Genomic DNA, 58,749 nt, shown 5'->3' with positions numbered 1-58,749 from the left:
ACACACACACACACACCACACATCGATGCTATATCTAACTGGGTGTTTGAGGTCAGGCTGTGGGTTGGTTGTGGACTGATTTAAAGGAAAGTAGAGCAGCCATCAAATCGACCAATCAGCAATGACCTCAGAGCAGATAATCAGATACAGCAAACTCCCTCTCAGATACACTGATTCAACACACGGGTTCTAAAGCTTTCAGTTCTAAAGCCTTCGGTTCATTGACTCACATCGTCCTCATGCCCTTGTTCAGGATTCAAGGCACAAAGTCCCCAGCGGGTGTGTGTGTGGTGTCAGGCTGATACTATACCACCCAGGCATGACCAACGCGGCTGAACAGACGGCATCATCTGTTCTCTCTCGTCCTCTCTCTCTCTCTCTCTCTCTCTCTCTCTCTCTCTCTCTCTCTCTCTCTCTCTCTCTCTCTCTCTCTCTCTCTCTCTCTCTCTCTCTCTCTCTCTCTTCCTCTCTCTCTCTCTCTCTCTCTCTCTCTCTCTCTCTCTCTCTCTCTCTCTCTCTCTCTCTCTTCCTCTCTCTCTCTCTCTCTCTCTCTCTCTCTCTCTCTCTCTCTCTCTCTCTCTCTCTCTCTCTCTCTCTCTCTCTCTCTCTCTCAGAGCTGAATACCACATTATCATGTTCCTGATGCAGTGATCATCACATCCCCCCATTAGCAACGTATTTAGCACCGTGCTGTGAGTGACAGCCTGTGTGACTATGTGCTGACTCATTAACTGTGCCAAATATCTCACTGCATGAAAGTGGAGGAGAGGACATGTGTGTGTGTGTGTGTGTGTCTCTGTGTGTGGGGGGGAGGGGGGGAGGAGGGAGAGAGGGAGATGGCAATGAATACCCTCTATAGACATTTGATGTGTGGGAACAATAAAGACATCCAAGGTTATAGAGCAAGTCTTGAGCAACTACACTCAAAGAGAATACACAGAAGGCTGTGTGTGTGTCTGTGTGTGTGTGTGTGTGTGTACGCTCGGCCACTCAACTGGGTGGGTGAAGTTCGCACTTCAGGACCCCTGGTGACCTAGGCTTGGATTTGAATTCGGCTTTTAAAGGCAATGTTACCGTGTTCGTGGAGACTGCATTCATGGAAAACTCTGCATAGCTGACAAAGTGTGATCGGATTGAATCCCAGCCCTAAAATGAATGCACCAATTGAAGTGTTTCTCTAAGGCTGTAAGCCTGATTGGGTGAGTCAACTGAGAGCTGGGCGCTGATAGGCTGATGCTGATTGAGCTGGGAGCTGATGCTGAGTTGGCTTGTTTCTGTCCGTCAGGCCCTCCAGAGAGAATGCACAGCTGACCTAATGATTTCCACAGTGAGCTGAGACACAAACACACCGGTCGATCCTATCTGTAACTGGGTGTTTGAGTCAGGCTATGGGTCTCTCTCTCTCTCTCATCCTCCTCTATCACTTTATTTATATACCTCCTCCTCCGTACTCCATCCCTCCCCTCTCCTTTCATCCCTCTCTCTCTGCCGCCCATTTCTTCTCTATACAGAGTGTTGTGTAACTATGTATCTCAAGGACAACACATACGTTATTAATAAGCACTATTAGCAAATTACTAATAAGCACTTTCATCATCATTTGTGTCTGCCTACCTTATCCCAACTCAACCATTTCTAACAGAGAACATTCAGTAAAACCACACTCATGGGAGGAGTAACCTTGTCTGAGACCTGAAGACTTGTGTTAGCTCTCCAAGCTGAGGCCAAGGTTGTAGCTCAGCGCGGGTAGCACATTAATGTTGTGAATTAGGCAAGTCAGTTAAGAACAAATTCTTATTTACAATGACGGCCTACAGGGGAACCGTGGGTTAACTGCCTTGTTCAAGGGCAGAATAACAGATTTTTACCTTGTCATCTCGGGGATTCGATCCAGCAACCTTTTGGTTACTGGCCCAATGCTCTAACCACTAGGCTACCTGGTTGCTAAAATTCGAATAGTTTGCCTAATTTCAGTTTAAGTGGCAAAACAAGCAAGCACAGTGTCGAGAATCATTGTATCATCTCAACCACTGTAAAAAAATATATTTGCCATGACCAAAAACATAGTAATTTCAGCTGTTTGAAGCTGGTGTACAAAACCAAAAGTAAACGACACAAAACCTAAACTTAAGAACAGGAAGAATATAAATAGAGCACATAGAACAGATCTACCACTTCTTATACTTGCTTTCAATGAGAATGACAGATCTATTCTATGCAAATTTGGTCGGTTTATCCAGAAAGTTACATATTGCAGCTTTAATGATTATAAACATTCTCCACGTTGACATGCAATCCCCACGGAAACCCTCAGGTACTTGCTAAAGCATTCTTCCTCCTTCCCTCCTTCTCCTTCTGCCCCCCCACGCCCCCATCACTACTCTCCTTCTGACCCCACACGCCCCCATCACTACTCTCCTTCTGCCCCCAAACGCCCCCATCACTACTCTCCTTCTGCCCCCACACGCCCCCATCACTACTCTCCTTCTGCCCCCACAAGTCCCCATCACTACTCTCCTTCTGCCCCCACACGCCCCCATCACTACTCTCCTTCTGCCCCCACACGCCCCCATCACTACTCTCCTTCTGCCCCTACACGCCCCCATCACTACTCTCCTTCTGCCCCCACACGCCCCCATCACTACTCTCCTTCTGCCCCCACACGCCCCCATCACTACTCTCCTTCTGCCCCCACACGTCCCCCATCACTACTCTCCTTCTGCCCCCACACGTCCCCATCACTACTCTCATTCTGCCCCCACACGTCTCCATCACTACTCTCCTTCTGCCCCCACACGTCCCCCATCACTACTCTCCTTCTGCCCCCACACGTCCCCATCACTACTCTCCTTCTGCCCCCACACGTCCCCCATCAATACTCTCCTTCTGCCCCCACACGTCCCCCATCACTACTCTCCTTCTGCCCCCACACGTCCCCATCACTACTCTCCTTCTGCCCCCACACGTCTCCATCACTACTCTCCTTCTGCCCCCACACGTCTCCATCACAACTCTCCTTCTGCCCCCACACGTCCCCCATCACTACTCTCCTTCTGCCCCCACACACCCCCATCACTACTCTCCTTCTGCCCCCACACGCCCCCATCACTACTCTCCTTCTGCCCCCACACGTCCCCATCACTACTCTCCTTCTGCCCCCACACGTCCCCATCACTACTCTCCTTCTACCCCCACACGTCCCCATCACTACTCTCCTTCTACCCCCACACTTCCCCATCACTACTCTTCTTCTGCCCCCACACCTCCCCCATCACTACTCTCTTTCTGCCCCCACACGACCCCATCACTACTCTCCTTCTGCCCCCACACGTCCCCATCACTACTCTCCTTCTGCCCCCACACGCCCCCATCACTACTCTCCTTCTACCCCCCCACACGTCCCCATCACTACTCTCCTTCTGCCCCCACACGTCCCCATCACTACTCTCCTTCTGCCCCCATACGTCCCCATCACTACTCTCCTTCTGCCCCCACACGTCCCCCATCACTACTCTCCTTCTGCCCCCACACGTCCCCATCACTACTCTCCTTCTGCCCCCACACGACCCCATCACTACTCTCCTTCTGCCCCCACACGTCCCCATCACTACTCTCCTTCTGCCCCCACACGTCCCCATCACTACTCTCCTTCTGCCCCCACACGTCCCCATCACTACTCTCCTTCTGCCCCCACACGTCCCCCATCACTACTCTCCTTCTGCCCCCACACGTCCCCATCACTACTCTCCTTCTGCCCCCACACTCCCCCATCACTACTCTCCTTCTGCCCCCACACGTCCCCCATCACTACTCTCCTTCTGCCCCCACACGTCCCCCATCACAACTCTCCTTCTGCCCCCACACGTCCCCATCACTACTCTCCTTCTGCCCCCACACGCCCTCCATCACTACTCTCCTTCTGCCCCCACACGTCCCCATCACTACTCTCCTTCTGCCCCCACACGTCTCCATCACTACTCTCCTTCTGCCCCCAAACGTCTCCATCACTACTCTCCTTCTGCACCCACACGTCCCCATCACTACTCTCCTTCTGCCCCCACACGTCTCCATCACTACTCTCCTTCTGCCCCCACACGTCTCCATCACAACTCTCCTTCTGCCCCCACACGTCCCCATCACTACTCTCCTTCTGCCCCCACACGCCCCCATCACTACTCTACTTCTGCCCCCACACGTCCCCCATCACTACTCTCCTTCTGCCCCCACACGTCCCCCATCACTACTCTCCTTCTGCCCCCACACGTCCCCATCACTACTCTCCTTCTGCCCCCACACGTCCCCATCACTACTCTCCTTCTGCCCCCACACGCCCCCATCACTACTCTCCTTCTGCCCCCACACGTCTCCATCACTACTCTCCTTCTGCCCCCACACGTCCCCATCACTACTCTCCTTCTGCCCCCACACGTCTCCATCACTACTCTCCTTCTGCCCCCACACGTCTCCATCACTACTCTCCTTCTGCCCCCACACGTCCCCCATCACTACTCTCCTTCTGCCCCCACACGTCCCCCATCACTACTCTCCTTCTGCCCCCACACGTCCCCATCACTACTCTCCTTCTGCCCCCACACGTCCCCATCACTACTCTCCTTCTGCCCCCACACGTCCCCCATCACTACTCTCCTTCTGCCCCCACACGCCCCCATCACTACTCTCCTTCTGCCCCCACACGTCCCCATCACTACTCTCCTTCTGCCCCCACACGTCCCCCATCACTACTCTCCTTCTGCCCCCACACGTCCCCATCACTACTCTCCTTCTGACCCCACACGCCCCCATCACTACTCTCCTTCTGACCCCACACGTCCCCATCACTACTCTCCTTCTGACCCCACACGTCCCCATCACTACTCTCCTTCTGCCCCCACACGTCCCCATCACTACTCTCCTTCTGCCCCCACACGTCCCCATCAATACTCTCCTTCTGCCCCCACACGTCCCCATCAATACTCTCCTTCTGCCCCCACACGTCCCCATCAATACTCTCCTTCTGCCCCCACACGTCCCCATCACTACTCTCCTTCTGCCCCCACACGTCCCCCATCACTACTCTCCTTCTGCCCCCACACACCCCCATCACTACTCTCCTTCTGCCCCCACACGTCCCCCATCACTACTCTCCTTCTGCCCCCACACGTCCCCATCACTACTCTCCTTCTGCCCCCACACGTCCCCATCACTACTCTCCTTCTGCCCCCACACGTCCCCATCACTACTCTCCTTCTGCCCCCACACGTCCCCCATCACTACTCTCCTTCTGCCCCCACACGTCCCCCATCACTACTCTCCTTCTGCCCCCACACACCCCCATCACTACTCTCCTTCTGCCCCCACACGTCCCCCATCACTACTCTCCTTCTGCCCCCACACGTCCCCCATCACTACTCTCCTTCTGCCCCCACACGTCCCCATCACTACTCTCCTTCTGCCCCCACACGTCCCCATCACTACTCTCCTTCTGCCCCCACACGTCCCCATCACTACTCTCCTTTTGCCCCCACACGTCCCCATCACCACTCTCCTTCTGCCCCCACACGTCCCCATCACAACTCTCCTCCTGCCCCCACACGTCCCCCATCACCACTCTCCTTCTGCCCCCACACGTCCCCATCACCACTCTCCTTCTGCCCCCACACGTCCCCCATCACTACTCTCCTTCTGACCCCACACGTCCCCATCACCACTCTCCTTCTGCCCCCACACGTCCCCCATCACTACTCTCCTTCTGCCCCCACACGTCCCCCATCACTACTCTCCTTCTGCCCCCACACGTCCCCATCACTACTCTCCTTCTGCCCCCACACGTCCCCATCACTACTCTCCTTCTGCCCCCACACGTCCCCCATCACCACTCTCCTTCTGCCCCCACACGTCCACCATCACTACTCTCCTTCTGCCCCCACACGTCCCCATCACTACTCTCCTTCTGCCCCCACACGTCCCCCATCACCACTCTCCTTCTGCCCCCACACGTCCGCATCACTACTCTCCTTCTGCCCCCACACGTCCCCATCACTACTCTCCTTCTGCCCCCACACGTCCCCATCACTACTCTCCTTCTGCCCCCACACGTCCCCATCACTACTCTCCTTCTGCCTCCACACGTCCCCATCACTACTCTCCTTCTGCCCCCACACGTCCCCCATCACTACTTTCCTTCTGCCCCCACACGTATCCATCACAACTCTCCTTCTGCCCCCACACGTCCCCATCACTACTCTCCTTCTGCCCCCACACGTCCCCATCACTACTCTCCGTCCCCCATCACTACTCTCCTTCTGCCCCCACACGTCCCCCATCACTACTCTCCTTCTGCCCCCACACGTCCCCCATCACTACTTTCCTTCTGCCCCCACACGTATCCATCACAACTCTCCTTCTGCCCCCACACGTCCCCATCACTACTCTCCTTCTGCCCCCACACGTCCCCCATCACTACTCTCCTTCTGCCCCCACACGTCCCCATCACTACTCTCCTTCTGCCCCCACACGTCCCCATCACTACTCTCCTTCTGCCCCCACACGTCCCCCATCACTACTCTCCTTCTGCCCCCACACGCCCCCATCACAACTCTCCTTCTGCCCCCACACGCCCCCATCACTACTCTCCTTCTGCCCCCACACGTCCCCCATCACTACTCTCCTTCTACCCCCCACACGTCCCCATCACTACTCTCCTTCTGCCCCCCCACACGTCCCCATCACTACTCTCCTTCTGCCCCCACACGTCTCCATCACAACTCTCCTTCTGCCCGTACACGTCCCCATCACTACTCTCCTTCTGCCCCCACACGTCCCCATCACTACTCTCCTTCTGCCCCCACACTCCCCCATCACTACTCTCCTTCTGCCCCCACACGTCCCCATCACTACTCTCCTTCTGCCCCCACACGTCTCCATCACTACTCTCCTTCTGCCCCCACACGTCCCCATCACTACTCTCCGTCCCCCATCACTACTCTCCTTCTGTCCCCACACGCCCCCATCACTACTCTCCTTCTGCCCCCACACTCCCCCATCACTACTCTCCTTCTGCCCCCACACGTCCCCATCACTACTCTCCTTCTGCCCCCACACTCCCCCATCACTACTCTCCTTCTGCCCCCACACGTCCCCATCACTACTCTCCTTCTGCCCCCACACGTATCCATCACAACTCTCCTTCTGCCCCCACACGTCCCCATCACTACTCTCCTTCTGCCCCCACACGCCCCCATCACTACTCTCCTTCTGCCCCCACACTCCCCCATCACTACTCTCCTTCTGCCCCCACACGTCCCCATCACTACTCTCCTTCTGCCCCCACACGTCCCCCATCACTACTCTCCTTCTGCCCCCACACGTCCCCCATCACTACTTTCCTTCTGCCCCCACACGTATCCATCACAACTCTCCTTCTGCCCCCACACGTCCCCATCACTACTCTCCTTCTGCCCCCACACGTCCCCCATCACTACTCTCCTTCTGCCCCCACACGTCCCCATCACTACTCTCCTTCTGCCCCCACACGTCCCCATCACTACTCTCCTTCTGCCCCCACACGTCCCCATCACTACTCTCCTTCTGCCCCCACACGTCCCCCATCACTACTCTCCTTCTGCCCCCACACGCCCCCATCACAACTCTCCTTCTGCCCCCACACGCCCCCATCACTACTCTCCTTCTGCCCCCACACATCCCCATCACTACTCTCCTTCTGCCCCCACACGTCCCCCATCACTACTCTCCTTCTGCCCCCACACGTCCCCCATCACAACTCTCCTTCTGCCCCCACACGTCCCCATCACTACTCTCCTTCTGCCCCCACACGTCCCCATCACTACTCTCCTTCTGCCCCCACACGTCTCCATCACTACTCTCCTTCTGCCCCCACACGTCTCCATCACAACTCTCCTTCTGCCCCCACACGTCCCCATCACTACTCTCCTTCTGAAACAACACGCCCCCATCATTACTCTACTTTTGCCCCCACACGTCCCCCATCACTACTCTCCTTCTGCCCCCACACGTCCCCCATCACTACTCTCCTTCTGCCCCCACACGCCCCCATCACTACTCTCCTTCTGCCCCCACACGTCCCCATCACTACTCTCCTTCTGCAACCACACGTCCCCATCACTACTCTCCTTCTGCCCCCACACGTCCCCATCACTACTCTCCTTCTGCCCCCACACGTCCCCATCACTACTCTCCTTCTGCCCCCACACGTCCCCATCACTACTCTCCTTCTGCCCCCACACGCCCCCATCACTACTCTCCTTCTGCCCCCACACGTCTCCATCACTACTCTCCTTCTGCCCCCACACGTCCCCATCACTACTCTCCTTCTGCCCCCACACGTCTCCATCACTACTCTCCTTCTGCCCCCACACGTCCCCATCACTACTCTCCTTCTGCCCCCACACGTCCCCCATCACTACTCTCCTTCTGCCCCCACACGTCCCCATCACTACTCTCCTTCTGACCCCACACGCCCCCATCACTACTCTCCTTCTGACCCCACACGCCCCCATCACTACTCTCCTTCTGACCCCACACGCCCCCATCACTACTCTCCTTCTGACCCCACACGCCCCCATCACTACTCTCCTTCTGACCCCACACGCCCCCATCACTACTCTCCTTCTGACCCCACACGTCCCCATCACTACTCTCCTTCTGCCCCCACACGTCCCCATTAATACTCTCCTTCTGCCCCCACACGTCCCCATCAATACTCTCCTTCTGCCCCCACACGTCCCCATCACTACTCTCCTTCTGCCCCCACACGTCCCCCATCACTACTCTCCTTCTGCCCCCACACGTCCCCATCACTACTCTCCTTCTGCCCCCACACGTCCCCATCACTACTCTCCTTCTGCCCCCACACGTCTCCATCACTACTCTCCTTCTGCCCCCACACGTCTCCATCACAACTCTCCTTCTGCCCCCACACGTCCCCATCACTACTCTCCTTCTGAAACAACACGCCCCCATCATTACTCTACTTCTGCCCCCACACGTCCCCCATCACTACTCTCCTTCTGCCCCCACACGTCCCCCATCACTACTCTCCTTCTGCCCCCACACGCCCCCATCACTACTCTCCTTCTGCCCCCACACGTCCCCATCACTACTCTCCTTCTGCAACCACACGTCCCCATCACTACTCTCCTTCTGCCCCCACACGTCCCCATCACTACTCTCCTTCTGCCCCCACACGTCCCCATCACTACTCTCCTTCTGCCCCCACACGTCCCCATCACTACTCTCCTTCTGCCCCCACACGCCCCCATCACTACTCTCCTTCTGCCCCCACACGTCTCCATCACTACTCTCCTTCTGCCCCCACACGTCCCCATCACTTCTCTCCTTCTGCCCCCACACGTCTCCATCACTACTCTCCTTCTGCCCCCACACGTCCCCATCACTACTCTCCTTCTGCCCCCACACGTCCCCCATCACTACTCTCCTTCTGCCCCCACACGTCCCCATCACTACTCTCCTTCTGACCCCACACGCCCCCATCACTACTCTCCTTCTGACCCCACACGCCCCCATCACTACTCTCCTTCTGACCCCACACGCCCCCATCACTACTCTCCTTCTGACCCCACACGCCCACATCACTACTCTCCTTCTGACCCCACACGCCCCCATCACTACTCTCCTACTGACCCCACACGTCCCCATCACTACTCTCCTTCTGCCCCCACACGTCCCCATTAATACTCTCCTTCTGCCCCCACACGTCCCCATCAATACTCTCCTTCTGCCCCCACACGTCCCCATCACTACTCTCCTTCTGCCCCCACACGTCCCCCATCACTACTCTCCTTCTGCCCCCACACACCCCCATCACTACTCTCCTTCTGCCCCCACACGTCCCCCATCACTACTCTCCTTCTGCCCCCACACGTCCCCATCACTACTCTCCTTCTGCCCCCACACGTCCCCATCACTACTCTCCTTCTGCCCCCACACGTCCCCATCACTACTCTCCTTCTGCCCCCACACGTCCCCCATCACTACTCTCCTTCTGCCCCCACACGTCCCCCATCACTACTCTCCTTCTGCCCCAACACGTCCCCCATCACTACTCTCCTTCTGCCCCCACACACCCCCATCACTACTCTCCTTCTGCCCCCACACACCCCCATCACTACTCTCCTTCTGCCCCCACACGTCCCCCATCACTACTCTCCTTCTGCCCCCACACGTCCCCATCACTACTCTCTTTCTGCCCCCACACGTCCCCATCACTACTCTCCTTCTGCCCCCACACGTCCCCATCACTACTCTCCTTCTGCCCCCACACGTCCCCATCACCACTCTCCTTCTGCCCCCACACGTCCCCATCACCACTCTCCTTCTGCCCCCACACGTCCCCATCACCACTCTCCTCCTGCCCCCACACGTCCCCCATCACTACTCTCCTTCTGCCCCCACACGTCCCCCATCACCACTCTCCTTCTGCCCCCACACGTCCACCATCACTACTCTCCTTCTGCCCCCACACGTCCCCATCACTACTCTCCTTCTGCCCCCACACGCCCCCATCACTACTCTCCTTCTGCCCCCACACTCCCCCATCACTACTCTCCTTCTGCCCCCACACGTCCCCATCACTACTTTCCTTCTGCCCCCACACGTATCCATCACAACTCTCCTTCTGCCCCCACACGTCCCCATCACTACTCTCCTTCTGCCCCCACACGTCCCCCATCACTACTCTCCTTCTGCCCCCACACGTCCCCATCACTACTCTCCTTCTGCCCCCACACGTCTCCATCACTACTCTCCTTCTGCCCCCACACGTCCCCCATCACTACTCTCCTTCTGCCCCCACACGCCCCCATCACAACTCTCCTTCTGCCCCCACACGCCCCCATCACTACTCTCCTTCTGCCCCCACACGTCCCCCATCACTACTCTCCTTCTACCCCCCCACACGTCCCCATCACTACTCTCCTTCTGCCCCCCCACACGTCCCCATCACTACTCTCCTTCTGCCCCCACACGTCTCCATCACAACTCTCCTTCTGCCCGTACACGTCCCCATCACTACTCTCCTTCTGCCCCCACACGTCCCCATCACTACTCTCCTTCTGCCCCCACACGTCCCCATCACTACTCTCCTTCTGCCCCCACACGTCCCCCATCACTACTCTCCTTCTGCCCCCACACGTCCCCATCACTACTCTCCTTCTGCCCCCACACGTCCCCATCACTACTCTCCTTCTGCCCCCACACGTCCCCATCACTACTCTCCTTCTGCCCCCACACGTCCCCATCACTACTCTCCTTCTGCCCCCACACGTCCCCATCACTACTCTCCTTCTGCCCCCACACGTCCCCATCACTACTCTCCTTCTGCCCCCACACGTCCCCATCACTACTCTCCTTCTGCCCCCACACGCCCCCATCATTACTCTACTTCTGCCCCCACACGTCCCCCATCACTACTCTCCTTCTGCCCCCACACGTCCCCCATCACTACTCTCCTTCTGCCCCCACACGCCCCCATCACTACTCTCCTTCTGCCCCCACACGTCCCCATCACTACTCTCCTTCTGCAACCACACGTCCCCATCACTACTCTCCTTCTGCCCCCACACGTCCCCATCACTACTCTCCTTCTGCCCCCACACGTCCCCATCACTACTCTCCTTCTGCCCGCACACGTCCCCATCACTACTCTCCTTCTGCCCCCACACGCCCCCATCACTACTCTCCTTCTGCCCCCACACGTCTCCATCACTACTCTCCTTCTGCCCCCACACGTCCCCATCACTACTCTCCTTCTGCCCCCACACGTCTCCATCACTACTCTCCTTCTGCCCCCACACGTCCCCATCACTACTCTCCTTCTGCCCCCACACGTCCCCCATCACTACTCTCCTTCTGCCCCCACACGTCCCCATCACTACTCTCCTTCTGACCCCACACGCCCCCATCACTACTCTCCTTCTGACCCCACACGCCCCCATCACTACTCTCCTTCTGACCCCACACGCCCCCATCACTACTCTCCTTCTGCCCCCACACGTCCCCATCACTACTCTCCTTCTGACCCCACACGCCCCCATCACTACTCTCCTTCTGACCCCACACGCCCCCATCACTACTCTCCTTCTGACCCCACACGTCCCCATCACTACTCTCCTTCTGCCCCCACACGTCCCCATTAATACTCTCCTTCTGCCCCCACACGTCCCCATCAATACTCTCCTTCTGCCCCCACACGTCCCCATCACTACTCTCCTTCTGCCCCCACACGTCCCCCATCACTACTCTCCTTCTGCCCCCACACACCCCCATCACTACTCTCCTTCTGCCCCCACACGTCCCCCATCACTACTCTCCTTCTGCCCCCACACGTCCCCATCACTACTCTCCTTCTGCCCCCACACGTCCCCATCACTACTCTCCTTCTGCCCCCACACGTCCCCATCACTACTCTCCTTCTGCCCCCACACGTCCCCCATCACTACTCTCCTTCTGCCCCCACACGTCCCCCATCACTACTCTCCTTCTGCCCCAACACGTCCCCCATCACTACTCTCCTTCTGCCCCCACACACCCCCATCACTACTCTCCTTCTGCCCCCACACACCCCCATCACTACTCTCCTTCTGCCCCCACACGTCCCCCATCACTACTCTCCTTCTGCCCCCACACGTCCCCATCACTACTCTCCTTCTGCCCCCACACGTCCCCATCACTACTCTCCTTCTGCCCCCACACGTCCCCATCACTACTCTCCTTCTGCCCCCACACGTCCCCATCACCACTCTCCTTCTGCCCCCACACGTCCCCATCACCACTCTCCTTCTGCCCCCACACGTCCCCATCACCACTCTCCTCCTGCCCCCACACGTCCCCCATCACTACTCTCCTTCTGCCCCCACACGTCCCCCATCACCACTCTCCTTCTGCCCCCACACGTCCACCATCACTACTCTCCTTCTGCCCCCACACGTCCCCATCACTACTCTCCTTCTGCCCCCACACGTCCCCATCACTACTCTCCTTCTGCCCCCACACGTCCCCATCACTACTCTCCTTCTGCCCCCACACGTCCCCCATCACTACTCTCCTTCTGCCCCCACACGTCCCCCATCACTACTCTCCTTCTGCCCCAACACGTCCCCCATCACTACTCTCCTTCTGCCCCCACACACCCCCATCACTACTCTCCTTCTGCCCCCACACACCCCCATCACTACTCTCCTTCTGCCCCCACACGTCCCCCATCACTACTCTCCTTCTGCCCCCACACGTCCCCATCACTACTCTCCTTCTGCCCCCACACGTCCCCATCACTACTCTCCTTCTGCCCCCACACGTCCCCATCACTACTCTCCTTCTGCCCCCACACGTCCCCATCACCACTCTCCTTCTGCCCCCACACGTCCCCATCACCACTCTCCTTCTGCCCCCACACGTCCCCATCACCACTCTCCTCCTGCCCCCACACGTCCCCCATCACTACTCTCCTTCTGCCCCCACACGTCCCCCATCACCACTCTCCTTCTGCCCCCACACGTCCACCATCACTACTCTCCTTCTGCCCCCACACACCCCCATCACTACTCTCCTTCTGCCCCCACACGTCCCCCATCACTACTCTCCTTCTGCCCCCACACGTCCCCATCACTACTCTCCTTCTGCCCCCACACGTCCCCATCACTACTCTCCTTCTGCCCCCACACGTCCCCATCACTACTCTCCTTCTGCCCCCACACGTCCCCATCACCACTCTCCTTCTGCCCCCACACGTCCCCATCACCACTCTCCTTCTGCCCCCACACGTCCCCATCACCACTCTCCTCCTGCCCCCACACGTCCCCCATCACTACTCTCCTTCTGCCCCCACACGTCCCCCATCACCACTCTCCTTCTGCCCCCACACGTCCACCATCACTACTCTCCTTCTGCCCCCACACGTCCCCATCACTACTCTCCTTCTGCCCCCACACGTCCCCATCACTACTCTCCTTCTGCCCCCACACGTCCCCATCACTACTCTCCTTCTGCCCCCACACGTCCCCCATCACTACTCTCCTTCTGCCCCCACACGTCCCCCATCACTACTCTCCTTCTGCCCCAACACGTCCCCCATCACTACTCTCCTTCTGCCCCCACACACCCCCATCACTACTCTCCTTCTGCCCCCACACACCCCCATCACTACTCTCCTTCTGCCCCCACACGTCCCCCATCACTACTCTCCTTCTGCCCCCACACGTCCCCATCACTACTCTCCTTCTGCCCCCACACGTCCCCATCACTACTCTCCTTCTGCCCCCACACGTCCCCATCACTACTCTCCTTCTGCCCCCACACGTCCCCATCACCACTCTCCTTCTGCCCCCACACGTCCCCATCACCACTCTCCTTCTGCCCCCACACGTCCCCATCACCACTCTCCTTCTGCCCCCACACGTCCCCATCACCACTCTCCTCCTGCCCCCACACGTCCCCCATCACTACTCTCCTTCTGCCCCCACACGTCCCCCATCACCACTCTCCTTCTGCCCCCACACGTCCACCATCACTACTCTCCTTCTGCCCCCACACGTCCCCATCACTACTCTCCTTCTGCCCCCACACGTCCCCATCACTACTCTTCTTCTGCCCCCACACGTCCCCATCACTACTCTCCTTCTGCCCCCACACGTCCCCATCACCACTCTCCTTCTGCCCCCACACGTCCCCCATCACCACTCTCCTTCTGCCCCCACACGTCCCCCATCACTACTCTCCTTCTGCCCCCACACGTCCCCATCACTACTCTCCTTCTGCCCCCACACGTTCCCATCACTACTCTCCTTCTGCCCCCACACGTCCCCCATCACTACTCTCCTTCTGCCCCCACACGTCCCCCATCACCACTCTCCGTCTGCCCCCACACGTCCCCCATCACTACTCTCCTTCTGCCCCCACACGTCCCCCATCACAACTCTCCTTCTACCCCCACACGTCCCCATCACTACTCTCCTTCTGCCCCCACACGTCCCCATCACTACTCTCCTTCTGCCCCCACACGTCCCCATCACTACTCTCCTTCTGCCCCCACACGTCCCCATCACTACTCTCCTTCTGCCCCCACACGTCCCCCATCACTACTCTCCTTCTGCCCCCACACGTCCCCATCACTACTCTCCTTCTGCCCCCACACGTCCCCATCACCACTCTCCTTCTGCCCCCACACGTCCCCCATCACTACTCTCCTTCTGCCCCCACACGTCCCCATCACTACTCTCCTTCTGCCCCCACACGTCCCCCATCACTACTCTCCTTCTGCCCCCACACGCCCCCATCACTACTCTCCTTCTGCCCCCACACGTCCCCATCACTACTCTCCTTCTGCCCCCACACGCCCCCATCACTACTCTACTTCTGCCCCCACACGTCCCCCATCACTACTCTCCTTCTGCCCCCACACGTCCCCATCACTACTCTCCTTCTGCCCCCACACGTCCCCATCACTACTCTCCTTCTGCCCCCACACGTCCCCCATCACTACTCTCCTTCTGCCCCCACACGTCCCCATCACTACTCTCCTTCTGCCCCCACACGTCCCCCATCACTACTCTCCTTCTGCCCCCACACGTCTCCATCACTACTCTCCTTCTGCCCCCACACTTTCCCAATTCCTCTCGATCTCCTCCTTTAATTCCTTCTCTCCCTCAATCTCATACCTTTACTCTACTGGTAACTAGAGACGGGCAGGAATGCGAGTTGAGTTTCAATTACTTCTGGACACACACACACACACACACACACACACACACACACACACACACACACACACACACACACACACACACACACACACACACACACACACACACACACACACACACACACACACACACACACACACACACACACACACACACACACACACACACACACACACACACACACACACACACACACACACACACAGGGACCCTAACTAGACCAGTGCATAGTGGAGCCAAATAGCAGGCTTCAGTGAATCATAACGGTTTCTTTCAATATCATCATGGTTATTTATGGCTCATCATTCACTCCTCCGCTCTCTCACTTCTCTTCTCTCTCTTTCACTATATGGTTTGTATGGCAGTATGTGTCTGATGATGACCCTATCATTCACTCCTCTGCTTCCCTCTCCTCTACCACCACGACAGCCAAACATTTCTCACCACTTCCTTTCCTCTACCATCACTAGTCATACATTCCTCCTCACTTCCTCTCCTCTACCATCACTAGTCATACATTCCTCATCACTTCCTCTCCTCAACCATCACTACAGCCATACATTCCTCATCACTTCATCTCATCTACCATCACTACAGCCATACATTCCTCATCACTTTCTCTCCTCTACCATCACTACAGCCATACATTCCTCATCACTTCTTCTTTCTCCCCTCTACCATCACTACAGCCATACATTCCTCATCACTTTCTCTCCTCTACCATCACTACAGCCATACATTCCTCATCACTTTCTCTCCTCTACCATCACTCAGCCATACATTCCTCATCAATTTCTCCCCTCTACCATCACTACAGCCATACATTCCTCATCACTTTCTCTCCTCTACCATCACTACAGCCATACATTCCTCATCACTTCTTCTTTCTCCCCTCTACAATCACTACAGCCATACATTCCTCATTACTTTCTCTCCTCTACCATCACTCAGCAATACATTCCTCATCACTCTCTCTCCTCTACTATCACTACAGCCATACATTCCTCATCACTTTCTCCCCTCTACCATCACTACTGCCATACATTCCTCATCACTTTCTCTCCTCTACCATCACTACAGCCATACATTCCTCATCACTTTCTCTCCTCTACCATCACTACAGCCTTACATTCCTCATTGCTTCTTCTTTATCCCCTCTACCATCACTACTGCCATACAGTAAATACCTCATCACTTCCTCTCCTCTACCATCACTGCAGCCATACATTCCTCATCACGTCATCTTTCTCTCCTCTACCATCACTAGTCATACATTCCTCATCACTTCATCTCCTCTACCATCACTACAGCCATACCTTCCTCATCACTACATCTCCTCTACCATCACTACAGCCATACATTCCTCATCACTTCATCTCCTCTACCATCACTACAGCCATACATTCCTCATCACTACATCTCCTCTCCCATCACTACAGCCATACATTCCTCATCACTACATCTCCTCTACCATCACTACAGCCATACATTCCTCATCACTACATCTCCTCTACCATCACTACAGCCATACATTCCTCATCACTTCCTCTTTCTCTCCTCTACTTTCCCACTCCTGCCGCATTCCAACTACTTAACCATCACTCGTTCTGATACCAAGAATGATGACTGCATCCAAACCATCTCTGGTCATATCAGTTATGCTCTTAATAGGTTATGTCATCAATATGAGTCAACCTAATGGGTGATGTCATCAACATCAGTCAGTCTTCTTCCCGTCAGTTCAATCCATCTGGGAGTTCAGGTTTCAGAGATAGGAGACACGAGACGTTTTGTGTTCGTGATCTACGGTCACCTCCAAAATTATTAGCACCCTTGATAAAGATGAGCAAAGAAGACTGTATAAAATAAGTAATACAAAAACTGAGCTATATTGTATACTTAAAACATTGGAAAATTGCATTATTTTATACAAATACAATTCCTCAGAGAAAAATATTTTTTTAAGCAAGTAATAAATATGCACCCTCCCCTTGCAAGGATAAGGGCACTTAGCCTTTTTCTATAATGTTTTATGAGATTGGAGAACACTTTGGGAGGGATCTTAGACCATTCCTCCATACAGAATCTTCCCAGATTATTGATATTCTTCGTCTGCGCTCATGGACTGCCCTCTTCAATTCAAACCACAGGTTTTCAATTAGGGTCAACTAAGTACGGATGGCCATTGCAAAATGTAGATTTTGTGGTTAATTAACAATTTATTTGTAGATTGTGTGTGTGCTTGGGGTCATTGTCTTGCTGGAAGATCCACTTGTAGTCAGGCTTCAGCCTCCTGGCAGAGGCAAAAATGTCCTGGTACTTGGTAGAGTTCATGATGCGTTGACCTTAACAAGTGCCACAGGACCAGTGGAAGCAAAACCAGTGGAAGTTCCATAACAGTTCCAAACAAAGTGCCAATGCTGTTTAGCAAACTCCAGGTGTTTAAATGTGTTGGTTGTTCTCAATAAAGTATTTTTTATGCCAACCGTTCCAAAAAGCCTATTGGCATGGAGGTGGTGTCTAATTGTAGACTTGGATACCAAATCTGTACGTGGGAACAAGATACACATGCATTCTCTACCAGGCAAGTTTACCACTGTTCCATTGGTTTTAAACTTGTTAATTGTTGTAAGCGGCATATTTGTTTTTTCAGTAGTGTTTTTGGACCAACAACAAACAACAATTTGTGTCTTTTCATGCATGGATTCTTTTCCTTTCTCCATGGTTATGGATGCAACTACCTGTCACAGTCTCACGTCAAAATTACACATTCATCCATGTTTCTTAAATGTCAAATATAAGTGTTTAAGGTTAGCTTTAGGCCTTGTCTCCGAATTTTTAAGGTTAGGGTGAAGTTTAGGCATTAACTGAGAAATCTTAGGGCTAGTCATTAACTCTGAATGGTTAAGGTTTTGGTTAGGCTTAACCAAAAATCTAAAAAAAAACTTTCTATCATTGGATTCGAACTTGCAACCCTTGGATTCAGAGGCAGATGCTTATGCTCACTGTTGCCCCTAGTGGCCAGATTCTACGTCATCAAATCAAATCAAAGTTTATTTGTCACGTGCGCCGAATACAACAGGCAGACCTTAGTGAAATGCTTACTTACAGGCTCTAACCAATAGTGCAAAAAAAAGGTATGTGTGTGTGTGTGTGTGTGTGTGAGTAGGTAAGTAAAGAAATAAAACAACAGTAAAAAGACATTTGAAAAAAGAGTAGCAAGGCTATCTACAGACACCGGTTAGTTAGGCTTATTGAGGTAGTATGTACATGTAGGTATGGTTAAAGTGACTATACATATATGATGAACAGAGAGTAGCAGTAGCGTAAAAAGAGGGGTTGGCGGGTGGTGAGACACAATGGCAGATTGCCCGGTTAGCCAATGTGCGGGAGCACTGGTTGGTCGGGCCAATTTAGGTAGTATGTACATGAATGTATAGTTAAAGTGACTATGCATATAAGATAAACAGAGAGTAGCAGCAGCGTAAAAGAGCGGTTGGGGGGGGGGTTGGGGGGGGGTGCACACAATGCAAATAGTCCGGGTAACCATTTGGTTACCTGTTCAGGAGTCTTATGGCTTGGGGATAAAAACTGTTGAGAAGCCTTTTTTGTCCTAGACTTGGCACTCCGGTACTGCTTGCCTTGCAGTAGTAGAGAGAACAGTCTATGACTGGGGTGGCTGGGGTCTTTGACAATTTTTAAGGCCTTCCTCTGACACTGCCTGGCGTAGAGGTCCTGGATGGCAGGCAGCTTTGCCCCAGTGATGTACTGGGCCGTACACACTACTCTCTGAAGTGCCTTGCGGTCGGATGCCAAGCAATTGCCGTACCAGGCAGTGATGCAACAGGTCAGGATGCTCTTGATGTTGCAGCTGTAGAACTTTTTGAGGATCGCAGGACCCATGCCAAATCTTTTTAGTTTCCTGAGGGGGAATAGGCTTTGTCGTGCCCTCTTCACGACTGTCTTGGTGTGTTTGGACCATTCTAGTTTGTTGTTGATGTGGACACCAAGGAATTTGAAGCTCTCAACCTGCTCCACTACAGCCCCATCGATGAGAATGGGGACGTGCTCGGTGCTCCTTTTCCTGTAGTCCACAATCATCTCCTTCGTTTTGGTTACGTTGAGGGATAGGTTGTTATTCTGGCACCACCCGGCCAGGTCTCTGACCTCCTCCCTATAGGCTGTCTCGTCGTTGTCGGTTATCAGGCCTACCACTGTTGTGTCGTCAGCAAACTTAATGATGGTGTTGGAGTCGTGCCTGGCCATGCAGTCGTGGGTGAACATGGAGTACAGGAGGGGACTGAGCACACACCACTGGGGAGCTCCAGTGTTGATGATCAGCGTGGCAGATGTGTTGCTACCTACCTTCACCACCTGGGGACGGCCTGTCAGGAAGTCCAGGATTTTCACATAGGTGTTCCTTTTGTCCAGGTGGGAAAGGGCAGTGTGGAGTGCAATAGAGATTGCATCATCTGTGGATCTGTTTGGGCGGTATGCAAATTAGGGTGGGTCTAGGGTTTCTGGGATAATGGTGTTGATGTGAGCCATTACCAGCCTTTCAAAGCACTTCATGGCTACGAACGTGAGTGCTACGGGCCTGTAGTCATTTAGGCAGGTTGCCTTTTTGTTCTTGGGCACAGGGACTATGGTGGTCTGCTTGAAGCATGTTGGTATTACAGACTCAATCAGGGACATGTTGAAAATGTCAGTGAAGACACCTGCCAGTTGGTCAGCACATGCCCGGAGCACTCGTCCTGGTAATCTGTCTGGCCCCGCAGCCTTGTGTATGTTGACCTGTTTAAAGGTCTTACTCACGTCGGCTACGAAGAGCGTGATCACACAGTCGTCCGGAACAGCTGAAGCGCTCATGCATGCCTCAGTGTTGCTTGCCTCGAAGCGAGCATAGAAGTGATTTAGCTCGTCTGGTAGGCTCGTGTCACTGGGCAGCTCGCGGCTGTGCTTCCCTTTGTAGTCTGTAATAGTTTGCAAGCCCTGCCACATCCAACGAGCATCGGAGCCGGTGAAGTATGATTCAATCTTAGCCCTGTATTGACGCTTTGCCTGTTTGATGGTTCGTCGCAAGGCATAGTGGGATTTCTTGTAAGCTTCCGGGTTAGAGTCCCGCACCTTGAAAGCGGCAGCTTTACCCTTTAGCTCAGTGCGAATGTTGCCTGTAATCCATGGCTTCTGGTTAGGGTATGTACGTACAGTCACTGTGGGGACGATGTCCACAATGCACTTATTGATAAAGCCAGTGACTGATGTGGTGTATTCCTCAACGTCATCAGAAGAATTCCGGAACATGTTCCAGTCTGTGCTAGCTAAGCAGTCCTGTTGTCACGGACGTTAAAAAAAGCGGACCAAGGTGCAGCTTGGGAAGCGTACATTTCTCTTTTTATTTAAAATGTCGCCAACAAAACAACAAACGAAAAACAAACGTGAAGCTTACAGGGCAAAGTGCCACTAACAAAGATAACTACCAACACTGAAAGGAGGGGAAAAGGGCTACCTAAGTATGATTCCCAATCAGAGATAACGATAGACAGCGGTCCCTGATTGAGAATCATACCCGGCTAAAACATAGAAATAAAGAAACATAGAAAACAAAACATAGAATGCCCACCCCACATCACACCCTGACCTAACCAAATAGAGAAATAAAACGGCTCTCTAAGGTCAGGGCGTGACACCTGTAGTCATCTCCCCACATCCTCAGGCACGGATGGTCATGAAATACTGACTTTATCCATGGGTGACCTGGCTAGATGGATGACAAAGCGATTCTGCATATATTACCACATTTTTATACCCCAGTGAAACAGGAAGCCATGCAATGCCAATATTCAGTTCTGTAAACTGAGATTAATTTTAAAAAGTAGAATGTTAATGCAGATTTCATTTTGTTTGATTTCATTTATAAGAATCTTTAGGGGTGTCAATAATTTTGATACTTATCTACTAAAGGGTTATTCTTTATTTTGACTATTTTCTACATTCTAGAATAATAGTTAAGACATCACAACTATGAAATAGCACACATGGAATCATGTAGTAAGCAAAATGTGTTAAATCAAAATATATTTTATATTTGAGATTCTTCAAAGTAGCCACTCTTTTCCTAGATGACAGCTTTGCACACTCTTGACATTCTCTCAACCAGCTTCATGAGGTAGTCATCTGGAATGCATTTCAATTATTAGGTGTGCCTTGTTAAAAGTTAATTTGTGGAATTTCTTTCCCTTTTTATATGTTTCAGCCAATCAAGACCAAGTCCATATTATGGCAAGAACAGCTCAAATAAGCAAAGAGAAATTACAGTCCATCATTACTTTAAGACATGAAGGTCAATCAATCCAGAAAACTTCAATAACTTTCTCTTCAAGTGCAGTCACAAAAATCATCAAGCGCTATGATGAAACTGGCTCTCATGGACCACCACAGGAATGGAAGACCCAGAGTTATCTCTGCTGCAGAGGACAAGTTAATAAGAATAACTGCACCTCAGATTACAGCCCAAATAAATGCTTCACTGAGTTCAAGTAACAGACATATCTCAACATCAACTGTTCAGAGGAGACTGTGTGAATCAGGCCGTCATGGTCGAATTGCTGCGAAGAAACCACTACTAAAGGACACCAATAATAAGAAGAGACTTGATTGGGCCAAGAAACATGAGCAATGGACATTAGACTGGTGGAAATTTGATATTTTTGGTTCCAACCACTGTGTCTTTGTGAGAAGCAGAGTAGGTGAACGGATGATCTCTGCTCATGTGGTTCCCAGCTCATGTGCTGGTGACACTGTCTGTGATGTATTTAGAATTCAAGGCACACTTAACCAGCATGGCTACCACAGCATTCTGCAGCGATATGCCATCCCACCTGGTTTGGGACTATCATTTGCTTTTCAACAGGACAATGACACAACACACCTCCTGGCTGTGTAAGGGCTATTTGACCAAGAAGGAAAGTGATGGAGTGCTGCATCAGATGACCTGGCCTCCACAATCACCCAACCTCAAACTACTTGAAATGGTTTGGGATGAGTTGGACCGCAGAGTGAAGGAAAGGCAGCCAACAAGTGCTCAGCAAACGTGGGAACTCCTTCAAGACTGTTGGAAAAGTATTCCAGGTGAAGCTGGTTGGGAGAATGCCAAGAGTGTGCAAAGCTGTCATCAAGGCAAAGGATGGCTACTTTGAAGAATCTCAAATATAAAATGTATTTTGATTTGTTTAACACTTTTTTTGGTTACTACATGATTCCATATGTGTTATTTCATAGTTTTGATGTCTCCACTGTTATTCTTTAATGTAGAAAATAGTCAAAATAAAGAAAAACTCTTGAATGAGTAGGTGTGTCCAAACTTTTGGCTGGTACTGTATATGTTTTGAGCATACAATATAGCTGTGTGTGTGTGTGTGTGTGTGTGTGTGTGTGTGTGTGTGTGTGTGTGTGTGTGTGTGTGTGTGTGCTTGCGTGATGAATCTTACAGCAGGCATAACTGTGAGAATACAATACCTCAATGATCAATAGCATCTTGTTTGTATAGACCATTTAACAAATGCCTTAGTCACCAAGTGCATAACAGCTCCCAAGATCTACTCCCCCTCAGAGCATGGTGAGGCAACAGTAACCACTGAAAAGGCATATTATATCTCCCCATCTCTCCCTTCCTCTCTGTCTCCCCTCGTCGCCGTTCAGTTGTCTCATCTTGTCTCTCCTCGCTTCCATACTCACAGGCACACTCTAGTTTCTAAAACTCCCAACAGCTATGTTCCAATCAGACCTTCTGTGTTCCAAAGGCCAGATGACTTGATATCTGAGGTGCGTAGCAACAAAGAGCCAGCGGGATAGTTCCAGCAGGATGGATTGATTTAACTGTCTTATAGTCATGATGGGCCTTTCCACCAAACCATTTTTGAGGTGATGGATGTCGACAAGTAGAAAAATCACACAATAACAGTCCTATCCCCACAGTTTAGATGGAATCTGAGTTCTATAGAATCATTTCAGTTTTGATTTGTTCAGAGTGTTAGTGTAGATGCCACATTGTTCTTTGACACTGCAGAACATTGTGGAAAAACTGAGTTTAAATGTATTTGGCTAAGGTGTATGTAAACTTCCGACTTCAACTGTATTTATTCACCTTATTTGCTATGAAGCCCTTAAATAAGATCTGGTGCACCCAATTACCTTCAGATGTCACATAATTAGTGAAATAAAGTCCACCTGTGTGCAATCTAAGTGTCACATGATCTTAGTATATACAGTTGAAGTCGGAACTTTACATACACCTTAGCCAAATACGTGTAACTTCTTTGGGACTGGGGGGCAGTATTGAGTAGCTTGGATGAATAAGGTGCCCAGAGTAACACAAAAGCAAGAATATGCATATAATTAGAAGATTTGGATAGAAAACACTCTGACGTTTCTAAAACTGTTTGAATGATGTCTGTGAGTATAACAGAACTCATATGGCAGGCAAAAACCTGAGATTTATTTTGTCAAGTGATTGCCTATCCAATATACAGTGTCTATGGGGTCATATTGCACTTCCTAAGGCTTCCACTAGATGTCAACAGTCTTTAGAACGTTGTTTCAGGCTTATACTATGAAGGGGGAGAGAATAAGAGCTGTTTGAATCAGGGGTCTGGCAGAATGCCATGAGCTAAGTCATGTGCGCAGCCGTGAACGTGAGCTGTGTTCCCTTTCATTTCTAAAGACAAAGGAATTGTCCCGGTTGAAACATTATTGAAGATTTATGATAAAAACATCCTAAAGATTGATTCTATACATCGTTTGACATGTTTCTACGAACGTTAACCTGTTGGGGATGGGGGCGCTGTTTAGACTATTTATGCTAATTTGGCTAATTTTTTAAACGGCTTCCCACAAAATCCTTGATCGTACAATATGCATATTATTATTATTATTGGATAGAAAACAGTCTATAGTTTCTATAGGAGTTGAAATTTTGTCTCTAAGTGGAACAGAGCCCATTCTACAGCAATTTCCCTGACATGGAGTCAGATTTGAGAAATGTTGGCCACTTTTCTGAAGTCAGTTAAAAGGGCACTGTCGTTGCTATGACTATACGGACACTTCTTACGTCTTCCCCTGGATGCCTTTACGTGATGACGATTCCAATGGGGTCGATTGCGCGTTCACAGGCACTACAAATGAAAAAAACCTTTAGCTAGCAAGTCTTTTCTTGCTGCGTAACGCGCGTGGAAGACACCGACCCTCTCCTGTTCCAAGCGTTAGTTTAGCCTGTTATATTTCTCCGGTCATCTTTTCACTCGTTATAGGAGTTACAAACATCATAAAGTAGTTAATTTAAAGCGTTTTATAGCAATTTATATCCGTTTAGTGCGATTTTGGGACATTTATTTTTGCAACGATGTGAAAAGTTGGGCACGCTTTTCAGTTCATCCCGAACGCAGTTGACATTTCCACATGGCAAGAGGACAGCTTTCCACCAAAAGACGATTTCTCCCAAGAAAGGATCCTTTGCCCAAGATACTGATGGAAGAACAGCTCAAGGTAGGACATTTTTATTATGATAAATCGTGTTTCTGTCGAAACATTTTAGTGGCTTAGGACGCCATGTTTTTTGACGTAGCTTCGCTTGGCGCAAACTGTATTGAAAAGTAAGGATAAATTAAAAAATGTAATAACGCAATTGTATTAAGAATTAAATTGTCTATCAATCCCTGTCCACCCTATATTTTTTAGTCACGTTTATGAGTATTTATGTATAAGAGTAGATCACTGTCTAAGTGGCGCAAGGACTTTTTCTTTACCAGCTTGTCTACATTTCACATTGTCTAACCATGATTTTGGTGGCTAAATATAAACATTTTCGATCAAACTGTATATGCATGTTGTAATGTGATGTTACAGGAGTGTCATCGGAAGAATTCTGAGAAGGTTAGTGAAAAAATTAATATCTTTTGGCGATGTTGACTTTTATCGCTCACTTTGGCTAGAATCAATGCTGGGCTGCTAATTGCTATGTGCTAAGCTAATATAATGATTTATTGTGTTTTCGCTGTAAGACACTTAGAAAATCTGAAATATTGTCTGTATTCACAGGATCTGTGTCTTTCGATTCGTGTATGCTGTGTATTTTTACGAAATGTTTGATGATTAGTAGTTAGGTAAACACGTTGCTCATTGTAATTATTCTAGTCCATTTGTGATGGTGGGTGCAATTGTAAACTATGCCATCTACCTGAAATATGCACTTTTTTCTAACAAAACCTATCCCATACCATAAATATGTTATCAGACTGTCATCTAATGAGTTTTTTTGTTGGTTAGGGGCTATAAATATCTTAGTTTAGCCGAATTGGTGATGGCTACTGGTGTTGGTGGACAAATAAAAGATGGTGGATTATGCTAATGTGTTTTTAGGTAATAGATGTACATCTTTACATATTGTGTCTTCCCTGTAAAACATTTTAAAAATCGGAAATGTTGACTGGATTCACAAGATCTGTGTCTTTCATTAGCTGTATTGGACTTTAATGTGTGAAAGTTAAATATTTTAAAAAAATATTTTTTTTGAATTTCGCGGCACTGGTTTTTCAGTGGGGGGGGGGGGGGGGTGTGCCGCTAGCGCCACGCTGATCCTAGACAGGTTAATGGAACCTTTTTGACTTTTCGTCTGGACTTAGTGCCCGCGCATTGTGCATTTGGATTACTGGACTAAACGCGCAAACAAAAAGGAGGTATTTGGACATAAATTATGGACTTTATCGAACAAAACAAACATTTATTGTGGAACTGGGATTCCTGGGAGTGCATTCCGATGAAGATCCTCAAATGTGAGTGAATATTTATACCGCTATTTCTGAGTTTTGTGACACTGCTCCTTATTTGGAAAATGGCTGTATGGTTTTATGTGGCTAGGCGCTGACCTAACATAATTGTATGGTGTGCTTTTACCGTAAAACCTTTTTGAAATCTGACAGCGGCTGCATTAAGGAGAAGTTTATCTTTAATTGTATGTTTAACACTTGTATATTTTATCAATGTTTATGATGAGTATTTCTGTAATTTGATGTGGCTCTCTGCACTTTCACCGGATGTTTGTTTGAGACAATGCATTTCTGAACATAACGCACCAATTTCAAATGAGGTTTTTGGACATAAAGATGAACTTTATCGAACAAAACACACATTTATTGTCTAACATGGAGTCCTGGGAGTGCCATCCGGTGAAGATCATCAAAAGTTAGTGATTAATTTTAACGCTATTTCTGTCTTTTGTGACACCTCTCCTTTGGAAAATGGCTGAATGGTTTTCTGTGGCTAGGCGCTGACCTAACATAATCGCAAGGTGTGCTTTCGCCGTAAAGCCTTTGTGAAATCAGACACTGTGGCTGGATTAACAAGAAGTTTATATTTAAAATGGTGTGTAAGGAGGAATTTTAATTATGAGATTTCTGTTGTTTTGAATTTAGCGTCCCACATATCCCAAAGAAGTTAAACTCAGTTTTCACAATTCCTGACATATAATCCTAGTAAAAATTCCCTGTCTTAGGTCAGTTAGGATCACCACTTTATTTTAAGAATGTGCAATGACACAATAATAGTATAGAGAATTACTTATTTCAGCTTTTATTTCTTTCATCACATTCCCAGTGGGTCAGAAGTTTACATACACTCAATTAGTATTTGGTAGCATTGCCTTTAAATTGTTTAACTTCAAATGTAAACTTGTTGTAAACAAATGTTTAAGGGTAGCCTAAGTTGGGTGAATTTTGGCCCATTCCTCCTGACTAAACTGGTGTAACTGAGTCAGGTTTGTAGGCCTCCTTGCTCGCACATGATTTTTCAGTTCTGCCCACACAGTTTCTATGGGATTGAGGTCAGGGCTTTGTGATGGCCACTCCAATACCTTGGCTTTGTTGTCCTTAAGCCATTTTGCCACTTTGGAATTATGCTTGGGGTCATTGTCCATTTGGAAGACCAATTTGCGACCACGCTTTAACTTCCTGACTGATGTCTTGAGATGTTGCTTCAATATATCCACATCATTTTCCTCCCTCATGATGCCATCTATTTTGTGAAGTGCACCAGTCCCTCCTGCAACACAGCACCCCCACAACATGACGCTGCCACCCCCGTGCTTTACGGTTGGGGTGGTGTTCTTCGACTTGCAAGCCTCCCCCTTTTTCCTCCAAACATAACGATGGTCATTATGGCCAAACAGATCTATTTTTGTTTCATCAGACCAGAGGACATTTCTCCAAAAAGTACAATCTTTGTCCCAACATGCAGTTGCAAACCGTAGTCAGGCTTTTTTATGGCTGTTTTGGAGCAGTGGCTACTTCCTTACTGAGCGGCGTTTCAGGTTATGTTGATAAAGGACTCGTTTTACTGTGGATATAGATACTTTTGTGCCTGTTTCCTCCAGCATCTTCACAAGGTCCTTTGCTGTTGTTCTGGGATTGATTTGCACTATTCGCGCCAAAGTATGTTCATCTTTAAGAGACAGAACACGTCTCCTTCCTGAGCGGTATGATGGCTGCGTGGTCTCATGGTGTTTATACTTGCATACTATGGATTGTACAGATGAATGTGGTACCTTCAGGCAGGTCTTGGCTGATTTATTTAGATTTTCCAATGATGTCAAGTAAAGAGACACTGCGTTTGAAGGTAGGCCTTGAAATACATCCACAGGTACACCTCCAAATGTCTCAAATTATGTCAATTAGCCTATCAGAAGCTTCTAAAGCCATGACATAATTTTCTGTAATTTTCCAAGCTGTTTAAAGGCACAGTCAACTTAGTGTATGTAAACTTCTGACCCACTGGAATTGTGATACAGTGAATTATAAGTCAAAATAATCTGTCTGTAAGCAATTGTTGGAAATATTACTTGTGTCATGCACAAAGTAGATGTCCTAACTGACTTGCCAAAACTCTAGTTTGATAACAAGAAATGTGTGGAGTGGTTGAAAAACAAGTTAATGACTCCAACCTAAGTGTATGTAAACTTCAGACTTCAACTGTATACACCTGTTCTAAAGGCCCCAGAGCCTGCAACACCACTAAGCAAGTCGGACCATGAAGACCAAAGAGCTCTCCAAGCAGGTCAGGGATAAAGTTGTGGAGAAGTACAAATCAGGGTTGGGTTATAAAAAAATATCATAAACTTTGAACATCCCACAGAGCACCATTAAATCCATTATTAAAAAATGGAAAGAATATGGCCCCACAACAAACCTGCCAAGAGAGGGTGCCGCCCACCAAAACTCACGGACCAGTCAATGAGAGCATTAATCAGAGAGGCAACAAAGAGACCAAAGGTAACCCTGAAGGAGTTGCAAAGCTCCAGAGCGGAGATTGGAGTATCTGTCCATAGGACCACTTTAAGCTGTACACTCCACAGAGCTGGGCTTTATGGAAGAGTGGCCAGAAAAAAGTAATTGCTTAAAGAAAAAAATAAGCAAACATGTTATGTGTTCACCAAAAGACATGTGGGAGACTCCCCAAACATATGGAAGAAGGGGTACTCTGGTCAGATGAGACTAAAATTGAGCTTTTTGGCCATCAAGGTAAACGCTAAGACTGGCGCAAACCCAACACCTCTCATCACCCCGAGGACACCATCCCCACAGTGAAGCGTGGTGTTGGCAGCATCATGCTATGGGGATGTTTTTCATCGGCAGGGACTGGGAAACTGGTCAGAATTGAAGGAAGGATGGATGGTGCTGAATACAGGGAAATTCTTGAGGGAAGACTGTTTCAGCCTTTCAGAGATTTGACACTGGGACGGAGGTTCACTTTCCAGCAGGACAATGACCCTAAGCATACTGCTAAAGAAACACTCGAGTGGTTTAAGGCAAAACATTTAAATGTCTTGGAATGGCCTAGTCAAAGCCTATAACTCTATCCAATTAAGATTCTGTGGTATGACTTAGAGATTGCTGTACGCCAGCTGAATCCATCCAACTTGAAGGTGCTGCAGCAGTTTTGCCTTGAAGAATGGGCAAAAATCCCAGTAGCTAGATGTGCCAAGCTTATAGAGACATACCCCAAGAGACTTGCAGCTGTAATTGCTGCAAAAGGTGGCTCTACAAAGTATTGAATTTGGAGAAGTGAATAGTTATGCATGTTCAAGTTCAGTTATTTGTCTTATTTCTTGTTTGTTTCACGATAAAGAATATTTGGCATCTTCAAAGTGGTAGGCATGTTGTGTAAATCAAATGATACAACCCCCCCCAATAATCTATTTTAATTTCAGGTTGTAAGGCAACAAAATAGGAAAAATGTAAAGGGGGGTGAATACTTTCACAAGCCACTGTATTTAACATCATGCCAGACAGACGTAGCTATCGGCGTCGCTCTGAGTATTGCTTCTACCTTCTTTTATCATCACACACACCGCAAACATGAAGGGTGGACAGACGAGGGGTCTGTTCAGATAATGGTGATGAGGGATGAAGCAAAAAGAAGATGAAATATTAGCAGTATAAAAAGCTGGGCCGGAAACTATCCTGATCGTGCCAATCAACTGGAACCTCAAACTCAACTCACAGCCATCGGCCCTAAGGTGACAGTTAGTATTGAACTGGGCCCAGCTAGAATGGGCTTACTGCACCTTATACTGTGCACAAATGTGATTCTAACCACTGTCATGATGTTGCCTGCTTGGGTACTTCAAACCCCATCCCCCTCTCTCTGCCTCTCCCTTTCCTACCACAACCCATGCGGTGATCACAGAGAGATGTCGTAAATTCCTGAGAATCTCCTCATGGCCAATAGTATTATAGACAGAGGGTAAACTTTCAGGACAAAGGAATTCTCTTCCACCTCACAGAACTTGAGGTACGAACATATTTCATGTTCCTGCCAAAGTAGTAAAGATCGGTGAAGATCCTAGCTATTAACATGTCCATTTGTCCCCATGTGGGAGACTCAGGAGAGACTGTGGGACCACATTACCATACCGCTGTTTATATAATAACCTCAGATATGAGGTTTACACCTGTGTGTTGTATAAAATGAATGAGTGAGCATGATAATGTTTGTATAATTGTGTAATATGATTTTGAACTGTTTAATGAAGAAAAATACAACTCCCTGTTGTATTTGAACTAAATCCAAGGACCGCCCCTGAGCCAGTTGGGTCAGAGACCACGGAACCACCCCTCTCTGCTATCTGAATAAAAGCCCACTTTAAGAAATTACCATTCAGACCATGTTTATCCTCAATGGGGAGAACGAAGGTTGAATGTAACATTGCTGAAGTTTTAACCAAACCACGTGGTTAAAACTCTTATACTAATAAGGACAAGTTTTGATATTGACTACTAGTCTGCAGCTAGGAATTCGGTATCATTGAACGCGAAGAAAGACAACCGCCGAAACAAGAATTCTATAACGAATGTCACTCTGAACAATCCACAATAACTACAACAGAAGGAGCTCCAACAAAACGAACTTCTCTCCGACGATCAAGACGACACAAACAATGAGCGTAAATATATATGTATTTGTTTGCAATTGTTCCCGAATGAGTGAGCGTTCATGTGTAAGGATTAGCATGTCAATTGTTATAAAGAGTATACTCTCTAGTGACTTCTGAATCGACCCCCCATCCATCCCTTTTGTCTAACAAGCCGCCATGCCGGTTCAGCCCACTAGGGCATATTGCTCCCATCATTTCATGTAACTATTTTAAGTTTGTTTGCTTGTTTATGCATTTCTGTGAATTAATTAGTTAGTAATAAATAAATGATTTAAGACAATTGATGTATGGATGACTCATAGTGAAGACTGGGTTCGTGCAGATAATCAACGATTTACGACGTTTGGAATGAGACTGACGAGGTAGAGTAAATAAATCATTAATTAGAAGACTATTGATCAGATATGAAAATATCTGAATGGTTATATTGGGAAATTATAACTTTGTAATCTAATAACTTTCCCTGGTGCCCTCGAATTCATAGTTAATTAGTTACGTTATTACTCAAGTGATAGCGTAATCCCTAATTACAGGAATCTATGATAAAAACTATAAGTCTTCAATTTAACGATAGCAAAGACACGACACCACTGACCCCTAACTTTAACGGCTAAAATAGCTTAGGGTAGTTATTGCCCATTCTGGTCCTTTTTAACATCGAGACCAGCCACAGCATCAAATCAAGTCAAATGCTTACTTACAAGCCCTTAACCAACAATGCAGTTTTAAGAAAATGGAGCTAAGAAAATATTGACTAAATAAACTAAAGTTACTAGTTTTAATGCCATGCCATGGAGAGGAGAGTGTGAATCCTAGGATGTGTAATCCACACGGTCAGATATGGAGCAGTGGGACCAGTAATGTCACTGTTATTATCCTGATACAAACTTCTGTTCGGTCATCATCCCGACCCTAGTAGAGGCTGTGCTAAAGCTGTGGAAACATCAATGCACCAACACTTAGTCAGGACAACAACAGCAGCAAGGACAAAACAGGGGAAGAGACAGTCCAACACAAAACTCCTGACAGTTCAATCACACCGCGCATGGATTGGGCTGGGTTCAGAGCAGCTCAGCCACACAGTTAAGCTGCAGTTAATTGCTTCTATTGTGGAATAGTGTCAGCAGCATCCCTACAACCACAAAGTCAGCCAGAACTGATCATCCTGGACACACACACCACACACACACACACACAAACACACACACTGTTGTCAATGTTATACTATGGTGAAGGGAGGGCCTCTGGCAAATGAGAGAAAATGGTGAGGAAAAAATAAGAGGTGATCTGATGAGAAGAGAAAGACGAATTACGGATGAGTGAGTTTTACAGAGAAGAGAGCAGACAACCTGCCACGGAAAGGAGAGAGAGGAGAGCGGGGAGGAGAGAGAAGAGGGGAGAGGAGAGAGGGAAAAGGGGAGAGGAGTGAAGGAAGAGGGGAGGAGGGAGAGGAGAGAGAAGAGGAGAGAGGCCAGTATGAGAGAGGGGAGATGGGAGTATGAGAGAGGAGAGGAGAGGGGGGAGGAGAGAAGAGGGGAGTATGAGAGAGGGGAGTATGAGAGAGGGGAGAGGGGAGTATGAGAGAGGGGAGTATGAGAGAGGGGAGATGGTAGTATGAGAGAGGGGAGTATGAGAGAGGGGAGAAGAGTATGAGAGAGGGGAGATGGTAGTATGAGAGAGGGGAGTATGAGAGAGGGGAGAAGAGTATGAGAGAGGGGAGATGGTAGTATGAGAGAGGGGAGTATGAGAGAGGGGAGAAGAGTATGAGAGAGGGGAGATGGTAGTATGAGAGAGGGGAGTATGAGAGAGGGGAGAAGAGTATGAGAGAGGGGAGATGGTAGTATGAGAGAGGGGAGTATGAGAGAGGGGAGAAGAGTATGAGAGAGGGGAGATGGTAGTATGAGAGAGGGGAGTATGAGAGAGGGGAGAAGAGTATGAGAGAGGGGAGAGGGTAGTATGAGAGAGGGGAGAGGGTAGTATGAGAGAGGGGAGTATGAGAGAGGGGAGAGGGGAGTATGAGAGAGGGGAGTATGAGAGAGGGGTGATGGGAGTATGAGAGAGGGGAGTATGAGAGAGGGGAGAGGGGAGTATGAGAGAGGGGAGTATGAGAGAGGGGTGATGGGAGTATGAGAGAGGAGAGGAGAGGGGGGAGAGGAGCATGAGAGAGGAGAGGGGGGAGGAGAGGGGGGAGGAGAAAGGGGAGAAGAGTATGAGAGAGGGGAGATGGTAGCATGAGAGAGGAGAGGGGGGAGGAGAGAAGAGGGGAGTATGAGAGAGGGGAGTAAGAGAGGGGAGAGGGGAGTATGAGAGAGGGGAGTATGAGAGAGGGGAGAAGAGTATGAGAGAGGGGAGATGGTAGTATGAGAGAGGGGAGAGGGGAGTATGAGAGAGGGGAGTGGGGAGTATGAGAGAGGGGAGTATGAGAGAGGGGTGATGGGAGTATGAGAGAGGAGAGGAGAGGGGGGAGAGGAGCATGAGAGAGGAGAGGGGGGAGGAGAGGGGGGAGGAGAAAGGGGAGAAGAGTATGAGAGAGGGGAGATGGTAGTATGAGAGAGGGGAGAGGGTAGTATGAGAGAGGGGAGAGGGGAGTATGAGAGAGGGGAGAGGGGAGTATGAGAGAGGGGAGTATGAGAGAGGGGAGAGGGGAGTATGAGAGAGGGGTGATGGGAGTATGAGAGAGGAGAGGAGAGGGGGGAGAGGAGTATGAGAGAGGAGAGAGGGGAGGAGAGGGGGAGGAGAGAGGGGAGAAGAGTATGAGAGAGGGGAGATGGTAGTATGAGAGAGGGGAGTATGAGAGAGGGGAGTATGAGAGAGGGGTGGTGGGAGTATGAGAGAGGAGAGGAGAGGGGGGAGAGGAGTATGAGAGAGGAGAGAGGGGAGGAGAGGGGGAAGGAGAGAGGGAAGAAGAGTATGAGAGAGGGGAGAGGGGAGTATGAGAGAGGGGAGAGGGGAGTTTGAGAGAGGGGAGAGGGGAGTATGAGAGAGGGGAGTATGAGAGAGGGGAGTATGAGAGAGGGGAGTATGAGAGAGGGGAGTATGAGAGAGGGGTGATGGGAGTATGAGAGAGGAGAGGAGAGGGGGGAGAGGAGTATGAGAGAGGAGAGAGGGGAGGAGAGGAGGGGGGGGGGGAAGAATATCAGAGAGGGGAGATGGTAGTATGAGAGAGGGGAGAGGGTAGTATGAGAGAGGAGAGGAGAGGAGAGGGGGGGGAGAGAGGGGAGGGGAGTATGAGAGAGGAGAAAGGGGAGTACGAGAGAGGGGAGGAGAGGGGGGAGGAGAGGGGAGAGAGGAGTATGAGAGAGGAGAGGAGAGGGGAGAGAGGAGAGAGGAGTATGAGAGGGGAAAGGGGAGTACGAGAGGGGAAAGGCAAGTATGAAAGAGGGGAGAGGAGATGATAATAGAGGGGAGGAAAAGAGGACAGAAACTGTGGGAGCGAATGTAATGCCAGGAGAAGAGTAGAAAGAGAAGAGAGAAATAGATGAAAGAAGAACTGGCTAGAGAATAACGTGCCAGCTTCCATCTAATGTCCTCCCGTGAGTTCTCTTTACCCTGTAGAGTCCAGCGGCGGTCACAGAGAGACCAGACCTCTGTGCCCCAGCCCGTTACAGACACGGTCAACCGGCATAACAAGGTCAATCTAATAACAACACAATATACACTGCTCAAAAAAATAAAGGGAACACTTAAACAACACAATGTAACTCCAAGTCAATCACACTTCTGTGAAATCAAACTGTCCACTTAGGAAGCAACACTGATTGACAATAAATTTCACATGCTGTTGTGCAAATGGAATAGACAAAAGGTGGAAATTATAGGCAATTAGCAAGACACCCCCAAAAAAGGAGTGATTCTGCAGGTGGTGACCACAGACCACTTCTCAGTTCCTATGCTTCCTGGCTGATGTTTTGGTCACTTTGAATGCTGGCGGTGCTCTCACTCTAGTGGTAGCATGAGACGGAGTCTACAACCCACACAAGTGGCTCAGGTAGTGCAGTTCATCCAGGATGGCACATCAATGCGAACTGTGGCAAAAAGGTTTGCTGTGTCTGTCAGCGTAGTGTCCAGAGCATGGAGGCGCTACCAAGAGACAGGCCAGTACATCAGGAGACGTGGAGGAGGCCGTAGGAGGGGAGCAACCCAGCAGCAGGACCGCTACCTCCGCCTTTGTGCAAGGAGGTGCACTGCCAGAGCCCTGCAAAATGACCTCCAGCAGGCCAGAAATGTGCATGTGTCAGCATATGGTCTCACAAGGGGTCTGAGGATCTCATCTCGGTACCTATTGGCAGTCAGGCTACCTCTGGCGAGCAGAGGTAGCCTGACTGCCAATAGCCTGGCGAGCACAAGAAATGCCACCCCACACCATGACTGACCCATCGCCAAACCGATCATGCTGGAGGATGTTGCAGGCAGCAGAACGTTCTCCACGGCGTCTCCAGACTCTGTCATGTGTGTCACATGTGCTCATGTGCTCAGTGTGAACCTGCTTTCATCTGTGAAGAGCACAGGGCGCCAGTGGCGAATTTGCCAATCTTGGTGTTCTCGGCAAATGCCAATCGTCCTGCACGGTGTTGAGCTGTAAGCACAACACCAACCTGTGGACGTCGGGCCCTCATACCACCCTCATGGAGTCTGTTTCTGACCGTTTGAGCAGACACATGCACATTTGTGGCCTGCTGGAGGTCATTTTGCAGGGCGCTGGCAGTGCACCTCCTTGCACAAAGGCGGAGGTAGCGGTCCTGCTGCTGGGTTGTTGCCCTCCTACGGCCTCCTCCACGTCTCCTGATGTACTGGCCTGTCTCCTGGTAGCGCCGCCATGCTCTGGACACTACGCTGACAGACACAGAAAACCTTTTTGCCACAGCTCGCATTGATGTGCCATCCTGGATGAACTGCACTACCTGAGCCACTTGTGTGGGTTGTAGACTCCGTCTCATGCTACCACTAGAGTGAGAGCACCACCAGCATTCAAAAGTGACCAAAACATCAGCCAGGAAGCATAGGAACTGAGAAGTGGTCTGTGGTCACCACCTGCAGAATCACTCCTTTTTGGGGGGTGTCTTGCTAATTGCCTATAATTTCCACCTTTTGTCTATTCCATTTGCACAACAGCATGTGAAATGTATTGTCAATCAGTGTTGCTTCCTAAGTGGACAGTTTGATTTCACAGAAGTGTGATTGACTTGGAGTTACATTGTGTTGTTTAAGTGTTCCCTTTTTTTCTTTTGAGCAGTGTACTTTGTTGTCACAATATACTTCCAATAAAATATCTGTACGTGTACGAGGACAGAGCTAATTTCTCAGAAACAGCGTGCACACACACAGACACACACACACACACACACACACACACACACACACACACACACACACAGCAGCGTGGGCATCAATCCGTGTGCGTGGTGATACTATGAACGTATTAGAGCCAGTTTCATGGCAGCCCAGTCAGTGGGTGTCTGTGATGACTAGAAGACATATCAGCTATAGGCTACAGAACACAGAGCCTATCAGCAAATGAAGAGGAATACCTAACAGCCCTTCTAAAGACAAAAACACATAATAATCTATTATTGTAGCCCATGAACTGAGAGAGAAATAAATAGTGAGTGAGAGAGAGAGAGAGAGCACGAGAGAGAAATAACATTTTGATTAAATAGAGAACATCAACAGCAGAGAAACGGGCCTATATTTCTGTCTGACATTCAGTTAGCAGGATTGTGGAGGGTCATAGAAAGCCTGACACACACACACACACACCCTTTGTCGAGGCGCAGATCATGTTGCTGCAACCCCACAAATGAGTACATGTTTTATAAGATTTGTCACACACAACGCAGCGCATTAGACATTTTTTTCCTGACAAACAAAGATATTCATGAAGTCATAGGCTGAATCCAAAAACAACAATTGGATAGGCTAATTGTCGTGTGTGTTGTGTTATTTGTGCCTGTCTCTCTCCCACGCGTCACGATTTACTGTAGGCTATTCCACAGCCTGTAACAACAAGCTCTATCATCAGGACCAGAACAACAGTAGCATAGGTCTAGCTCCTAGACCATATTGTCTAGCTCCTCTAGCCTAACGGTCTAAGCACATGATATGTCCAATGTCATTTAAAGTGCTAAAACATTAATTATACTAGCATACCAGACCGAAAATTAAGATTCGTATCATGATTATAATTGGAAAACGCGAATAGTCTTATTTAAGTAGCCTACGCTATTTAGCCTTCACCAGCAGAATAGACAAACAAACCAAAGTTGTGATAGTCATTCATGCTGGATAGGAGCCAGGGGGTAACCTCATACATTCAACTCAGCCCAATGTGTTAGGCGCTTAGGGCAAAAACGCGCGCGCGCGCACACACCAGTCAGAAAGTTAAACTCAGCATCGTTACCTTGTGTTTCTGCCACGACGCCGGTCCAAATCATACGGAGACAGAGACAGAGCAGCGCTGGCAGGGCACCGATTCGGTAACGGCATGGTGGCATGGCTCCACACAGCCAGGCTGAGCCGGTCCGTCCAGAGAGAACTGCTAACGGGAAATGCACGAGGAGAATAGTTGGGTGGTGGTCGACGTTCGATCTGCACCGCGACAGTTGTGCTCGCGCAGCAGGGATCTTCTAGATGTGACGCGCCGCTTGTTTTTCTCCTCAAGGCGCACTGTGAGGATCGGTGTGGTGGGTTTCTCTGCGGTCCGTATGTCATGCCTCTCTCGCCTGAACCCCGCAATCTGCCGGGTCTCTTCTTCCTCTTCTGCCCTGATCTCTTCTCTCCTCCCTCTCAGTACCAATCTGCATGCCTCTCTCTCTCTTTCTCAAACACACACACGCACACACCCACATACCTGACATTAAAGGCCTGTAATGACAGATCAATAGTCCATAGTCTACATTTAAAGATATGTCCTGGCTTCAAATTCCAAACAGAAGTAAAGCTATATTCAGTGCAAATGTTCATTTATTGTCTTTTCATTAGAGAGGATAAATGACAAAAGAATGTGATCAAGTTAATAGGAGGATTTGCTGTGATTAATCCCGATTAATTGTAAATTTATAATTTGCTCAGATTGAGCTTTCATTTCAAACTGCAATATGTAACTTTTTGGGCCACGACCAAATTATCATAGAAATGTGAGTTATAGAGCTATCATCCTCATTGAAAGCAGGTCTAATAAGCGGCAGATCTGTTCTATGTGCACAATTTCTATGCTTCCCGTTCTTATATTTACTTTTTGCTTTTTTTTTTTGTATACCAGCTTCAAACAGCTGAAAATATAATATTTTGGGTTATGGCAAATCTATATGTTGCAATGATTCCCTACGCTATACTTGCTTGTTTTCCACATAAACTGAAATTAGGCAAACTATTACAATTTTTGCAACCAGGAAATGGCGGTGCAATTTCTGCATAGTGCACCTTCAAGATTTGTATACAAAAGCATTACAATAATATTGATTTATTGATTTTGTCCAAAGTAAGGGTTAGCAAAATCTGGTACATTGATAAAGCACACTTTCTTTAACCTCCATGTCAACTTGTTTTGCCATCACATTGTTGTTCTTAGCTGTATAGAGGATGTATTTAGGATGTTTTCAGTGTATTTTGAACGCTTTCAAACAATGCGATTAATTGCGCAAAAAAAACCTTTCTGCACTAAAATTACAAAAAGTTAAAAGTAGGGACTTTTCATACATCACAGGGGTTGAATCTATCAACAGCCCATGTTAGTGCCTGCCTTTGTCAATAATTTGGAATTAAAACTGCTGCCGGAGACCGCTGATTGTGGTTACACATTGTGTGTTTGTGTGTGTGTGTGCAACAGTCCTCGACCCCTCTGCATTCACGCAGCAGATGCCCGTATCCATGGCGATGCCCTGTTGTACATCTGAAATGACAGAATGGAAAACATGAGCAGAGGAATACAGAAAAGGGAGATGAAGAAATTATCTCCATAGTACACTGTTTAAAAGGATAGAGAGAGAACTAGACAGAAAGCATTTGGTTTAGATAGATAGGTGTTGGGGCTAGATAGAGAGATAGATAGAAAGTTTTGGGGTTTATATAGAGAGGGATATAGAACGTGTTGGAGTTTAGATAGACGGACAGTGTTGGGGTTTATATAGAGAGAGATATAGAGAGATAGAAAGTGTTGGTGTTTAGATGGATAGAAAGTGTTGGGGGTTTGATAGAGAGACATATAGAAAGTGTTGGGGTTTAGATAGATAGAAGGTGTTGGGGTTTAGATAGATGGACAGTGTTGGGGTTTAGATAGATGGACAGTGTTGGGGTTTAGATAGATAGAAAGTGTTGGAGTTTAGATAGATGGACAGTGTTGGGGTTTAGATAGATGGACAGTGTTGGGGTTTAGATAGATGGACAGTGTTGGGGTTTAGATAGATGGACAGTGTTGGGGTTTAGATAGATGTACAGTGTTGGGGTTTAGATAGATGGACAGTGTTGGGGTTTAGATAGATGGACAGTGTTGGGGTTTAGATAGATGGACAGTGTTGGGGTTTAGATAGATGGACAGTGTTGGGGTTTAGATAGATGGACAGTGTTGGGGTTTAGATAGATAGACAGTGTTGGGGTTTAGATATATAGACAGTGTTGGGGTTTAGATATATAGACAGTGTTGGGGTTTAGATATATAGACAGTGTTGGGGTTTAGATATATAGACAGTGTTGGGGTTTAGATATATAGACAGTGTTGGGGTTTAGATATATAGACAGTGTTGGTGTTTAGATATATAGACAGTGTTGGAGTTTAGATGGATAGAAAATGTTGGGTTTAGATAGATGGACAGTTTTGGGGTTTAGAGAGATAGAAAGTGTTGGTGTTTAGATATATAGAAAGTGTTGGGGTTTAGATGGATAGAAAGTGTTGGGGTTTAGATGGATAGAAAGTGTTGGGGTTTAGATGGATAGAAAGTGTTGGGGTTTAGATGGATAGAAAGTGTTGGGGTTTAGATGGATAGAAAGTGTTGGGGTTTAGATGGATAGAAAGTGTTGGGGTTTAGATGGATAGAAAGTGTTGGGGTTTAGATGGATAGAAAGTGTTGGTGTTTAGATATATAGAAAGTGTTGGGGTTTAGATGGATAGAAAGTGTTGGGGTTTAGATGGATAGAAAGTGTTGGGGTTTAGATGGTTAGAAAGTGTTGGGGTTTAGATGGATCAAACGTGTTGGAGTTTAGATGGATAGAAAGTGTTGAGGTTTAGATAGATATTTAGAGAGATAGAAAGTGTTGGTGTTTAGATGGATAGAAAGTGTTGGTGTTTAGATGGATAGAATGTGTTGTGGTTTAGATGGATAGAAAGTGTTGGAGTTTAGATGGATCAAACGTGTTGGAGTTTAGATGGATAGAAAGTCTTAGTGTTTAGATGGATAGAAAGTGTTGGGTTTAGATAGATGGACTGTAACGGTTGTCCTCTTCTTCATCCGAAGAGGAGGAGCAGGGATTGAACCAAAATGCAGCGGATTGTGAAGACATGATATTTATTAAAGTAAAGACGGAAAACACGAAAACGAAATACACTTGACTAATAAACAAAATAACAAACGGAGTAGACAGACCTGGACATACGAACTTACAATAAAACACGAAGAATGCACGAACAGGGAAAATAGCCTACACATAAATGACGATGAACAAACAAACCGAACAGTCCCGTATGGTGCGACAAACACTGACACAGGAGACAACCACCCACAACGAACACTGTGAAACAACCTACCTAAATATGACTCTCAATTAGAGGAACGCCAAACACCTGCCTCTAATTAAGAGCCATACCAGGCAACCCTAAACCAACATAGAAACAGAAAACATAGAATGCCCACCCAAACTCACGTCCTGACCAACTAACACATACAACAAACTAACAGAAATAGGTCAGGAACGTGGCATAACCCCCCCCATAAGGTGCGAACTCCGGGCGCACCAGCACAAAGTCTAGGGGAGGGTCTGGGTGGGCATCTGACCACGGTGGTGGCTCAGGCTCAGGGCGAGGTCCCCACCCCACCATAGTCAATCCCAGCTTACCTCTCCCCCTACAAATGACCACCCTCATATTACCCCCACTTAATCTTTTGGGTAACATCGACACAAGGGGCAGCACCGGGATAGAGGGATAGCTCAGGACAGAGGGATAGCTCAGGACAGAGGGATAGCTCAGGATAGAGAGGTAGCTCAGGATAGAGGGGCAACTCCGGACTGAAAGGCAGCTCCGGACAGAGAGACAGCTCTGGACTGAGGGGCAGTTCTGGATAAATAGCCGCTCTGGGCTGAGGGACAGCTCATGACTGGCTGACGGCTCTGGACGCTCATGGCTGGCTGACGGCTCTGGACGCTCATGGCTGGCTGACGGCTCTGGACGCTCATGGCTGGCTGACGGCTCTGGACGCTCATGGCTGGCTGACGGCTCTGGACGCTCATGGCTGGCTGACGGCTCTGGACGCTCATGGCTGGCTGGCGGCTCTGGCAGATCCTGTCTGGTTGGCGGCTCTGGCAGATCCTGTCTGGTTGGCGGCTCTGGCAGATCCTGTCTGGTTGGCGGCTCTGGCAGATCCTGTCTGGTTGGCGGCTCTGGCAGATCCTGACTGACGACTGGCTCTAGCGGCTCCTGACTGACTATCGGCTCTGACGGCTCGGGACAGACGGGCGGCTCTAATGGCTCGGGACAGACGGATGGCTCAGACGGCGCTGGGGAGACGGATGGCTCAGACGGCGCTGGGGAGACGGATGGCTCAGACGGCGCTGGGGAGACGGATGGCTCAGACGGCGCTGGGGAGACGGATGGCTCAGACGGCGCTGCGGAGACAGATGGCTCAGATGGCGCTGCGGAGACAGATGGCTCAGATGGCGCTGCGGAGACGGATGGCTCAGACTGCTCCTGTCTGGCGGAAGGCTTTGGCTGCTCCTGTCTGGCGGCAGGCTCTGTAGGCTCATGGCAGACGGGCAGCTTTGCAGGCTCATGGCAGACAGGCAGACTCTGCGCCGTTGGGCAGACGGCAGACTCTGGCCGGCTGAGACGCACTGTAGGCCTGGTGCGTGGTGCCGGAACTGGAGGCACCGGACTGGGGACACGCACTTCAAGCCTAGTGCGGGGAGCAGGGACAGGGCACACTGGATTCTCAAAACGTACTATATGCCTGGTGAGTGGTACCAGGCACTGGTGGCACCAGGCTGAGTGCACGCACATCAGGACGAGTACGGGGAGAAGGAACAGTGTGTACAGGGCTCTGGAGACGCACAGGTAGCTCAGTGCGTGGTGCCGGAACTGGAGGCACCGGGCTGGAGACACGCACCATAGAGAGAGTGCGTGGAGGAGGAACTGGCCTCTGGAAACGCACCGGAAGCCTGGTGCGTGGTGTAGGCACTGGTGGTACTGGGCTGGGGCGGGGAGGTAGTGCCGGAAATACCGGACCGTGCAGGCGTACTGGCTCCCTTGAGCACCGAGCCTGCCCAACCTTACCTGGTTGAATGCTCCCCGTCGCCCGACCAGTGCGGGGAGGTGGAATAACCCGCACCGGGCTATGTAGGCGAACCGGGGACAACATGCGTAAGGCTGGTGCCATGTAAGCCGGCCCAAGGAGACGTACTGGTGGCCAGATATGTAGGGCCGGCTTCATGACATTTGGCTCAATGCCCAATCTATCCCTACCAGTGCGGGGAGGTGGAATAACCCGCACTGGGCTATGCACACGTACAGGGAACACCGTGCGCTCTACTGCGTAACACAGTGTCTGCCCGTACTCCCGCTCTCCACGGTTAGCCTGGTAAGTGGGCGCAGGTCTCCTACCTGCCCTTGGCCCACTACCTCTTAGCCCCCCCCCAATAAATTTTTGGGTGGTACTCACGGGCTTTTCGGGCTTCCGTGCTAGACGCGTCCCCTCATAACGCCGGTTTTGGGCTTGATTCTCCGGTCTCCAGCCTTGCTGCCTCCTCATATCGCCGCCTCTCTGCTCTCGCTGCCTCCAGCTCAGCTTTAGGGCGGCGATATTCCCCTGGTTGAGCCCAAGGACCTTTTCCATCCAGCTCGTCCTCCCAAGTCCAGTAGTCCTGTGTATAATCCTGCTCGAACATCCGCTGCTTGGTTCTGGAGATTTGGTGGGTGGTTCTGTAACGGTTGTCCTCCTCCTCTTCATCCGAAGAGGAGGAGCAGGGATTGAACCAAAATGCAGCGGATTGTGAAGACATGATATTTATTAAAGTAAAGACGGAAAACACGAAAACGAAATACACTTGACTAATAAACAAAATAACAAACGGAGTAGACAGACCTGGACATACGAACTTACAATAAAACACGAAGAATGCACGAACAGGGAAAATAGCCTACACATAAATGACGATGAACAAACAAACCGAACAGTCCCGTATGGTGCGACAAACACTGACACAGGAGACAACCACCCACAACGAACATTGTGAAACAACCTACCGAAATATGACTCTCAATTAGAGGAATGCCAAACACCTGCCTCTAATTAAGAGCCATGCCAGGCAACCCTAAACCAACATAGAAACAGAAAACATAGAATGCCCACCCAAACTCACGTCCTGACCAACTAACACATACAACAAACTAACAGAAATAGGTCAGGAACGTGACATGGACGGTGTTGGGGTTTAGATAGATAGACAGTGTTGGGGTTTAGATGGATAGAAAGTGTTGGTGTTTAGATATATAGAAAGTGTTGGGGTTTAGATAGATAGAAAGTCTTGGTGTTTAGATGTATAGAAAGTGTTGGTGTTTAGATGGATAGAAAGTGTTGTGGTTTAGATGGATCAAACGTGTTGGAGTTTAGATGGATAGAAAGTCTTGGTGTTTAGATGTATAGAAAGTGTTGGGTTTAGATAGATGGACAGTGTTGAGGTTTAGATGGATAGAAAATGTTGGTGTTTAGATGGATAGAAAATGTTGGGTTTAGATAGATGGTCAGTGTTGGGGTTTAGATATATAGACAGTGTTGGGGTTTAGATGGATAGAAAGTGTTGGGTTTAGATAGATGGACAGTGTTGGTGTTTAGATAGATAGAAAGTGTTGGGTTTAGATAGATGGACAGTGTTGGGGTTTAGATGGATAGAAAGTGTTGGTGTGTAGATGGATAGAAAATGTTGTGGTTAGATAGATGGACAGTGTTGGGGTTTAGATATATAGACAGTGTTGGGGTTTAGATATATAGACAGTGTTGGGGTTTAGATATATAGAAAGTGTTGGGGTTTAGATATATAGACAGTGTTGGTGTTTAGATGGATAGAAAGTGTTGGTGTTTAGATGGATAGAAAGTGTTGGTGTTTAGATGGATAGACAGTGTTGGTGTTTAGATATATAGAAAGTGTTGGTGTTTAGATGGATAGAAAGTGTTGGGGTTTAGATGGATAGAAAGTGTTGGTGTTTAGATGGATAGAAAGTGTTGGGGTTTAGATGGATAGAAAGTGTTGGTGTTTAGATATATAGAAAGTGTTGGGGTTTAGATGGATAGAAAGTGTTGGTGTTTAGATATATAGAAAGTGTTGGGGTTTAGATGGATAGAAAGTGTTGGTGTTTAGATGGATAGAAAGTGTTGGTGTTTAGATATATAGAAAGTGTTGGGGTTTAGATGGATAGAAAGTGTTGGTGTTTAGATAGATATTTAGAGAGATAGAAAGTGTTGGTGTTTAGATGGATAGAAAGTGTTGGGGTTTAGATAGGTGGGCAGTGTTGGTGTTTAGATGGATAGAAAGTGTTGGTGTTTAGATGGATAGAAAGTGTTGGTGTTTAGATAGGTAGAAATTGTTGGTGTTTAGATGGATAGAAAATGTTGTGGTTAGATAGATGGACAGTGTTGGGGTTTAGATATATAGACAGTGTTGGGGTTTAGATTATTAGAAAGTGTTGGGTTTAGATAGATGGAAAGTGTTGGGGTTTAGATATATAGAAAGTGTTGGGGTTTAGATAGGTGGACAGTGTTGGGGTTTAGATATATAGACAGTGTTGGGGTTTAGATTATTAGAAAGTGTTGGGTTTAGATAGATGGAAAGTGTTGGGGTTTAGATAGATAGAAAGTGTTGGGTTTAGATTATTAGAAAGTGTTGGGTTTAGATGGATAGAAAGTGTTGGGGTTTAGATATATAGACAGTGTTGGGTTTAGATAGATGGAAAGTGTTGGGGTTTAGATATATAGACAGTGTTGGGGTTTAGATTATTAGAAAGTGTTGGGTTTAGATAGATGGAAAGTGTTGGGGTTTAGATATATAGACAGTGTTGGGGTTTAGATTATTAGAAAGTGTTGGGTTTAGATGGATAGAAAGTGTTGGGGTTTAGATGGATATAAAGTGTTGGTGTTTAGATATATAGAAAGTGTTGGGGTTTAGATATATAGAAAGTGTTGGTGTTTAGATATATAGAAAGTGTTGGGGTTTAGATGGATAGAACGTGTTGGTGTTTAGATGGATATAAAGTGTTGGTGTTTAGATATATAGAAAGTGTTGGGGTTTAGATGGATAGAAAGTGTTGGGGTTTAGATATATAGAAAGTGTTGGGGTTTAGATATATAGAAAGTGTTGGTGTTTAGATATATAGAAAGTGTTGGGGTTTAGATGGATAGAAAGTGTTGGGGTTTAGATATATAGAAAGTGTTGGGGTTTAGATATATAGAAAGTGTTGGTGTTTAGATATATAGAAAGTGTTGGGGTTTAGATGGATAGAAAGTGTTGGGGTTTAGATATATAGAAAGTGTTGGGGTTTAGATATATAGAAAGTGTTGGTGTTTAGATGGATATAAAGTGTTGGTGTTTAGATGGATATAAAGTGTTGGGGTTTAGATGGATATAAAGTGTTGGGGTTTAGATGGATATAAAGTGTTGGTGTTTAGATATATAGAAAGTGTTGGGGTTTAGATGGATAGAAAGTGTTGGGGTTTAGATATATAGAAAGTGTTGGGGTTTAGATATATAGAAAGTGTTGGTGTTTAGATGGATATAAAGTGTTGGTGTTTAGATATATAGAAAGTGTTGGGGTTTAGATATATAGAAAGTGTTGGTGTTTAGATGGATATAAAGTGTTGGGGTTTAGATATATAGAAAGTGTTGGTGTTTAGATGGATATAAAGTGTTGGGGTTTAGATGGATATAAAGTGTTGGGGTTTAGATGGATATAAAGTGTTGGTGTTTAGATATATAGAAAGTGTTGGGGTTTAGATGGATAGAAAGTGTTGGGGTTTAGATATATAGAAAGTGTTGGTGTTTAGATGGATATAAAGTGTTGGGGTTTAGATGGATATAAAGTGTTGGTGTTTAGATATATAGAAAGTGTTGGGGTTTAGATGGATAGAAAGTGTTGGGGTTTAGATATATAGAAAGTGTTGGGGTTTAGATGGATAGAAAGTGTTGGGGTTTAGATAGGTGGGCAGTGTTGGTGTTTAGATGGATAGAAAGTGTTGGGGTTTAGATGGATATAAAGTGTTGGTGTTTAGATATATAGAAAGTGTTGGTGTTTAGATGGATAGAAAGTGTTGGGGTTTAGATGGATAGAAAGTGTTGGTGTTTAGATATATAGAAAGTGTTGGGGTTTAGATGGATAGAAAGTGTTGGGGTTTAGATATATAGAAAGTGTTGGGGTTTAGATGGATAGAAAGTGTTGGGGTTTAGATGGATAGAAAGTGTTGGTGTTTAGATATATAGAAAGTGTTGGGGTTTAGATGGATAGAAAGTGTTGGGGTTTAGATATATAGAAAGTGTTGGGGTTTAGATGGATAGAAAGTGTTGGGGTTTAGATAGGTGGGCAGTGTTGGTGTTTAGATGGATAGAAAGTGTTGGGGTTTAGATGGACAGAAAGTGTCGGTGTTCAGATAGGTAGAAATTGTTGGTGTTTAGATGGATAGAACGTGTAGAGGTTTAGATAGATAGAACGTGTAGAGGTTTAGATAGATAGAACGTGTAGAGGTTTAGATAGATAGAACGTGTTGAGGTTTAGATAGATAGAACGTGTTGAGGTTTCGACAGATGTACAGTTTTAGTGTTTAGATAGATAGAATGTTTTGGTGTTTAGATAGAGATACATACAGAAAGTGTTGGGGTTTAGATGGATAGAATGTTTTGGGATTTATGATTGAGTTACAACTAGACGCCTCATTAAGGACCACAAAAGCTGTCTCTCTCCGTCTGTCCTCTCCTAGTCCCCTATCTCAACAACCGTCACACGCAGTGTGTGTGTGTGTGTGTGTGTGTGTGTGTGTGTGTGTGTGTGTGTGTGTGTGTGTGTGTGTGTGTGTGTGTGTGTGTGTGTGTGTGTGTGTGTGTGTGTGTGTGTGTGTGTGTGTGTGTGTGTGTAGGAGGAGTGAGGAGGATAGGAGTGTGTGTGATAGACAGAGAGAGAGTCAGTTGAGGTCTGAGGAGCTGTCTGGGCTTGAAAGAGGATTGTGCTCTGTAGTGTTCACCACTGCATGCGTACAGACGCACTCACACACACTAAGGAAGCAACAGAGTGGGAAGGGAAGGACAGGAATCTACAAACTCTGGATGAAGAGGAGCTTTGTGGCAGTCCCCCCCCATTCTTTGCTCTCTCTTTCTCACACACACACACACGCACACGCACGCACGCACGCACGCGCGCGCACACACACACACACACACACACACACACACACACACACACACACACACACACACACACACACACACACACACACACACACACACACACACACACACACACACACACACACACACACACACACGAGACCCAGCACTGAGCCGGTCATGTCCTACACAGTGACAGGGCTGCAAGATTTACATATTAATCATCACATCGGTAACACCGAGACATCCTCCTCTTCTCTCTTCTCCACCTAGACCCAATTACCATTCTCCCCTCCCTGAAGTGTGCACTTGTTGACTCCTCCTCACTCCTCTTAAAAGCATTGGATCAGTCTGTAAGACACATGGTAGACGCTCAGTCTGCACATCAATACAGTGCACACTTCAGGGAGAGATACAGGGGGGATCAGAAATGGATCCAGTTTTACCATATTTTTACCCTGAGAATATTATGGGTCAAAACGAAGAGAGAGAGAGATTCAAACATTATCCGGTAATGACATATAGGTACTGTCCTATGGGTCCATACTTGCAAAAATGTTCTGTCTCAAAATGCAGATTAGCCAATTAAAATCATTGACATAGTTGCATGTGATAAAACGCTACAGGTTAGCTATTCCCATTACATAACCTGGCACATTTAGCCCTATGCTAACGTGACCAGGAAGTAGTGATTATGTCCGTTAACAAATTCTGCATCAGCCAATTACAAATGTTGACATAGTTGGATGTGATCAAACATTTTTCCATTAGAGCATACATAACAAAAGTCAAACGGCACCATCTGTTAATCAAAGTTACTAAAACACATGTACAATGTCAACTGGACGAATATCTCACAGTGTTGTGTTTGCGAAGGGAAGTGCAGGCCACAGATGGAAAATAAAGGTTAAGAATAGCCTACATTTAGGAGCAGCATCTTTCTTCAGCCTTGTAGACAAGTACACTGCTAATAATCAAGTTGATTAGGCCTACATATATTGCATAGACGTGTAGGCTACACTTACATGTACAACAACACATTTCACCATGTCATTGGATTTTGGTTAAAAGACTAAATGCCCTGATGTTGATGACTTTTGGCAAATCCAATCCGTTTCCAACGTTGACTCAACGTCATCACATAGATGTTTTTGGTTGAACAACCTTGAATTTGGGGGTTTAAAATATCCCTCTGGTGGCCAAGTTGACCTATTAAAAAAAATGCATTGGTTAGTGGATATAAAGTCGAAAGACCTTTGATAGGTCACTTTTTTCACATTTTGTTACCGTGAGGTTGAAGGAATTGTCCGTAGAGCTCCGAGACAGGATTGTGTCGAGGCACAGATCTGGGGAAGGGTACAAAAAAATGGCTGGAGCATTGAAGGTCCCCAAGAACACAGTGGCCTCCATCATTCTTAAATGGAAGAACTTTGGAACCACCAAGACTCTTCCTAGAGCTGGCTGCCCGGCCAAACTGAGCAATCGGGGGAGAAGGGCCTTGGTCAGGGAAGTGACCAAGAACTCGATGGTCACTCTGACAGAGCTCCAGAGTTCCTCTGTGGAGATGAGAGAACCTTCTAGAAGGACAACCATCTCTGCAGCACTCCAGCAATTAGGCCTTTATGTTAGAGTGGCCAGATGGAAGTCACTCCTCAGTAAAAGGCACATGACAGCCCGCTGGGGTTTGCCAAAAGGCACATAAAGACTCTCAGACGACAAGAAACAAGATTCTCTGGTCTGATGAAATCAAGATTGAACTCTTTGGCCTGAATGCCAAGCGTCCCATCTGGAGGAAACCTGACACCATCCCAGGGACTAGTCAGGATCAAGGGAAAGATGAACGGAGCAGAGATTGATGAAAACCTCCTCCAGAGCGCTCAGGACCTCAGACTTGGGCAAAGGTTCACCTTCAAACAGGACAACAACCCTAAGCACACAGTCAAGACAACGCAGGAGTGGCTTCAGGACAAGTCTCTTAATGTCCTTGAATGTCCCAGCCAGAGCCCAGACTTGAACCTGATATAACATTTCTGGAGAGACTTAGAAATAGCTGTGGAGAGACCTGAAAATAGCTGCGCAGTGACGCTCCCCATCCAACCTGACAGAGCTTGAGAGGATCTACAGAGAAGAATGGGAGAAACTGCCAAAATACAGTTGTGCCAAGCTTGTAATGTCATACCCAAGAAGACTCGAGGCTGTAATCACTGCCAAAGGCGATTCAACAAAGTACTGAGTAAAGGTTCTGAATACTTATGTAAATGTTTCTGTTTTATATACATTTGCAAACATTTCTAAAAGCCTGTTTTTGCTTTGTTATTATGGGGTATTGTGTGTAGATTGATGAGAGGAAAAAACAATTTAATCCATTTCAGAATACGGCTGTAACGTAACAAAATGTGGAAAAAGTCAAACGGTCGAAATATTTTCCGAATGTACTGTAAATACAGTAAGGCATCTAAGACGATAATGTACTGTAAATACAGTAAGGCATCTAAGACGATAATGTACTGTAAATACAGTAAGGCATCTAAGACGATAATGTACTGTAAATACAGTAAGGCATCTAAGACGATAATGTACTGTAAATACAGTAAGGCATCTAAGACGATAATGTACTGTAAATACAGTAAGGCATCTAAGACGATAATGTACTGTAAATACAGTAAGGCATCTAAGACGATAATGTACTGTAAATACAGTAAGGCATCTAAGACGATAATGTACTGTAAATACAGTAAGGCATCTAAGACGATAAGCAATACCACAGTGTTCTCTCCATCCCTGATAATAAAAGAAGACAGAGCAGATAGAGCTATGGAGAGAAGATAGGATCAGTATTATTGGGAGATCTCTCAGTACTCACCTCCTGGCTTTTCCCTACCCACCATTACTTTGCTTTAGTCTGTCTCCACCTCCCTCTCCCCACTTTCATTATCTCCCCGTCTCTCTCTCTCTCTTCCTGCCTCCCTCTCTCCATTTCCCTTCTCACTCACTCTATCCTCGGTTAGTGAGGAGGAAGGCATCAGAGAGGAGAGATGTGCTTTTGAGGCACGTGTGTGTACGGGGAAGAGAGGGGGGGATAAGCCTCTGCAGTGAGGTGAGCTCAGTGACGATCACAGACCCACACAGTCTTACCATCTCATACAGTAGTACTGTACCATTTCAGCTGTGTGTACGTATGTGTGTCTATGTTTGTGTGTGCTTGTATGTTTATGTGTACGTGGTATGTTTATGTGTGTATGTTTGTGTGTGCGTGTCTAGGTTTATGACTGTGTGTACAGTATGTGTGGTAGAGAAAGGTAACTTTCAACAGATAAGCTCACATAAGTTAACTCACACACTCACGCTTTCTCTTACGTGCGCATGCAAACATACACAAACACTAACAAGTGTAATTGGTTTAGACCTCTTGAACTTATTTTTGAAGGTTTCTATCATACAGAGACCATGGTTAGTTTTCATGTATTCCAACATAATTAGCGTTGGGACTCAGTCACTCCATGTGGTTGACTTTTCTCTATAGGTTCAGTTGAGTGTTCTACACATGCAGCGATGGTCATTTCCATTGGTGTACCAACACACACCAATCTGTAGACAGGTCATTTTATTAAGTCTACTGTAATTCTATGGCTCTGTATCTCACATTAACATTACAGTGATTTCAGCCTAAGCCTCTCACACTCACCAGTTTCATTCGTTTTCAGTCAATACATTGCTGTCATTAAAATGGTCAAATTCAACGGTCAAGCAACCAGTCATCAGGGACACAATCAGCTCCATAATCATCTGAAACCTTCCACATCATCCTGAAATGTATATTCTATATCAAATCAGACTGGATGGCTAATTACTGAAGGACTGTATTTATGTCTGAATAGTATGGGAGAAATACACTGAGTATATTTGCCCTTAGAACAGCCTCAATTCGTTGGAGGCATGAGCTCTACAGGTGTTGAAAGTATTCCACAGGGATGCTGGCCCATGTTGGCTCAAACGCTTCCCACAGTTGTGTCAAGTTGGCTGGATGTCCTTTGGATGGGTGACCATTCTTGATACACACGGGAAACCCAGCACCGTTGCAGTTCTTGACACAAACCGGTGCACCTGGCACCTACCTCGTACCTCGTTCAAAGGCTCTTACATTTTTGTCTTGCCCATTCACCCTGTGAATGGAACACCTACACAATCCATGTCTCAATTGTCTCAAGGCTTAAAAATCCTTCTTTAACCTGTCTCCTCCCCTTCATCTACACTGATTGAAGTGGATTTAACAAGTGACATCAATAAGTGATCATAGCTTTCACCTGGTCAGTCTGTCATGGAAAGAGCATACTTTTGTATAGTCAGTGTATGAGTCAGCATTGTAATCAAGGGAAGAGATATTGTACTCATCTGTCATGTAGAATGTGCAGCTGTTATGTAGGCCTGTGTTTCAGTAAGCCTGGAACATGGTTGTCGGGCTACATTGTTGTTCAAGTTTTTATCAAATACACTTATTTTCAATGGCCAACCCTTTCTCTCTTTCATTATATAGATGCATCTCTCATCCTTCCATCGTTTTCCACTCTGCTCTCTTCCCCAAAGCCAAAATGGTACTCTATATGGGAGCAAGTGTTTTTTCTTAGGGCTGACCCCAATTATTAGACTGGTTGATTGTTTAGTCAATAGGCTGTTGGTCGACCAAGATTTTTTTTTTTGTCGAGCAGGAGGAAATACATATATTTTTTGATAGCACATGAGACACTGGTCTTATTCGCGCCCATCTCAGTAAACAAATCCATTGCGGAGGCCTCTGGGATGGCACAGTCCAAGAAGAAAGGGAGTGTGGCTACACAATGCACATCTCTCTCCAGAATGCGTTCTGTCCCACCAGTTTGTGCACATTCATTGTTTCATAACTTCCTTGTGTGAATTGTTTGTATTTGATTGTTAGTGTCTATCAATTCCCCCTTACTGTACATATATCACCAGGAGTACATGTACCGTTAATTCCAATAATTTGTAATCTACAATGTTTGTTTGGTTACGGTAATCTCTGTTAATGTATTCAAAATATTATTATTCCAGTCTTTTACTGTTCTCATTGTTGGAGTGAGTGGACACATTGTTTGCAGAGTGCACATTCCATGTTACACTTGTGAGAAACAAGTTTTGGTTTATTTCAGTCCATTTAAGAGTTTTGTCAATTTATTCATTGTCTTTTGTTCGGAGCGATCCTGTCAATGTTGAGTAAGGACGTGTACCTGATTACGCATAGAAGTAGGCCAATAGGCTACCTGGCCTACTCACAAATGTAGCCCTATAAATGTGCCCATTTGGGGATCTAGTAGTATTTCTGATTGGCTTAATGCACCACCTGTAGACCTCAAACAACAAGCCTTCAAAGTCTGTTTTTACATCCATTGAGAATGACAATAGTTCCTTAATGTATTTGAAAAATCTTTCCAGCTCTCTCCCTTTTGATAACCACTCAGCGTGAAAGCGAAAAATGTAATGCTCTGATCCAGTGGAAACGTCATAAAATAGGCCTACCTGATTACCTGATTCTTATCCCTTGTGCAAATAGCCTACAGCTGTCTCTGTCCTGAGATCACTGGTGCGGGGAATTCTGAGGGCCCAGAATGTTTCATACAATGTTGCAAAAAGCTTCAGGCCAGACCCAAGTTAATCGTTGATACAATGTTTCAAGTTTGTTGCAGACAGGACATGTGTAGCCAATGTGATTTATAGGATATTTATTTTTTTCACAATATTGTCTACCTTTAGGCTGCAATGTTTTTATTTGTTGGCTTTATCTAGTATATTTTTACATAGTTGGCGATGGCAATAGAAGTAACTTTTTAGGTTTGTATCATTTTCATTTAGATTGGGATAGAATTTTGATTAACCACATGACAATAAATTAAACAAAACTGTTCCATGAAAATGTGCATGTGAAAACCATAACTGGCACGCAGATTGGTAGAAATGGCATTCCACATGAGAAATTTTGCAGACTCCTCATGTAGCCTATCACTGTAAACTTCAGGAGAGTAACGGCAGAATCTGCGAAAGCCAGTAGGAGCGGGAGGAGGATGGTCAGGACAGGTTACGTTTTTTTCCTTCTGGTTATCTTGATCTCTGGCTCCCTCTTGAGTCATTTGTGACTTATTTAATCAAACAGTGAGCTTAAAGCATCAGACAAGCTCAATGTATATATAGTTTATTTTAGTAAAACGCAGAGGGTGTGTCTATATATCATATCGTCCCCACATTCTGAAATTGCATATTTGTCACCCCCAGTTTTATCATTGGAATGTGATACAAAACAAGTCAACGGTGTGCTTTAGGACCATGCGGACGCCTCCGAGAGGTTGGGTAGGCTGTTTGGAGTGTTTATCCGACTGGAGAATAAAAAATAATAATGTATGTACCCCCACTTCTAAAACCAAAGTTGCTCCTCTGATATATGGATAAATACACGTTTTAACATTTTGACCAATCGATTGGTTGAAAGAACAGACGACTTTCAGTCGAACAAGATTTGTTTTAGGTGGGGACACCCCTAGTGTATGCACAAATGAGAGTGTGTGTTCCCCCTAGGGGTTTGCAGCGGTCGCACACTCAGTTCATGTTCTCTCCACTCTGTTCTCCACCGACTGCAGTGATCCGAGCCCACAGGGTTGCAGTAAATATACATCACACAGCCGTCTGCAGAACACACACACAAAGAGCGACAAAGAGAATATAAGAACTGAGGCTCTCACACAACCACAAACTGCTTGCACTCTATGTTGTCAACAACATCATCGTTAAAACTCATCCCTACTCACTACACCACACTTACTAAGCCTACATAGTACACTACACAGTCACTCACTACTTCTGTAAAAGCCTACATTACACAGTAGCCTACATAGTACACTACACAGTCACTCACTACTTCTGTAAAAGCCTACATTACACAGTAGCCTGCATAGTACACTACACAGTCACTCACTACTTCTGTAAAAGCCTACATTACACAGTAGCTTACTCGCAGTCCCTCACAACTCCTATCTTACTACATCCAAAAACCTGAAACCAGAGTGGCATAACCTCTTCTCCATTCCAGACCTCTGCTCTGGAATGGGTCACGCCTTTCATTAACGAACCAATCAGATGCAGCGCTGGCCGCTTAATTGGCATCACCTGTCTTTCCATCTTCTTTATAGTCCAGTTGTGTGAACTCAGTTTTTTTTTTACTTTCTCCATTTATTCAGGACCAGTCTGAAGTTCCAGTTCTTCGGTAAGCATTTGAACAAATCTAGCCTCTGATGCCGATATTCCTTGGTTTTAATAATATAGGCCTAAAACACTAAAATATAGCTACTTGTCCCTTCCATTTACTCCAATAGTCATACATTCAATGTGCTGATAAGTCCATTGTGTTTTTCCCAGAACCTGATCTCAAATTTGTTAAACATGAATAAACTGGAAAAGCCACTGTCTACACTGTGGGGTAGGTTGTTTGGCTCGAAACTGTTACCGTAGTGCCCCAAAAATGTAGATTCCGTAACAGCTGGACTAAATCTGTAGGCATATCTTTATTCTGTGTTTTGTAGGCTGTGAACTCCGTGAGTCAAAGAAAGAGGAAACATTCAAAACAGATGACACAAACCACCAACATCAACTCGCACTGAAAACTGTAAGTCATTATACTCCCCTTGTAAAATATCAAATATTCTCCAACCAAAGTGGACTGACGGGTCATCTTTATTGCAGCTGTACTGCACAGTTCAGAATATTACGATCACGTGATGACTTTTGAAATATTAATTTGGGTAGCATGACTGCCGTAAGACAATCTGGAAGGCAATTTTAATAACATCAGTAGTGCGTTTTCAAGTGCCTGACTTGTCCCTGGCAGATGTGTCTGGGTGCAGGTGCCAAAGAAGAGTTCAACATCGTGGCGTTGATTACCGGAGAACCAGATAACGGCAAGGGCATACCCATGGCGACCCTGCACGCCAACGGCATGCCCACGGCAAGTTGTCCCAATGTGTTCTAATGTGGCAGCCTGACTACTTGGCGTTCTCTATCGATGCGGAGGTGAGTTTTGATAAATTGTTGTGGGATTTGCTAGCAACGGAGTCACCATTAGTTGATTCTGGTAAAATATCAATTGAAAACAATTACCTGTATCTACGTTTGTCCTGTACAGCTGCTGATCCTGGATAGCCCTGACCAATTAAATTGGCACATCTGCGTTGAGGAACACAATGATAGTTTTGTTGTATTCTGTGTATTTAAAGTGTGAATTTCAGCGCCCTGTGGAAGTATTGCAGTTGTTGTACAGGACATGTGGCAACTCAATATTGCTAGTAAATCCTGTGACCAGTTATCAGAACTGAACTCTGCCTCAATACAAGAGAACTGTAGGCCTTGGCCAACCAGGCTGGTTTGAAGTAGTCTTACCAATGACGAAGACCTACCTGGCTAAGGAAGGTTAACACAAATCGGCTAATGAGGAGGAATGGGCCTGGGGAAATACTCACCAGTGGTTATAGGCCTATCCTAGCTGGGTTCCCGGTTCTGTCAGTTAGCAGCACTGATTGTCATGATTCTGTGTATTGATCTCTCCAGGTCAATCTGTCCGGGATAGACCTGCACCCTCCTGTAACCTTCCAGCTGAGGAGTGGCACTGGACCGGTCTACATCTGTGGGGAACACGTGGCCTGTAAGTAAGGGTTTAGGGAGCAGGGATGATGGTGGTTAACTGTAAAAAAAGAAGTGGCCCTAGCCTTACTGTAATGTCATTCAGCTAATCAAAGTCCTGAGGAGCAGCTGGTCAGTGGAATTGGAGATGTTGGAACAGAATATTGCATAATGATAAAGGTTGGACTTCCATAAACTAATGGCCTTTCTAATGTCACACTGTCATTTAACTCCTGTTGCTTCCCAGTGGAGGATGACTTCTCAGGAATGGATAGTGGTGACGAGGAGATGGAGGAGGAGGAGGAGGAAGATATTGAGTCTCCTGTGAAGCCTGTTAAGAAAGCAACTGCCAAGAATGCAAATGTTGCAGGCAAAGTAAGGACCTGTTTTATATCAAACTCTAACGTGTTGATTTCTGAATTATTGTATAGGTCAGTTTTCACATTTTCAACATGCATAAGGACAACTACGAAATCCAGCCACACACAGATCCCAGTTGGCTCTAATCTACATAAGTTATTCTTACTCCTTGTCAGTTAAATCCAAACTTTGCTTAACAATGAGATGGTTTTGGTAAAGCACACAGATCTGGGACCAGGCTAATGTTCTTCCTGTCTTCCAGAGAAAGAAGCCAGAGGAAGCAGATGAGTAAGTGATATTACTAAATGCTTTGTAAAATCCCCGACTTGCTGAAATGTAATTGAGATTTACTGAAATGTAATTGTTGCTGTTCACGTACCACCAACTCCTCTCTCCTTCCAGACCTGCATCAGATGATGAGAAAAACCCTCCTAAAAAGGTGTTTTATTTACTCTGCCTTAAATATTATACCCTGATTTACTTTCCTGGTCCATGAGGCTCTGGCTTTGTCACAAATTGTTCCCTGTGTAGTGCCATTTGGGCCGCAGACAATCTTCTGGCCTCCTGTTGGAATCATGGCTGGTCTGGCTTAAAATGGCTTTCTTTGTTTCAGGGAAAGGGTAGAGGAAGAGGCAGGGGAAAGTGATCCAGGGTAAGTGATTACCTCAGGGCAGTAATGCTAAGCCCTGAGTAATCCTCTATCTTTTGTTAGCGCATAGCCATTCATGGGATTGTATGTCATATGCATGACTAGGTCACGTTGGATGAAGTGTCAGTTAAATTGCATATGAAGTCTATAACACTGACTTGGGGTTAACCTCCCCCGGATTACTAACAACCATTAGGGGAAAAGAACTAAAAGAACCCCTTGACACCTGAAAGGTGTAGTGACATGACCGCTGAATTTGCAGATTGCCTGTACTGAATGACTAAACCAGTTAATGTGTTTCAGGTGCGGCCCAAAGGGCCTGTTGCAGTTCTGTTTGGCCAAGGTTCTGTCAATCAACTGTTGGGTTTCTATCTACCTGGTCATTCTTGCATGGATCAAACTATTTAATCTAAGGCTGTTTATCCTGTACATGTTGTCAGTGCTTTGTAAATCATTTGAAAGGCATAGTTTTGTCCTTGTGGTACTAATCAGTGTATATTAAACTACACTGAACAAAATATAAATGTAACATGTTAAGTGGTCCTTTGTTTCATGAGCTGAAATAAAAAAATAAATCCCAGGAATGTTACATACGCACAAAGCTTATTCTGTGTACCAATTTGTTTGTCCATGTCAGGGAGCATTTCTCCTTTGCCAAGATAATAATCCACCTGACAGGTGTGGCATATCAAGATGATTAAATGGCATGATCATTACAGAGGCGTCTCGTGCTGGGGACTCCCCCTCCAGTTGAGGGAGTGTTCAATTGGCACACTGACTGCAGGAATGTCCAGAGCTGTTAATGTGGTGGGTACTCTTAGTTCGCAGGACTTCATCCTGCTAACTGTTCCAAATGTCTGAACTGAAATTGGTAAAAAGGCTTATGTACTCTGTTCCATCGGATTGGAACGACTTAAATAGTTTTAAACTGGAAGAACTTGTCCTAATTGTTTAATCAGAGGCTCATTTCTTGACCTGTCAATGTTAATTTTCTGTTGTCATTTCTATGGTTTTTACTAGATGGCTTGTAGTTTCAGACCACACCAAGTCAATTCGCAGACATATCTTGGCCAGGATGTCCAACCGCAGACCACATGTAACTACACCAGCCCAGGACCTCCATCTGGCTTCAACTGTGGGAAGGTGCTGAGGATTTCTTTCTGTAATAAAGCCCTTTTTGTGGGGAGAAAAGCAAATTCTGATTGGCTGGACCTTACCCAACCATGGCTGCACCCCTGCCCAGTCATGTGAAATCAATA

General features: G+C 47.4%; 1 protein-coding gene across 2 annotated transcripts; it reads left to right on the top strand.

Moving 5' to 3' along the window:
- Nucleotides 1-37,555: 37,555 nt before the first annotated feature.
- LOC129818103 (nucleoplasmin-like) lies at nucleotides 37,556-58,091 on the top strand. Of its 2 annotated transcripts, none has more exons than XM_055873668.1 (11): nucleotides 37,556-37,919; nucleotides 55,047-55,072; nucleotides 55,225-55,285; nucleotides 55,389-55,471; nucleotides 55,694-55,810; nucleotides 56,410-56,503; nucleotides 56,729-56,856; nucleotides 57,104-57,129; nucleotides 57,244-57,280; nucleotides 57,455-57,493; nucleotides 57,794-58,091. In XM_055873668.1, the coding sequence occupies exons 3-10, from the start codon at nucleotides 55,249-55,251 to the stop codon at nucleotides 57,485-57,487; spliced, it is 555 nt and encodes a 184-aa protein (XP_055729643.1). In that variant the 5' UTR covers nucleotides 37,556-37,919; nucleotides 55,047-55,072; nucleotides 55,225-55,248; the 3' UTR covers nucleotides 57,488-57,493; nucleotides 57,794-58,091. The 2 variants fall into 2 exon arrangements, with proteins under 2 accessions (XP_055729643.1, XP_055729645.1); XM_055873670.1 differs by having other exon boundaries at nucleotides 37,556-37,934.
- The last annotated feature ends 658 nt before the right edge of the window (nucleotides 58,092-58,749 follow it).

This window comes from Salvelinus fontinalis, chromosome 21, assembly GCF_029448725.1.
Source record: "Salvelinus fontinalis isolate EN_2023a chromosome 21, ASM2944872v1, whole genome shotgun sequence".
NCBI classification, from domain to species: domain Eukaryota; kingdom Metazoa; phylum Chordata; class Actinopteri; order Salmoniformes; family Salmonidae; genus Salvelinus; species Salvelinus fontinalis.
The sequence above is the reverse complement of the archived record's forward strand: the minus strand, read 5'-3'. Positions and strand labels throughout refer to the sequence as shown.

What these genes read in the sequence shown, in the direction of transcription:
- LOC129818103 (XM_055873668.1), top strand. Translation starts at nt 55,249, where the DNA reads ATGAATAAACTGGAAAAGCCACTGTCTACACTGTGGG. An exon ending in ATCAACTCGCACTGAAAACT is followed by an intron (nt 55,472 to 55,693) that starts GTAAGTCATTAT and finishes TGTCCCTGGCAG; the next exon opens with ATGTGTCTGGGTGCAGGTGC. An exon ending in AAGCCAGAGGAAGCAGATGA is followed by an intron (nt 57,130 to 57,243) that starts GTAAGTGATATT and finishes CTCTCCTTCCAG; the next exon opens with ACCTGCATCAGATGATGAGA.